Source organism: Apium graveolens, chromosome 9, assembly GCF_009905375.1.
Source record: "Apium graveolens cultivar Ventura chromosome 9, ASM990537v1, whole genome shotgun sequence".
Taxonomy (NCBI): domain Eukaryota; kingdom Viridiplantae; phylum Streptophyta; class Magnoliopsida; order Apiales; family Apiaceae; genus Apium; species Apium graveolens.
In genome coordinates this window covers 109,155,786-109,227,874 of record NC_133655.1, presented here as the reverse complement: position 1 = coordinate 109,227,874, position 72,089 = coordinate 109,155,786, and the positions used below count along the sequence as shown (strand labels likewise).

At 36.1% G+C, this 72,089-nt stretch overlaps 6 protein-coding genes across 7 annotated transcripts; 5 read left to right on the top strand and 1 right to left on the bottom strand.

The window, feature by feature from the left end:
- Positions 1-12,608: 12,608 nt before the first annotated feature.
- Positions 12,609-24,859, top strand: LOC141685476 (uncharacterized). The gene is made up of 6 exons (XM_074490572.1): positions 12,609-12,876; positions 22,524-23,039; positions 23,092-23,231; positions 23,306-23,907; positions 24,079-24,563; positions 24,666-24,859. Exons 1-6 carry the CDS (start codon positions 12,609-12,611, stop codon positions 24,857-24,859), a joined length of 2,205 nt encoding a protein of 734 aa, XP_074346673.1.
- Positions 24,860-33,747: 8,888 nt separating this feature from the next.
- On the top strand, positions 33,748-34,218 carry LOC141685475 (secreted RxLR effector protein 161-like). Its single transcript, XM_074490569.1, has one exon. The coding sequence runs from the start codon at positions 33,748-33,750 to the stop codon at positions 34,216-34,218; it is 471 nt and encodes a 156-aa protein (XP_074346670.1).
- Positions 34,219-35,008: 790 nt separating this feature from the next.
- LOC141684646 (phosphatidate cytidylyltransferase 1-like) lies at positions 35,009-40,085 on the top strand. The gene is made up of 10 exons (XM_074489717.1): positions 35,009-35,208; positions 35,359-35,510; positions 35,660-35,801; positions 36,236-36,392; positions 37,762-37,809; positions 37,893-37,967; positions 38,772-38,900; positions 38,984-39,040; positions 39,379-39,462; positions 39,557-40,085. The coding sequence occupies exons 1-10, from the start codon at positions 35,024-35,026 to the stop codon at positions 39,644-39,646; spliced, it is 1,119 nt and encodes a 372-aa protein (XP_074345818.1). The 5' UTR covers positions 35,009-35,023; the 3' UTR covers positions 39,647-40,085.
- A 2,632-nt stretch (positions 40,086-42,717) lies between these two features.
- On the top strand, positions 42,718-44,573 carry LOC141687317 (alpha-1,3-arabinosyltransferase XAT3-like). The gene is made up of 3 exons (XM_074492552.1): positions 42,718-43,030; positions 43,113-43,214; positions 43,305-44,573. The coding sequence occupies exons 1-3, from the start codon at positions 42,916-42,918 to the stop codon at positions 44,480-44,482; spliced, it is 1,395 nt and encodes a 464-aa protein (XP_074348653.1). The 5' UTR covers positions 42,718-42,915; the 3' UTR covers positions 44,483-44,573.
- A 480-nt stretch (positions 44,574-45,053) lies between these two features.
- Positions 45,054-49,797, bottom strand: LOC141684774 (uncharacterized). 2 transcript variants are annotated; one of them, XM_074489894.1, is made up of 9 exons: positions 49,521-49,797; positions 48,076-48,147; positions 47,575-47,664; positions 47,369-47,411; positions 46,568-46,674; positions 46,396-46,491; positions 46,062-46,252; positions 45,896-45,965; positions 45,054-45,441 (listed from the first exon to the last, which is right to left on the bottom strand). In XM_074489894.1, the coding sequence occupies exons 1-9, from the start codon at positions 49,671-49,673 to the stop codon at positions 45,334-45,336; spliced, it is 930 nt and encodes a 309-aa protein (XP_074345995.1). In that variant the 5' UTR covers positions 49,674-49,797; the 3' UTR covers positions 45,054-45,333. The 2 variants fall into 2 exon arrangements, with proteins under 2 accessions (XP_074345995.1, XP_074345994.1); XM_074489893.1 differs by lacking the exon at positions 48,076-48,147 and adding an exon at positions 47,963-48,034 and having other exon boundaries at positions 49,521-49,796.
- A 1,210-nt stretch (positions 49,798-51,007) lies between these two features.
- On the top strand, positions 51,008-51,823 carry LOC141685474 (protein FAR1-RELATED SEQUENCE 5-like). Its single transcript, XM_074490568.1, has one exon. It carries the CDS (start codon positions 51,008-51,010, stop codon positions 51,821-51,823), a length of 816 nt encoding a protein of 271 aa, XP_074346669.1.
- The last annotated feature ends 20,266 nt before the right edge of the window (positions 51,824-72,089 follow it).

The following is a 72,089-nucleotide window of genomic DNA, read 5'->3' as shown; positions in this document are numbered from 1 at the left end:
AAAATTAAAAATCGGGGAGACAAGGAAAGTAAACTCGAGTCTAGTATAACTGTATCTTTAAAGCGTATTAGCCCTCACCGTATGTGTGAGCGAATCGCCACCCAAAATGAAAAAGATTACAGTAAAGCAGTTTCGTCGCTTTTAGTGAACTTGAGATAAGCAGGAACTATCACTGATAATCGATGATAATTTATTAGAGAGAGAGTATGGTTTATGATGTGAGCGGCCTTAGAACTCCTTTAGTTAAACCGTGTCGACACTTTGCGCTTTTCTCCCCTTGAGAACTATTAAATGAGCCTTTTTAGCAAACTAAGTGAACACACACAAGAACACTTAGAGTATTTAAAAGAAAAGAGTGAAACTATATTACTAAGAGCACAAGTGTTTACAAGTGAGAGCTTTATAACTTCATAGATGTCCACCAAATGAGGGGACCTCTTCTATTTATACTACTCTAAGGAGCACAAAGTTCATACTCGTGATTATGGAGAAGATGATGATATTAAAATGGATTTGATTCTAGGTGGATGGCACTAACACTTTTTTCACAAATATTTTCTAAAGATAAACATGTTTTTTAAATGCCAAGTACATAAACTAGGAAGGGTGAATGAATACCTATCTAAGGGCTGCTCGAAAAAGATAGATCCTTCATTTTTCCCTCTCTTTTCTAAGATTTTTCTCTTCCGGACAAACACCCATCCAGGGGATTCCCAAAGAAGATAGGTCCTTCGTCCTCCTAACATTTGTATCTTTACAAGTCTTTAAGAAATGGGAACCTTACTTTGAAATAGGGCGAATGCAGACTTATATCTTTTCTGAAAGTGGCCCTACTCCTTTAATAACTTAGGGGTGAAGATGGTACTAAAAGTTAAAATTGCTTAAAATTGATAAGGCGGAATAACAGCCGAAGACACAATTACATAATTGCTTAAAATTGCTAGGGCAAAATTCAATCTAAAGATGCAATATACTAAAATCTTGCTAAATTTCTAAGGTAAAGTAAAAACCGTAGATGCAATGTAAAAAATATAAAGTGTGAAATTGCTAAGGTAAAACGAAACCATGCAAAAAAATAAAATACTCTAAAGAAATGTAAACTGCCCGAAGGCTTATAAAAACCCGCCCGAAGGCATTAAAAGTACTGGCCCGAAGGCAATAAAAGTTACAGCCCGAAGGCACAAATAACCAGGCCCGAAGGAAAATGTTTACAAGCCCAAAGGTAGAAGATTAAGGCATAAAAAACTAATTATCAGAAAGCTCTTCTTTTTCACCCGAAGAGACCACCAGATGACCATTATCAGCATCTCAGATGATTAGATCTTCCATCCATTCATTTAGAAGGAACTTATGGTCCCAGCCAAGGTCATGGACTTCTCAATAGCGTAGTCAAAGCTGAACTGGAAGCATATGTCTTCAGTCAGCGCCAACTTCTTGTTTATCTTGCATAGCTCCTTTCGGGTCTTCTTCAGCTTAGCGTTCCTCCAGTCAACATAGCTGGAACATCTCCAAATCCTCACCATAGGGCATAGATCTATCTGCAACTACATGCGTCGACATAGATCTGAGGCAACCTTCTTGGTGGCTTCAGACATAGGGTATACAATATGATCGCTCGTCATAACTTTCTAGTTAGGGACGTAAGTCTGAACAATCCCATCGCGGCTCCTAAGACGTTTATTAGAGATAGCCCCTTCAGCCTCAAGATCAAGGCCCCTCTGGCGACCATCTGGGAACTCCTCTGAAGCAGGAGGCTCCTGGTGGGTTCTCTTTGGTCTGTCCGATACCTTTCCAACATCGGCCGAAGAATTAGGTTTATCCTTCTTCCAGGAAGCCTCCTCGATCTTGGCCTCTTCGGCTGCCTTCTTCTGAGATGCCTTGAGCCTTTTTTTCTCAATCAAAGCATCCCAGGAAAATACTGAAACAAAGAAAACCCAAGTCAAAAACACATGTATAACTGAAGAAATTAAAAGCAACGCACAATACAAAATAAGAAGGAAGGATGATATAGGCCATGTTACCACTAATCATAGTCGTAGAGCCAGTCTTATATTCAGACGTCAATTATGGTAATCTTTGCCACCTTGACGTTTACCAAAGCCGCGTAAAGCTCCTTCTCTTTGTCGTTCAGATTTGGCCGAAGAAGCTGGGCTAAATCCACCTCACGCAAACTGAGAACTGGGCTAGTTTCAGACTACTGATGAAGCTTCAGTGGGTATGGATCATCTTATTATCAGAATTGGTGGCAATCCAATCTGCACGACCCGCCCTTCGGGCGATAGTATAGAATCCTGGACTTTTGGCATTCTTCTTGAATTCATAGTGATGCCAGAAGAGGCGCGTTGATGGATGAATTCCCGCCCAAAGGAACCGGTTCTGATAATAGTTAATACATATGAACCTATTTGGATCCATCTAACCCAAATCAATACCTATCTTCTTGAAGAGCTTCTTAAGGATCTTCAACAGGGGCACTCAGAAACCGCACTTAAAAGTAGTCTTCGAAATGTCCACGGCTCTATCTCTATACCTTACCGGGACTCCCATAGTACCAAAAATCCACTCATTACCCACCAAACTCCCAGAGGGATCATGAAGTTGTCGTACAACTCCTTCACCCTCATCTATATCATTTCCAAAGGGTTGTTGGCAGCTGGGTATGAGGCCGAAAAGCTGAAGAGTTCTCGTCCTGTTACTTCGGGCTGAACATTAGAAGGACCGGTCGTTTGATCTGTTCGATCCATGTCCTTGCATTCAGAAATGGAGAGACAATCAGCTATGTACTTGGGCTAAAATATCCGCATATAGAGAAAATAAGAAAGGGTCGAGTACAACTGGTATGGACCGCACAAACAAACCAACAATCCAGGACAATTATGGAAAACTGTCAAAGTTCAGTTCCTGAAGAATGTTCCAAGGCATGAAGAATCCCAAAGGAGGTTCTTGTCATAGAACACCTCACATACCATTTCTAAACCCAAAAGGTACCCAGAAAAAAGGCATTGCCCATAAAATAAAAAGGAAAAACACCAAGACCTGGGAACTCAACAAAGACACAAAAACGTGAAAGATTTCCAAAAAAGCAACTAAGAAAAAGCAAAAGCATGCAAATGACAAATATATATCTCAAAAGGATAGAGACTTACTGATTTGTAAATGATGTGTAACTGAGATAGGGTAATCTGGGAATGAGGAACTGATTACCCGTTGTGTGATTACCATTGCTTCTCTGGGGGGTTTTGTTTACAAAAACAAGAAGTGCTCGTTGCTAGTAAAAATAATATGAAAACCACTAGGGGCACTTATATAGGCACCTAGGAGTGATGGTTGAGTACCAAAATTGAACCACCAAGCCTTTTAAAATATAAGGCTAGGATGAGAGTCTATTGGGATTTGACGGTTATGATGGAGACGTGGATCTCGAGACAGGGACAACTATCATTAATGATGACTCTCGTGACCCATAGATGAAAGTTGCGTGTTTATACACGTCAATATCAGTCGACCAAATAAAGCGACAAATGCCCTAGGGATTCGACCAAAAAATGGGACACACTTTTTTTCATCACCTAGACCTTTGTCTGGCCAAGGGATAGGGTGATGGACAGGGACATGTTAGTAATAGTAGCCCAAATCGATTAGGTTGACGCAAGTCCATCGGACATCCAAGTTCATAAAACCGAAGGCTATAAAGGTGATGTGGGACGACCATTGGACCATATCAAATCTCCAGGGAAATGTAACTCTTACGCCTCCAACATACGTATGTGATTCTCACATATGTAATTCTCACATAACGGAAGAAGAGTTAATGCTGAGGATTGAGTATAAGTATATTCACCTAAACTTAGTACACATACGAAATTTTATACATTCTTATTATATGCTTTAAACTTTTTTATTTTGATATCCACCATACCCAGACTAACTGATTCTCACACCAGAGGTGAATCGGGGGAACAATCTCTCACATTCTCTTCTTTGCAGAACAATCGAAGGACGTTTGATATTGTCGAAGGACGTTCCACGCCATGAGAAATCTGGTCGTAACACATAGTTTTGCAACTTACGCTTACATATATATTTGGATTGTAAAATTTATAAAAATTTGCATGGGGCGAGGATAAAAATTAAAACTGAATGGAAAAATAAAAAATAATTGAAATCATAAATAAAATTAAAAATCTTAACTAAGCAATAACATGATGATGGTGGAGCTAACATTTTGGACCAAATAAGAGTCGATCAACTCGAATCCAAAAAATAAAGAAACGAACATTTTAATTGTTGAAACAGTTTGCAAAAGTGAGAAAGTTGAATTCGAAAAAAAGAAAGATGAACATGGGATGATAAAAGAAAGTTGACAAGAAAATGAAGCCGATGCAAAAATATTGGAAGTGGATACAAATTCTATGGGGAAATAGAAACAGAGTATTTCAACTCAAGGAAGGAAACAATTGAAAGAAGTCGTAGTTGTTTTACAACTTGATGCGTTTTATTATTATTATTATTATTATTATTATTATTATTATTATTAGGCACTATTTTTGGATTTCTTATTATGTTAACATGATCACAATTAATGTTGTTCGTTTTTATTAATATTTGGCATTGCATCAATATGTTGATGGTTTTGTTAAATATATTTGACTAAGAAATCAATTAACCTAATATGCGTATCAAGAGAGTGCCATTAACTTACCAAAGAAAAAAAATATTGCTATTACACTTTTTTAATTTTTGTTGTCTTGATGTGAGTGATCAGATTTAAGTTTAAGCTTTACTTTTCAATACAACGTTAGTTATTTCAAATTTAAGTTAAAGGATATAGAAGTGTCAAAAGAAGATACATATTCCCTCAGTCCCACTAGATTATTAATATTTAAAATGAATTGATGGACACACATTAAGGTTCTTATCTAGTATAGTTCCATAACTCATTTTTAAATAATTTTTTCTAAATAAAAGTTTAATGTTTGAATTTTTATTCAGAAAAAGAAAATTTTAGATATATGTTACGAAACTATACTATATAAGAGTCTTAAAATGTGTGTCGGACTTTATATTTCAAATATTAAGAACCCAGTGGGACAAAATGAGTAATACTTTCTCATCTGTCAAGGGTCCGGGCACATAATTGTATAAACAGTTGATACTTAAGACCGTGCTTATAATGTAATTTTTTTATCCATCTGTTGCTTCAGTATCAACTGTAGAAGTTACCAGAATGTTCATGAACTCTGAAAATGCAAGACCCCATAACTAGTTTTTATGACTTTTCACCCGTTTATATGTTACAAATAGTGGTGAGGTTCAAATGAATGATACAAGTTGAAGGAAAATATGTAGTAACTGAAATTTAAGGAAATGCAGTTGTAATATTATAACACCTACATATAAACCAAGTAAGACCTTGTAATATTATAACACCTACACTATGAACCAAGTAAGATTGTGGGTAAAAAGTGTTAATTTAAATACTTTCTTTCAACTGACGTTGAACTCCATTCTACTATAAAAGATCGCTAAAGCAATGCAAAATCCACATTTTCTCGTATTTCATTTAGGTTCTTGGCAAACCATGTTTAAAATAAAACATTCGATTATTTGTTTGTCCACAGACCATAATCGGTGATTAGTTTCATAATATTCCAACAAAAATATAAATTATTCTGGTCCTATAAAATATAATAACACCTACACTATGAACCAAGTAAGACCTTGTAATATTATAATACCTACACTATGAACTAAGTAAGATCGAAGTAAAAAGTGTTAATTTAAATACTTTCGTTCAATTGATGTTGAACTCCATTCTACTATAAAAGATCACTAAAACAACGCATAATCTATATTTTTTCATATTTCATTTAGGTTATTGGCAAACCATATTTAAAATAAAACATCTGACTATTTGCCTATCCACAGACCATACTTGGTGACTAGTTTCATAATCTTTCAACAAATTAATTATTCTGATCCTATAAACATTAAAAGTGAAAATTAATTTCTATTATAAACTGAAAAATAAGGAGAATGATTTTTTCTACGGAGAAAAGATTATATATTATAGAAGCATCATGTTACTAATCATATATATTGTTACAAATAATTTGAACCCTTGCATTTATCAATTCAAAGTAGAAATCCAAAATTAGGACCAAAGAACCAGGTATTGCGTGGTAGTAACTAAAGTAAGTAAGAAGTCATGCCAGACATAAGACAACAACAATTGTAGTAACAACATCTATAATTGAGAAAGATATATGTCCACCATATTTATCCCACAAATACTTTAAAAGGTCATTCTGTAGTTGAACATGAGCACTTTTATTCTCCAATTCGATGATGAAATTACATAAATTTTGTGAATACACTCGTATGTTCACGAGAAATAGTGATTGTTGATATTTTTATCACATATATCATAGTTATGATCAATATTCTGAAGTTCTCTTTGGTTTATAATAATACATGGTTATACATGCAACATAATACACTTCAGTATTTTGATAGATTGAAATTGAGTTGATCCATACATCATAGGCAATCCAGCTTGAGTACACCAAGTGCTCTTTCAACGTTCTTTCAAACAAATTCTTGAATCCTAGCAAAATAATTTCTTTTATTTTCTTGAGGAGTTATTAAGGTCTTGACAGAAGTCGTGTAAAGATGATATATGTCATTTCCAAGGTAGTATCCCTTACCGTAATCGTGAGCATTTTGAACATAATTAACTGGAGGGGCTCAACTTTCTGCAAATTCAAAAAATAGAGTTGACATATCCAATATATTTATATCATTGAGTGAGTCTTTCAGTCCAAAAAATAGCATGTCATATTCATAAATCTTGTGAAGTTATGACTTCAATTTCATGCAGACTCTAGTTAGCCGAGTACAGTAAGAAGATAATAAAACCTAAAAATTTCGTACCTAATCAATTGAAGAACATTTGAACTCTTTGTTTCTGTATGTTCTTCTGAATATAATCATTTCATATGTATCATTGTATTTTATTTTTTGATATACGGATGAGTTATTGAACCCATTTTTTTAAATTTGCATGTATTTAATTTTAAAATTTGTAAAAATGTTAAAATAATTTATTATTTTGGGCACACTGATCTGCTTTTCCGTTACACGAAAATTGAAATATTGGATTTAGACCAACCCGTTTGTACTGAGATTTTTTTTAAAGAAGCCAAAAAAAGATAATTGGTTAGGCAGACTAAGTTCGGTTAAGAAGCCAAAAAAAATAATTTGTCCATATTTTTTAACTATTGTGGAACACGAGTTCGGGTAAAGAAAAATGTCTGATAACGTTAGTGAACATTGTGATAATTTTTTGCTCGTGTTCGTTAAAAAAATTCCCAATTATGTCGTCTACGAGCATACTTTCGATTTTAGCCAATGAAAAATAATATAGATGCATGGTGTTATTTCCCTATCAACAAATGTTGCAATTTTGGATTTGTTTAGATTTTTGGTTTTAATTTTTCATTTATAAAATTTTCATTTTTCGTTGTAAATTTGAAGGGAGATGTTAATGCATATATTATCATTATTATAAGTTATTATTATGAAATTTCATTATTAAAATAATTTTATAGTTAGTATGATTTTTTAGGGTGAGTAACAAAAATAACCGATTTTAGTAATAAAATGACAAAAATAGCTGGTTTTCAAAAAGTGGCCAATTTTAACTGATAGAATACGCATATCACGATGGAGTAACCCATAATACTCATTTTGTAAGTACCCTGATTTTTGTAATATTTTAAAACTTCTGTGAATAGTAACTTGAGCTAATTAAGTAATACGTATGGGGATCATCATAAAATGAATAGTGAAATTTTGAGAATCCGAGATCATATTCTTGTTTATCGAGGAAAATAAGTGAATGTAAAAGCCGACGGAATTCGAAGATTCACAATTATACTACGTGTTTTCGTATCCGTAAAGAATGGCGTAGAACCGGGAATACTACGTGAAATAAATAATATATCAAGGTATTTCTATGATCAAGAGAAGGAATGGAATTGGTTATAGGATTATAAGCGATAAAAGAAATCGCTACGAAACAAGTCGTTATACGTGGAAACTATCGGAATGGAACGACGATTGCGTTTACGATAAATAAACGAATGAGAAATTAAATCCGATGCAAGTTGATCATGCATAACCAAGTCCTAACTAATAGCTAGGAGTGTAACTAGATGATTAGAAGCTAACTAGAATAGTTAGTGGAATAGTATTGAATAGTGATGGGAGACAAACAAGTACACAAGCCATACTTCTCCCTTTTCTCACTTCACCACACAATCAAACCAACCTATAACTTTGCCAAATTATTGTCAAATCTGCTGTATACATCCCATATATTCAATATACACTCCCACACTTTAGCCACAAAAGAAACCAACCCATTTTCCCTCACTTAAAGCTCTCCCATTTTTCATTCCAGCAGTTCAGATTTTCTGAGCAAGGGAGAAAGAAAAATTCATAACTCAAAATATACTCATTCAAATATCATGAACTTTTTACCATAGCTTCTCTATATCATGGGTAAGCTTCGTACCAAATTTCAGCCTCAAATTAATTTTTTCTGATTTTATAAAAATGTTTGAATGAGGTGCTGAAATGTAACTCCGAAATTTTAACTTATTTCTTGGTTTTGTTTCTTAAGGATCTAGCCCTTCTAAGTGTTTTCTAAGCAAACCAAGCCTCAATCATCCTAGAACTAACCTTCTTAGTGTCCAAGAAGGTATAAATTTCAACCCTTTAAGGTTTTATGGTTGGATTTAAGAGTTATGTTTGTTGTAGTATTAAGATCCAAAGGATTGTGTTTTTTTGAGTTTGTATTGATTATGTTCTTGCTAAAGGCTTGAGATGTTGAGTTGTAATCCATGTATGTGGACCTAGATAGAGCATATAAGGTCCATGTGGGTGGATCTTGAGAAGTACTTGTGTTTATGATGGTTATAGGTAGTGATTGTGTTAAGATCAAGTAGTAGAAATTGAGTTTGGGCATTCTTGCACTTGATCTGTTTTCTGCAGGACATTCGGCCATGAAAATGGTTAAAATTTGAAAACCACTGGCCATGAATAGAGAGAGATTGTTTTATAGTTTCTATACATATGTAGATCATCATGAGGAGATTTACGTTTTAGGAGTGATGGTCGTTTTAGTGTAAAATATTTCTGCGATTAGCCAACTGCACTTAAGTCCACTTGCATGGTGATTTTGAAGGACTTAAAATAATTTCGAGATTCTGAAAAACTTATGAAAAATGGATATGACAGTAGAGAAGACTTTCCAAAAAGAATTTTGAGAAAATATTAATTTTACGATTTTATAAAAATGTTTTGGTAAAGTGAGCGCAAGCGAGAAACACATAAAAACCTAGTTTTGACGCGCATTTTCTCACGTTCGAGCTTAAAACTCGAAATGGACTTTCTAAAGCGAACGATCGATTTCCAAACTCGACCATGTTATAAAGTGAGAATATAAGTGTTGAGAATGTGACGATCGGAGATTCGTTATACTTGAGTAGTTGTAAAAGTTGCTTAATAAGAGCGAGACGTTAATCGCGTACTAACTTAGACCGTTGGTTCTTGTTTATAGATCGCCAACCAAACACCGGAGACCATACCACTTCGATTACTCGAGGCAAGTTTTCAAAACCCTATCTCATACTATCCATGCTATATATATATACTGTTGTGATATTGATGCCATGATTTACAGTTCAAATATATATGTTTGTCTATGATATCAATGCATACGAATTATGCGATTGTTTACGAAAACAAATTTCGTTTTACACAAGTATGAGAAATTGAAACGTATTTCAAATATAATATATGATAATGGGAGTCGGAGATATTTTAATAACGATTTAATTCCGGAGAGAACCGGACTCGAAAGATTTCTATTTCGATAAACAAAGTACGTTCGCGTAATATATATATCAAGCGAACGATTGAGATTTTGACTTAAACTTCGAGAAATATTGGTTTATTCATTTAAGGGACACCCTTACTTGATTGATTATTTTATAAAGCGATACTTAAGGGATTATTAAATATCCATAAAGTATTTAAAAATATACTGAATAGTTTATAAATCATTTCACGTTATTTAATAAAGATTTAACTATTCAAAGAGCAATTATAGGATACCAAATCATGTTTTGATTATTTGATTAAGGTGTATCCATTCGTTGGACCTTATTCACAAAATATTTTGTATTTAAGGTTTTTATTAATTCATTGAACCTTAATTAGAAATACTTTATACTTAAGATTTTATCAATTCATTAAATCCCTCTTATATAATTATGAGACCTTAGATATTTAATATCTTCGGACTTCTAAAAACATATTTAAAAATAGACATAATTCCCAAAGGTACTTTCTAAATTATTCAAAACTCTTGAAAGAGATTAATCATTTGAAACGTATCAAAATCTTAGGGAACTTAGTCTAGAAGCATAAGAGTTTTGCTTCCTCGTTCAATAAAGAACAAGTGAGTAATATATGTGTCACCCTACTACAGACAGGGATTTGAAAATGATTTTAAATTCAAAACTCCTACAACTCCCAAAGATCAATTGAGTTAAAAGTGATGAATAAATCATCTTATTTAAAGGTCAACTTTTAACGACCTATTCCTTCGAAAAAGGATTTTGAGCAAAAGATATAATTGTTTTGGGACTGGAATGTGGCCTGCCCGGCACAGAGTGGTATCGGGCAGTGACCAGGCGCGGAGTGGCGCATTATGCAAGCGCAGAGTGGCGCATTATACGGTTATATGGTCTATATGACCATTGACTTTCGGACTTGCACGACAATGGGCAACCACCGTGTAGTGTCTTGATGAGCCCAAAGGCGGCTAGGTTTGTATTCCTTCTACTAGTAGAGAAAATTTCGTATTCGGCTGATCACCGATACGTGGTTTATTCCAGTATAGTCCCTTTCTTCCATTTTGGAAAAACTGTTGTGAAATATACAACAGAGAGCCGATAAGGCTAAGTTTTAAACAAGGATATTGATGAATATATATCAAATCCATTTAAGAAATCTGCCGATAAGGCTGAGTTTAAATAAGGATGTTGATGATTATATATCAAATCCATTTGAGAAATCTGCCGATAAGGCTGAGTTTAAATAAGGATGTTGATGATTATATATCAAATCCATTTGAGAAATCTGCCGATAAGGCTGAGTTTAAATAAGGATGTTGATGATTATATATCAAATCCATTTGAGAAATCTGCCAATAAGGCTGAGTTTTAAATTGGGATGTTAATGAATATATATCACACCCATTTGAGAATCTTGGTTCGAGTAACATCTTGAGATTTTGATATAAAATGAGTACGAGTATAAAATGATTTTGAGAAAGAGATGAATACAAGTATCCAGTGGATATACTATTGTAGTTGATTTTGAGAATATTATAAATTTGACAAGCATATAAACTTTCAGAACACTTTGGAGATACAAAGTATAATTATTGGTTTTATTTATCCTTACATACTTAATTATGGGGATATATACCTTGCTGAGCTATAATGCTCACCCTTGCTTTTATATATCATATCACAACAGACTACCAGCATGGATCAGACCAGGACTGTTGTCCGTAGGCGGGTAAGGAACGCTCGTGAGTTCTGTAGGCTTTTTGTGCGCCAGCCCCGTCAGGTAGATAAGTGGAGATGATTTATTTGATACTGTTTCCAAGCATATAACCTGTGTGTGTGTGAGCCTGAATAAAAGGTCGAGTAATATTGTGAAAAGAGAATTATTTAATTAATAAGTGATCGTAACAACCCGAATTCACGACCTTGGATTTGGGGGTGTTACAGAAATGGTATCAGAGCCAAAGGTTATAAGTCTTGGAAACAGTAAGAGTAAAATAGGTAGACTGAGGATCTAAAAGTTAACAAGAACTCTCATCGAGTTCGTAGTCGGATTACTATGGAGTAGTCACGACAATAGTACCCAAGGGGACCTTAGCCTTTAGAGTTGAGGCATTGGTTGAGTTATTAACAGTTGATTGAAAAGCCAACATTAAGGGAAGAGAATGAGTTGTAGCTCTCAGAGAAAAGATTGCTAAGAGTTATATGCGAAAGAGAGTCCATTGGTTGAGCCGATAGAGTTTGTTGATGGACTACCAGGAGTTATGTTGAAGTGTTTATGTGAAGTGTTATACGGAAATTGATGGAATCGTTTAAGATCGACAGAATGAGGAAAGGAGAAAATTGTATATGATTTTTTTTATAATGTTGATATAGAAGTAGAGCTAAGTCTCCGAAGAAAGCGGGATGAAGACGATACCCCAATACCATGGGTTGATTGGAAAACCCGAGTCTTGCCACTCATAGCTCTTTATAGAGTGTCCTTGAGGAGACATATATATTAGGCAAGAATCAAGATGCTTAATTCTTTTACTATTAAGGTTATTACGTTACCTGAATTGGTTGAAAGTATTGTTCCGATAATAAGGGTTCAATACATGACGAACATCGATTCTACCAAGAAGGGTATTCGCTATACCATTGAGGAATCTATGTCCTATAAGGAAGATTTTAGCGTGTCCCAAGATGAGAATGCTATGCAATAATACAAAATCATTTCGTCCGTTAAGCCATTATGGTTCGGCACGGAAAGCGAGAATCAACAGAATAATTTTTGAAAAGTTTCATGCTCCTGCAATCAACGCTGCAAGCTCCGAACTACTGGAGGAGAAGACCAATAAGTCTGACGCAGAATTCCAAGAGTGGGATGTCACTAGGAGCTACGTGTATATTCTCGACATGATGTCGTCTTTTGTTAACGCATCAAATCAGGTGCGTGGGCACAACGTTGCGAGTAACTAAAGAGGAATGAAGAATGTATTTGTGACAAAGCGAGTTATTAAGCGCGACTTTAACATAATGAGTAGAGACGTGAATAATGTTATATTGGTGATCTTTTATATTAGCATCAAGATGCCACCCCGACATATTTGGAAACTAGAGCAAACCTTGTTGAATTGGTAAACCAAAATAACCAAGAACACGAGGAAGTCGAATATAATGAATTCGGCTTAGAGGATTACAATGAAGAAGAAACTATGGATATTAACGAGGGGGAAGGCCAGAGCGGAAACCCCATGGACCAAATTATGAATCTTCTTCGAGAGAATTTAAATTGTCACCCTCAACCCAGGTGGATCATGTTCCAGTTACTAATGTCTTTAAGGTCTTTAAGTGGTTAAAACCCCCAGAAATTTCAAGGGACTGCTAACCTATTAAGGCCAGAGCTTGGCTAAAAGAAATGGAAAAGAGCTTTGAGATAGTGCCCATAGAATAGACGCAAAAGACTGTGTTCACCAGTTATATGTTAAAAGGAGATGCAAATTATTAGTGGGAACCTAAAGGAACCCTGGAGACTGATGTGATTATCACATGGGGAAAAGTATTTCCCAGGTTTATGAAGGCTCAGATGGAGTTGAAGTTTCTAGAGATTAAGTAAGATAAGATGTCAGTGGCTGTGTACAAAACCAAATTTATTGAACTGTCGAGATTCGTGCCGGAGTTTGTGAACACGAAAGAGAAAAAGGCGAGGAAATTTCAGCAAGGGCTGAAACAATGGATTCAGGACCGAGTGTCATTACTTGAGATAACAGACTATGTGCAAAAAGACCTCGATTGTAGAGGCAGAGAGTGAGCAAAGTCAAAAAGAGGAAGAGAGGATGAAGAGGAGTTCAGAAGCCAAGGCGGCAGAGCGATAAACAGAAGTTTTCGATTAGGACTGAGAGGGGAGTGGTGTCCCAACCCGCAGTGGGTACCAGGTTCGCCACTACCGTAGCTGGTGGAAATAGCTTTAGCGAACCGGTAAGCAAGAGTATCTCCCAGGGAGGTGGTCAATATAAGACTACATTTCATAACAAGTTTCGGTCACCCCTACCGGATCATAAGTCATGTGGGGAGAAACATCCCGGGGTATGTAATTGGGAAAAGAGCTACTGAGGTGCTTTAATTGCAACCAACTAGGACATTATTCTAGCAACTGCCCCAACCCAGCTAGGGCGTGATAGCAGGTAACCTTTTACTCAATTTGGTTACTGCAAATATTCGGTTTAATTCTGAAGCAACTAAGTATTTTATATCGCGAGATTTTTGGCCAAGTTAAAACTTAATGTGATTCCAACGCGAGAATTATTGCGAATAGAAATAGTGAATCGAGAGGTTATTCCAATTAATGAGATTCATCTAATCTGCAAGTGGGAACTATGAGGGAAGGACTTTAAGTTGGACTTAATTCCTTTCAGGCTGAGAGAATTTGGTGTGGTCTTAAAAATGGATTGGTTGTCGAGCAATGGTGCTCAGATTGATTATAAAGGAAAGAAAGTTAAAATCTGAATGCCTAACGGCAAGAAAATTGTGATTAAGGGTCAGCGTCAGACCCACAAATTTTTTAATATTGCTCAAGCAAAGCAATTATTAAGGAAAGATAGAAAAGCGTATTTAGCATACGTGGCGGGTACCAAGAGAGAAGCCCCGATGTACGTGACATACCAGTTGTTAACGAGTTTGAGGATGTGTTTTCCAAAGACCTTTCAGGATTATCACCTGACCGAGAGATAGAGTTCGCTATCAAATTAGCATCAGGAACGTCATCAGTTTCAAAAAGCCCCATATAGGCTAGCCCCGGTTGAAATGAAAGAATTGACTTCACAGTTGCAAGAACTGTTGAATAAAGGAATGATGAGACCTAATGTGTCACCATGAGGCACACCAATATTGTTTGTCAAAAAGAAGGATGGTAGTATGCGATTGTGCACAGAGTATAGGGAACTGAATAAGCTGACTATTAAGAACAGATACCATCTCTCTAGAATTGACGATTCATTTGACCAACTTGAAGGAGTGGTACACTTTTTGAAAATCGATCTAAGAATGGGATATCACCAACTGAAGATTAAAACAGGGGACAAATACCGTATTTCGCACGAGGTATGGACATTATGAGTTCTTGGTGACGTCGTTTGGGCTAAAGAATGCCCCAGTAGCTTTCATGGACTTTGTGAATCGAGTGTTTAAAAAGTATTTGGACGTGTGCGTCATTATTTTTTTATTGATAATATTTTAGTCTATTCTAAAACGGAAGAAGAACATGCGGAATATCTGAGGATAGTGGTAGAAGCATTGAGAAGAGAAAAGTTGTTTGCCAAATTCTCAAGGTGCGAATTCTGGCAAAATGAAGTTCAGATCTTAGGAAAATTGATGAGCAGTAAAGGTGTGTTAGTTGACCCTACCAATGTTGAGGCAGTATTCCAATGAAAAAGAATAACCACACCTACGGAAGTAGGAACTTTTTGGGAATTAACCGGTTTTATGAGAGGTTCGTACCGGATTTCTCTAAGATATCAGGACCTTTGATTAGGCCTACTTGCAAAACGGAAAAGGTTGCGTGGAATGAAAAATGTGAGAAAATTTTTCAGGAATTGAAAAGAAGTTTGGTAATAGCCCTCGTGCTGGCATTGCCCGATGGAAAGGGTGATTTGTGATCTATAGTGATGCGTCACATAAAGGATTAGGATGCATGCTCATGCAGCATGGGAAAGTGGTTGCTTATGCCTCATGGCAGCTGAAGGAATATGAAGTAAGATACCCTACTCATGAATTAGAATTAGCAGCAATAGTTTTGCTTTGAAAAATTGGAGACAATATCCGTACAGAGAAAATTGTGAGATCTACACTGACCATAAGAGCCTTAAGTATATATTTACTCAGAAAGAACTCAACAGGAGACAAAGGAGATGGTTAGAGTTAATGAAAGACTATGTCGGTGAGATTTTATATCATCCAGGGAAGGCCAATGTGGTTGCAGATGCCCTTAGTAGTAAAGAGAGACTCAAGATGTTGACAACGCCGGAGGAACTAGTGAGAGAACTCGAGGAGATGGAGATAGAGGTGAAGTCACTGGTAATGGGACTGATGGACTAATTGAGATCAAATTAGAACTGGAATTGTTAGAAAAGATGGGACATTATCAGGAAGAGAAGACGAATGAAGAGCGAGAATCTTTGACTGAGAAGAAGTCAAATGTGAGAAAGATGAGAAGGGAATTATGAGGTATGCGAACCGGATTTGGATTCCAAATGTTTGAGAATTAAAAGATGAAATTTTACGCGAAGGACATAATTCTAGATATTCAATTCATCCTGGAGGTACCAAGATGTACCGAGATCCAAAGGAATATTATTGATGACCCAACATGAAAAGAAACGTGGCCAATTGGGTCAGTAAGTGTTTGACCTGTTAAAGAGTGAAGGTGGAACATCAGCGACCGAGGGGACTCCTACAACCTTTAGGAATTTTGATGTGAAAGTGGGAACAAATAGCCATGGATTCTGTGGTAGGATTTCCCGAGCTAAGGCTAACCGTGATGCAATATGAGTAATTATATATCGACTGACCAAGTCAGCATACTTTCTTCTAATCAAGAAAACCTACATGGTGGATAGATTAGCAGAGCTATACATCAAGGAAATTGTGATAAGACATGGAGTCTCTGTAGCTATCGTATCTGACAGAGATCCCCGATTCAACTCCAGATTTTTTTGAGGAGCTTTCAGGAATGCTTATGAAACAAACTGAATGTGAGTACTGCATACCATCCCCAAACTGATGGATAAAGTGAGTGAATCATTCAGACATTGAAGTACATGTTGAGAAATTTTGTAATTGATTTTTAAGGTTATTGAGATGAACACATATCTTTGATAGAGTTTGCCTATAATCATAGTTATCACGCGAGTATAGAAATGCCCCCACATGAGGCGCTGTATGGTCGGAGGTGTCATTCACCCTTGTACTGGGATGAAGTTGGTGAAAGAAAGTTACTAGGTCCCGACTTGGTGTAAAGAACAAGGGACATAGTTGAGTTGATCAGAGGATGCTTAGCGGCAGCCCAAGACCGATAGCGTAAATATGCCGACTTAGCATGAAAAGACAGAGAGTATGAAGTGGGTGACCAGGTATTTTTGAAAGTGTCACCATGGGAAGGACTGATGAGATTTAGAAAGAAATGGAAGTTGAGTTCCCGATATATGGGTCCTTTGAGATTTTGTGATAAATAGAATCGTGGCATACGAATTGGCTTTACCTCCAAACCTTCAACAGGTTCATAGAGTTTTTCATGTGCCAATGTTGAGAAAGTATAATGCGGATACCAAGAATATAGTGAAACATGAGTAAGTACTAGATCTGTCCTACATTGAGCAACCAGTTGAAATCATTGGTTGAAAAGAGCAAGTACTCAGGGACAAGAGTGTCAAGCTATTCAGAGTCTTATTGAGACATCCCAAGGTCGAGGAGTCGACTTGGGAATTAGAGAGCCACCTGCGAGAAAGGTACCCCCATCTATTTGTGAGTTGATTCCGGGACGGAATCCTTTTAATGGGGGGAGACTGTAAGAACCCTGATTTTTGTAATATTTTAAAACTTCTGTGAATAGTAACTTGAGCTAATTAAGTAATACGTATGGGGATCATCATAAAATGAATAGTGGAATTTTGAGAATCCGAGATCATATTCTTGTTTATCGAGGAAAATAAGTGAATGTAAAAGCCGACGGAATTCGAAGATTCACAATTATACTACGTGTTTTCGTATCCGTAAAGAATGGCGTAGAACCGGGAATACTACGTGAAATAAATAATATATCAAGGTGTTTCTATGATCAAGAGAAGGAATGGAATTGGTTATAGGATTATAAGGGATAAAAAAAATCGCTACGAAACAAGTCGTTATACGTGGAAACTATCGGAATGGAACGACGATTGCGTTTACGATAAATAAACGAATGAGAAATTAAATCCCATGCAAGTTGGCCATGCATAACCAAGTCCTAACTAATAGTTAGGAGTGTAACTAGATGATTAGAAGCTAACTAGAATAGTTAGTGGAATAGTGTTGAATAGTGATGGGAGACAAACAAGTACACAAACCATAGTTCTCCCTTTTCTCACTTCACCACACAATCAAACCAACCTATAACTTTGCCAAATTATTATCAAATCTGCTGCATACATCCCATATATTTAATATACACTCCCACACTTTAGCCACAAAAGAAAACAACCCCTTTTCCCTCACTTAAAGCTCTCCCATTTTTCATTCCAGCAGTTCGAATTTTCTGAGCAAGGGAGAAAGAAAAATTCATAACTCAAAATATACTCATTCAAATATCATGAAATTTTTACCATAGCTTCTCTATATCATGGTTAAGCTTCATACCAAATTTCAACCTCAAATTAATATTTTCTAATTTTATAAAAATGTTTGAATGAGGTGCTGAAAGGTAACTCCGAAATTTTAACTTATTTCTTGGTTTTGTTTCTTAAGGATCTAGCCCTTCTAATTGTTTTCTAAGCAAACCAAGCCTCAATCATCCTAGCACTAACCTTCCTAGTGTCTAAGAAGGTATAACTTTCAACCCTTTAAGGTTTTATGGTTGGATTTAAGAGTTATGTTTGTTGTAGTATTAAGATCCAAAGGATTGTGTTTTTTTGTGTTTGTATTGATTATGTTCTTGCTAAAGGCTTGAGATGTTGAGTTGTAATCCATGTATGTGGACCTATATAGAGCATATAAGGTCCATGTGGGTGGATCTTGAGAAGTACTTGTGTTTATGATGGTTATAGGTAGTGATTGTGTTAAGATCAAGTAGTAGAAATTGAGTTTGGGCATTCTTGCACTTGATCTGTTTTCTGCAGGACATTCGGCCATGCAAATGGTTAAAATTTGAAAACCACTGGCCATGAATAGAGAGAGATTGTTTTATAGTTTCTATACATATGTAGATCATCATGAGGAGATTTACCTTTTAGGAGTTATGGTCATTTTAGTGTAAAATCTTTATGCGATTAGCCAACTGCACTTAAGTCCACTTGCATGGTGATTTTGAAGGACTTAAAATAATTTCGAGATTCTGGAAAACTTATGAAAAATGGATATGACAGTAGAGAAGACTTTCCAAAAAGAATTTTGAGAAAATATTTATTTTACGATTTTATAAAAATGTTTTGGTAAAGTGAGCGCAAGCGAGAAACGCATAAAAACCTAGTTTTGACGCGCATTTTCTCACGTTCAAGCTTAAAACTCGAAATGGACTTTCTAAAGCGAACGATCGATTTCCAAACTCGACCATGTTATAAAGTGAGAATATAAGTGTTGAGAATGTGACGATCGGAGATTCGTTATACTTGAGTAGTTGTAAAAGTTGCTTAATAAGAGCGAGACGTTAATCGCGTACTAACTTAGACCGTTGGTTCTTGTTTATAGATCGCCAACCAAACACCGGAGACCATACCACTTCGATTACTCGAGGCAAGTTTTCGAAACCCTATCTCATACTATCCATGCTATATATATATATTGTTGTGATATTGATGCCATGATTTACAGTTCAAATATATATGTTTGTCTATGATATCAATGCATACGAATTATGCGATTGTTTACGAAAACAAATTTCGTTTTACACAAGTATGAGAAATTGAAACGTATTTCAAATATAATATATGATAATGGGAGTCGGAGATATTTTAATAACGATTTAATTCCGGAGAGAGCCTGACGTGAAAGATTTATATTTCGATAAACAAAGTACGTTCGCGTAATATATATATCAAGCGAACGATTGAGATTTTGACTTAAACTTCGAGAAATATTGGTTTATTCATTTAAGGGACACCCTTACTTGATTGATTATTTTATAAAGCGATACTTAAGGGATTATTAAATATCCATAAAGTATTTAAAAATATACTGAATAGTTTATAAATCATTTCACGTTATTTAATAAAGATTTAACTATTTAAAGAGCAATTATAGGATACCAAATCATGTTTTGATTATTTGATTAAGGTGTCTCCATTCGTTGGACCTTATTCACAAAATATTTTATATTTAAGGTTTTTATTAATTCATTGAACCTTAATTAGAAATACTTTGCACTTAAGATTTTATCAATTCATTAAATCCCTCTTATATAATTATGAGACCTTAGATATTTAATATCTTCGGACTTCTAAAAACTTATTTAAAAATAAACATAATTCCCAAAGGTACTTTCTAAATTATTCAAAACTCTTGAAAGAGATTAACCATTTGAAACGTATCAAAACCTTAGGGAACTTAGTCTAGAAGCATAAGAGTTTTGCTTCCTCGATCAATAAAGAACAAGTGAGTAATATATGTGTCACCCTACTACAGACAGGGATTTGAAAATGATTTTAAATTCAAAACTCCGACAACTCCCAAAGATCAATTGAGTTAAAAGTGATGAATAAATCATCTTATTTAAAGGTCAACTTTTAACGACCTATTCCTTCGAAAAAGGATTTTGAGCAAAAGATATAATTATTTTGGGACTGGAATGTGGCCTGCCCGGCACAGAGTGGTATCGGGCAGTGACCAGGCGCGGAGTGGCGCATTATGCAAGCGCAGAGTGGCTGATCACCGATACGTGGTTTATTCCAGTATAGTCCCTTTCTTCCATTTTGGAAAAACTGTTGTGAAATATACAACAGAGAGCCGATAAGGCTAAGTTTTAAACAAGGATATTGATGAATATATATCAAATCCATTTAAGAAATCTGCCGATAAGGCTGAGTTTAAATAAGGATGTTGATGATTATATATCAAATCCATTTGAGAAATCTGCCGATAAGGCTGAGTTTAAATAAGGATGTTGATGATTATATATCAAATCCATTTGAGAAATCTGCCGATAAGGCTGAGTTTAAATAAGGATGTTGATGATTATATATCAAATCCATTTGAGAAATCTGCCAATAAGGCTGAGTTTTAAATTGGGATGTTAATGAATATATATCACACCCATTTGAGAATCTTGGTTCGAGTAACATCTTGAGATTTTGATATAAAATGAGTACGAGTATAAAATGATTTTGAGAAAGAGATGAATACAAGTATCCAGTGGATATACTATTGTAGTTGATTTTGAGAATATTATAAATTTGACAAGCATATAAACTTTCAGAACACTTTGGAGATACAAAGTATAATTATTGGTTTTATTTATCCTTACATACTTAATTATGGGGATATATACCTTGCTGAGCTATAATGCTCACCCTTGCTTTTATATATCATATCACAACAGACTACCAGCATGGATCAGACCAGGACTGTTGTCCGTAGGCGGGTAAGGAACGCTCGTGAGTTCTGTAGGCTTTTTGTGCGCCAGCCCCGTCAGGTAGATAAGTGGAGATGATTTATTTGATACTGTTTCCAAGCATATAACCTGTGTGTGTGTGAGTCTGAATAAAAGGTCGAGTAATATTGTGAAAAGAGAATTATTTAATTAATAAGTGATCGTAACAACCCGAATTCACGACCTTGGATTTGGGGGTGTTACACATTTTAAGATGGAGTAACCTACAATACGCATTTCAGATTAGGGTATTTTTTTATCGTAGGAAACCCACAACCGCTATCCTTCGTGTGCGCACTGAGTAAACCCCACGGGCTCACGCAATAGCCTGCAAACCACGTGAATCAAGGTAAACCGCATTTAAGCGACATGTTCCGGCTCAGGAGACATAATCATATGGGTATATGAACTAATAAGCGTAAGTAGAATGCGTATTTTTATTATAGTTGGAGTCCACTAGTTGGACTGGACTGTGCACCACCTAAACCTCATGTTACCATATCCCTAGAGAACTTTGTCATTTGATCATTGTGTTTCTTCCACGCGGCAAGAGGGATAGGCATGAGGGATAAGCGCTGGGAAGTAAGTATGAAATACGCATTCTGCAATTTTGTATTGTATCTGTTAGAATTCAAACTCTCCAGTCAACAAATACTGCAAGCATGAATATCTAGAAGGTTGTAAATAGATTACGGCTCAGCATAGGCAACTTCCAGAAACTTTTAATGCATGTATGTGAAATGAAGAAGTCAGCAATAGCTATTAGGTTATAAAATCAAGTTTGAATCCTGGAAATAAGGTAGGCTGCATGTTTCAGAGGATAAATACGTAAGAGATGAGATAAGCAATTCTTATAGTATAAATAGACATAACCCAGGATCATATATGAAATACACAGGAGTAAGGAAAAAAGTAGAGAGAAGGAAAAAGGAGTTATAGCTCAGTTAAAAAAATAAAAGGTCGTAGCCTTAGCCTGTGACAAAGAAAAGATGTATGTAATTTCTTTGTTTGTAATATTATAAATAAAACACCTGGTTGCTATTACGTATTAATATATTTATATATTATATTTTGAGTTGAAATCGAAAATAATTATATAAAGCCCATTACGTTTCCAACAAGTGGTATCCGAGACAGGTTACGTTTCTGAAAAATGGCGAGCATGATACAACCGCAAATTCCGAAGTTGACGGCAACAAATTATGGAAACTGGAGCATACAAATGAAGGTGTTACTCGGGTCTCAAGATATTTGAGATCTGGTTGAAAGCGGGTATATTGAACCAGATGCAGCTGCTGAAGCAGGCTTATCAAATGACCAGAAATCAATTTTAAAGGAGACACGGAAAAGAGACAAGAAGGCTTTATTTTTAATTATTCAAGGTGTTGACGAATCAACCTTTGAAAAAATCTCGGAGGCAAAAACATCCAAGAAGGCGTGGGAGATTCTACAGAAATCATTCCAGGGTGTCGAGAAAGTCAAAAAGGTGCGGCTCCAGGTGTTGCGTGGTGAGTTTGAAAATTTAAAAATGAAATCCTCAAAAAATATTGGTGAATTTGTTACGCGTTTCAAAACGGTGACAAATGAGATGAAAAGAAATGGTGAAAGTCTTGATGATGTCCGGGTCATGGAAAAGTTGCTCCGTTCGTTGACAAGAAAATTTGATTATGTTGTTACTTCTATCGAGGAGTCAAAAGATTTGTCAAAAATTTCGATTGACGACCTGGTTGGTTCGCTTCAAGCTCACGAGCAGCGGATGAATCAGTATGATGATGCAATCCATCTAGAGAAGGCGTTGCAAAGTAAAGTATCCATTGGCGACAGTTCTGGCAGTAGCGGTTCTGTACGTGGCAGATGCGGCTTTAGAGGTGGCTACTGAGGTGGACGAGGACGTGGAAGGCAGTCTTTCAACAGAGGCCAGAATTCTGAAGGTTTTCAATCATCTGGTCGTGGTCAAAATTTTAGAGGCCGAGGACGAGGTGGATTTCAACGAGGTGACAAGTCTCAATTTCAATGTTATAATTGTAATAAATTTGGTCAATTCAGTTATGAGTGTAGAGCCCCAAAGGTGGAAGAAAGAAGTCATTTTGTTGCAGCAAGAGAAGATAAAGACGTTGGCACTGCTATGTTCCTCACTTATAAAGGAGATGAGGAAAACAAGAAGAATGTTTGGTATCTTGACTCGGGAGCCAGCAATCATATGACTGGCCATAAAGATTTATTTACGAAGATAGACGAGACCATCATTGGAGAAGTTACTTTTGGTGACTCGTCAAAGATTCCGGTCAAAGGGAAAGGTATAATTACGATTGTGTCAAAGAATAGTGAGAAAAAATATATAAATAATGTTTATTATTTACCTGCTTTGAAAAATAATATCATCAGTCTTGGCCAACTTGTGGAGAAAGGGTATAATATTCAGATGCAAGATAATTTTCTCATCATCAAAAATCAGGTTCGAGAATTAATTGCAGATGTGGAGATGTCAAAGAATCGCTTGTTCACCCTTGATATGCAGACGAAGATGCAGAAGTGCTTAAAGTCGGTCATTAAAAATGACTCGTGGTTGTGGCACTTGCGATATGGTCATTTGGGATTTTCTGGCTTGAAATTATTGTCAAAGACAAAGATGGTGGACGGCTTGCCAGAAATCAATGAACCAGAAAATTTGTGTGAAGCATGTGTCAAGGGGAAACAACACAGACAAAGTTTTCCTGTTGGAAAATCATGGAGAGCCAGGAGGCCATTGGAGATAATTCACACAGATATAGCTGGTCCATTTGATATCCCATCACTTGGAGGTAATAGGTATTACCTAACATTTATTGATGATTTTAGCAGGAAAAGTTGGGTGTATATCATCAAAGAAAAATCAGAGACTCTTGATAAATTCAAGGAGTTCAAAGCACTGGCGGAAAAACAAAGTGGACATTATTTGAAGACACTCAGATCAGATAGAGGAGGCGAGTATACTTCAAACTTGTTTATAAGCTTCTGCCGAGCACATAGAATAAATCATCAATTGACAACGGCCTACACTCCTCAACAAAATGGCGTTGCAGAAAGGAAGAATCGCACTATTCTTGATATGGCAAGGAGTATGGTGAAAGCAAAACACTTGCCAAGAATTTTCTGGGCGGAAGCCGTTCAATGTGTAGTTTATTTATTGAATCGTTATCCAACAAAAAGTGTCAGAAACAAAACTCCGAATGAAGCATGTAGTGGTAGCAAACCATCAGTTGGACATCTCAGAATTTTAGGGTGTATTGCTTATGCCCATATTCCCGATCAGAAAAGAAAGAAGCTGGATGACAAAGGCGAAAAGTGTATTTTTACCGGATATGACAAAAGAAGCAAGGCGTACAGACTCTACAATCCCCTGACGAAGAAATTAATCATTTCTCGAGATGTTGAGTTCGATGAATCAGATTACTGGAAATGGAGCGAGGATGAAAGAAAAGTTGCTGGTTTATTTTTCAATGGTGATGACGATGACGGTGATAACCAGAACATTGAAGATGACAGAGACGATGATCAAACTCCTCCACCAAGTCCAAATCAACAAACTCTTGTATCGACACCATCCACGGGAGGAAGCAGCAGTTCAGGGGGAGCACCATGAAAGATGCGGAGTTTGGATAATATCTACGAAGCTACAAGTCCGGTACAAACATCCTTTGATTATTCCTTATTTTATTTAATGGCTGAATGTGATCCAGTTACATTTGAGGAAGCTTATGAAGAAAGCAAATAGAGCAAATCCATGGATGAGGAAATTGGCGCAATCAAGAAAAATGATACATGGGAGCTCACAGATCTTCCAGAAGGACATAAAGCAATTGATGTCAAGTGGGTCTACAAGACAAAGACAAATCAGGATGGTGAAGTGGAAAAGCACAAGGCGAGGCTAGTGGCTAAAGGCTACAAGCAGCGATATAGCATTGACTATGATGAGGTGTTTGCTCCAGTTGCACGAGTTGACACAATTAGACTTCTTACAGCAATTGTCGCTCAAAATCAATGGAAGATTTTTCAGATGGACGTGAAGTCGACATTTCTAAATGGTTATCTCGAAGAAGAAGTCTACATCGAACAACCTCCAGGATATGTTCAGAAAGGCCGGGAAAACAAAGTCTACAGACTGAAGAAAGCCTTATATGGTTTGAAGCAAGCTCCGCGAGCATGGAATACAAGGGTTGATGAATATTTTCAGAAAAATGGTTTCGTGAAGAGTCCTTACGAGCATGCCCTCTATACAAAGACAAATTCATGGGGAGATATTATGATCGTGTGCTTGTACGTGGATGACATGATCTTTACAGGAAACAACCCTGGTATGTTTGATGATTTTAAGAAAGTTATGACTAACGAATTTGAGATGACAGATATTGGTCAAATGTCATACTTTCTTGGAGTCGAGCTGAAGCAAAACAAAGACGAAATTTTTCTCAGAAAAAATATGCGGAGCAAATTTTACAGAAGTTCAGAATGGAAGAATGCAAGTCAGTGAGCACACCAGCAGAACCAAACATAAAGCTCAGAGTTGATTCAACAAGGGAGTCGGTAAATCCGACGTTGTTCAAAAGTTTGGTTGGAAGTCTGAGGTACCTAACTTTTACTCGTCCAGATATTATGTATGCAGTTGGATTGGTTAGTAGGTACATGGAGAAACCGAAGCAAGATCACTTCATGGCAGCTAAAAGAATCTTAAGGTACATAAACGGTACACTTGATCATGGTCTGTTTTACACGCATTCTCAAGATTCGAAATTAGTTGGTTATTCAGACAGTGATTACGGTGGAGACTTGGATGACGGGAAAAGCACTTCGGGATATGTTTTTCATATCGGCTCGGCGATATTCTCATGGTCATCAAAGAAGCAACAGACAGTCGCTCTCTCAACATGTGAGGCGGAATATATTGCAGCAGCAGGAGCAACATGTCAAGCTATGTGGTTAAGTTATATTTTGGGAGAGTTAAATCTTGCAAAGGAAGGTTCGGTTAAACTTTACGTGGATAATAAATCCGCTATTTCTCTAGCGAAAAATTCGGTGTCACACAGTCGCAACAAACACATCAACATAAAATATCATTTTCTTCGCGAAAAAGTAAATGATAAAATTGTGGAACTGGTGCACTGCAAGACTGAAGAAAATTTAGCGGATATATTTACAAAGGCGTTAAAGCCGGATACGTTTAAGAAAATAAAAGAGAAGCTCGGAATGCAGAGTCAAGTTTGAGGGGGAGTGTTAGAATTCAAACTCTCCAGTCAACAAATACTGCAAGCATGAATATCTAGAAGGTTGCAAATAGATTACGGCTCAACATAGGCAACTTCCAGAAACTTTTAATGCATGTATGTGAAATGAAGAAGTTAGCAACAGCTATTAGGTTGTAAAATCAAGTTTGAATCCTGGAAATAAGGTAGGCTGCATGTTTCAGAGGATAAATACGTAAGAGATGAGATAAGCAATTCTTATAGTATAAATAAACATAACCCAGGATCATATATGAAATACACAGGAGTAAGGAAAAAAGCAGAGAGAAGAAAAAAGGAGTTGTAGCTCAATTAAAAAAAATAAAAGGCCGTAGCCTTAGCCTTAGCGTGTGACAAAGAAAAGATGTATGTAATTTCTTTGTTTGGAATATTATAAATAAAACACTTGGTTGCTATTATGTATTAATATATTTATATACTGTATTTTGAGTTGAAATCGAAAATAATTATATAAAGCCTATTACGTTTCCAACAGTATCGGCTATAATTTGCCACTTTCTTGAGAGATGTCATATATGTTAAAAAAAAACTATAAAAAGGGGTCAAAGATGTCATTTTTTCGATTTTTTAGTGGTTGACAATATAAACCTGTCAATTATTTTAATCCAGACAAGTTTAGGTAAAATAAAAGCCTACCGGTCTCTTTGCAAATTATGGGATTTTCATATGAAAGCGTAGTAAAGTACGTTAAATCAAATGCGAGGGTATACGTGTCACAGCTAAAACAACCGTAGTATGTGTGTTATGTTCTGGCCAAAGTTATTTGATTCGAAATTAACAGGCACTCAATTTACCTTCATCTGGTCATCAGATTCATCAGTGGGATGTACAAGTATAAATTTACCACAGTAATTCTATACGCCCGAATGTACATATGCTCCGGATCGCCGCTACAAGCCTTCCTCAAATTTAACTAGGGATTCAAATCGTGTAAGATACATTTTCATCTCCTTTATTTATTTCAACATTCACTCTCACATTTCATTCTTTTTCTTTATGTCGTTCAGATGTTTTATTTTTAATAAATTTGGATTCCATTCATGTACTGTCACTAGTATAAATGTATGTGATTATAGACGTTAAAATCGGATGAACTGTGTGATCATACGATCACATTTTCGAAAGTGATAGTATATATGCTGCTGCATGTTCCACGAGAATAAAAAGGATCATGAACAAGTAATGGCCTGTGTATAGCTTTTTCGTATATTACGAAATCTCTTAATTTACACAGTCCTTGCCCTTGCATCATATTTTTGCATATATGCTTTAACATTTGATTAGTGTGGATCGTGTACTAGGCTATTGTTATACATTTAGAACACCTCGTTTCTTAGTTAAGATGTTCACAATGCATTGTGGACACACTATAAGAAAAACGGCTAAATTTGACCGAAATTTTTCGGTCATATTTAACTAAAATTGACTGCTGGCGGTCATATTTAGTTAAATATGACCGAAATGTGTCGGTCTTTTTTAGGCTGGTCAAATTTAGCGAAATCGGTCAAATTTAATTAAATTTGACCGACTAAATATGACCGCTCAAATTTGACTAACTAAATTTGACCGCCTAAAATTGACCGACGGTAGTCATTTATATTTTTTCACTCCTGACTTCAAAATTTTAAAAAAATTGAATTTCCCGCTCTTTATACATAAACATGACCAACTACGGTCAAATATGTCAAAATTATACATTTGACCGAGTGGCTCGCAGTCAATTTTATAAATTTGACCAATTCATTTTTGAATCACATTTATAAATATGGCCGCCGTCAGTCAAATTTATTTATGATAATTTCGTTTAACTTTGGCGGGAAATTTAGCGCCAAAAAGTTAAATAAGACTGCACCTAAATATGACCGAATGCGGTCAAATTTGCACCAATCAAATTTTGTTATCTTAGCGGGATTTTTCCCTCTCTTTTTTTTGGGATCTAAAAAATAAATATGACCGAGTAAATTTGACCGAATTAATTTTGACCGCTGTTAGTCAAAATTAAATCTTGACCAGTTACAAATAAATGACTGACCTTAAATTTGACCGTCTGCGGTCAAAATTAAATCTGACCAACTATAAACTAAAGTTGACCTTAAATATGACCGTTTACGGTCAAATTTAGCCGCAGTCATATTTGGCCGGTCAAATTTACCCTTGTTTTTTTGTAGTGACATCGGCGGAACCGGCCAAGGGGAGGGGACTGAATTTTGAGACAAGCAATTTGTATGAAATGAATTTACATAGAATTTTGGTGATGCGGGGATAGAGTTCAGGAAGGGTAAAAGATCACAGGAATGGGAACTATTTTGCAAAGAATTGATAGATTGACAAGACAAATCCTATTACTCAGAACCAAGTAGATTTTTAATCAAAAAAATCTAAATAAAATCCTAGAAAAGAAATCATCTGAGTGATAAACAATGGTTAGAGTGTGCTTTGGCCCATGCTCAAATTCTTCATCTGCTTAATTTGTTTTCTTAAAATACCAAACTCAAGGGCCAATTTCAAGTTAATAAAATCACAGCCAGCCAGCCCATTTGCTAATAACTTGAACTACTGCTCATTACATTATAGTCTATAAAGTAAATAACACATAACATGATAGTACAGATGTGTCAAAAATATGCACGAAAACAAATTAGTGACTCGGAGTCTCCGGGTGCAGCGTGCATGTTTGAGCAGTGAAGTTTAGTATGGAGAAATTTTGTGCAAATTATTCTACAAATCTTTAGCAAAATTGGGAAAAAAATGTAAGATTTGAAATAGTTTAAATGTGTGAAATAGAATACTTTTTAATTGGTATCCTTTACTATGTGTGTTTGTTAAAGAAATTCTCTGTCACCGTTACCAGCAATCATAAAACCTCAAGGTTTCATAATCTACTCATACTTAATTAAATTCACGCCCATTTCCTCTATGTTGTTACAATTTATATCTTCTAGTTCTTACAAGTGATGAATATGTACGGCATGGTAATATTAAATGCAACGTACAACTAATGGACAAACTAACAGATGTTAGAGTTGATTATATTTTGTGGTATATATTAAAGAAATTACTTAGAATAAGTAATTGCTACATTCAGAATTATCTTTTTTAGGTATATATTACCGATGGAAGACAGTGAACATCTATGTACCAAAGGAGGTGGTTTCGCTTATAGGATAAATTATCACACAGTGCACACAACTAATTATCTTCGTGATCTGTTCTAACAATCTTGCCAACTTGTCGTCCAGATTGGTTTTCAGATGCATGTGCTTTTCGAAGCTGTTAAGACTGAGAGATATATACTACAATAATGCACAAAAATAATAATCCGACTTCTCCCACTACACCTACTGGTAGAGCTCGGCATCGTAGACGGTCAAGTGAGGTTAGTAGCTCTGAGATACCGATTACTTGCAATGTAATCATCTCACCCAGACAATAAATTTTAATATTGCAATATAAAGTTGTTTAGCTAGCTGACCTATCTTCACTAGTTTACACTAATATACAACAAAACACATCGTTAAATATATTCAATTAAAGCTCAAAGACTTTCGCCAATAATATGACCTGGTACTAGATAATTTATCATGTACCTGTATGCCATGCTAAGCATGAAGATGCCACATTTAATTAGCAAAGCCTAGTCAGTTTCATTACAGGGATACAGATTACTCAGTGTCATATACTTTTACTTGTCTGTTCTGAGTCACAAAATGTTAAAATATGCCTTAGCTGCTGCCTTAGTTGTTTTTATTAAGTGTGTTTATTAGGCTGGTTCAGTTTAGTGTTTTTAAAATAAAGATAAGGTCTGCAACAATTAACTTGTAACTGCAGATCTGTTATGCAAGGTTAGTTTATATTTTTTGAATTAGCAGTTATTAGAGTAGTTATAACTTTTAGGATGTCTTTATGTAAAAATATAGTGATGTGTGTATTGTGGTGTGTTAGTAGTCTGATTAATGAAAAAAGCAATTTATGCTAGTTTTATGTTTTAAACTAACATATGGTATCAGAGCTTATTTCTTAAGGGATCTGTGTGAAGTTGGTATCGAGTGAAGTGCATTCAATTAACATTTTCACTCAATGAGTTCAAATTCTTATTCTCCCATTCCACCCCCTGTTTTCACTGGCGAAAACTACCAGTTATGGGCTGTCAAAATGACAGCATATTTACAGGCATAGGATCTTTGGGAAGCTGTGAAAGAAGAATTAGTTGTTCCACCAATAACAGAGAATTCTACAATTCAACAAATCAAGATTCATAATGAGAAGCAATCGAAGGTTTATAAAGCCAAAACTTGTCTATTTTCTGCTGTATCTGAATCTTTGTTCACCAGAATTATGAATCTGGAAACAGCCTACAAAATTTGGGAGTATCTCAGACAAGAGTTTCAAGGAAATGCACGAACAAGAAGCATGAGAATCCTGAATCTTAAAAGGGAATTTGAGTTGCAGAAAATGAAGGAATCTGATACGGTCAAAGAGTATGCTGATAAATTGTTTGAACTTGTTAACAAACTCAGGCTCATTGGTGAAGAAATGCCCGATAGTAGGCTGGTTGAAAAATTGCTTGTAACGTTGCCAGAAAGATTTGAGGCCAAAATCTCAGCATTGGAGGAAAGTAAAGATCTTGCAACAATACCGTTGCCAGAACTTCTTAGTGCATTAGAAGCTCATGAACAGAGAAAATTGATGAGAGAGGAAGCCATTCTTGAAGGAGCAATGCAAGCAAAATTGCAGATTCAACCAAGTCAAATTTTTGGTAGAGAAAAGAAAGATTGGCACAAAAATAAGGGAAACTTTAGAAACAATGTGGCCAATAAAAGAAATACATATTCTCCATGTCAACATTGTGGTAGAACAAATCATCCTTCATTTAAATGTTGGAGCAGGCCTGACGTAAGATGTAATAAATGCAATGAAATGGGTCATGTTGAAAGAATTTGCAGATATAAAGAAAAGAAATCAGATGATGCTCATGTTGTTACTCAAGAAGAGGTTGCGTATCAAGAAGATGAAGTACAGTTATTTGTTGCATCGTGTTATGCAAATATCAACCAAAATGAAACATGGTTAGTGGATAGTGGTTGTACGAACCACATGACAAATAATGTTGAACTCTTCAAAGAACTTGATCGGAAATCAACTTCAATGGTACGAGTTGGAAATGGACAATATATCTCCGTGAAAGGTAAAGGGTTTGTTGCAATTGAAACTCTCTCAGGTACTAAAATTATAACTGATGTAATGTTTGTGCCTGAAATTGATCAAAATCTGTCGAGCGTTGGTCAATTACTTGAGAAAGGTTTTAAAGTCTATTTTGAGGATAAGATGTGTGTCATTAAAGATTCATAGGGGTTTAAAATATTTTGTGTTAAAATGAAGGGAAAAAGTTTTCAACTTGATCTTATGGATAAAGAGCAGGTTGCGTATCAAGCCTCTTTAAAGACGACCGATCTTTGGCATAAGAGGTTGGGACATTGTCATCATTCGGCAATACTTAAAATGAAAAAATTGATGATGGTTAAAGACTTAGATCCACTAAATGCAAGCATCTCAAACTGTAAAACTTGTCAATTTGGCAAGCAAACAAGGTTACCTTTTCCAAAAAAGTCTTGGAGGGCCACAAAGAAGCTCTAGCTTGTGCATACTGATCTTGGAGAGCCATTCAATACACCATCTGTTAGAGGCAGTAGGTACTATATTGCATTTATTGATGATAAAAGTAGAATGACCTGGATATATTTTCTCAGATTCAAATCTGAAGTGGCTAGTGTGTTTTGGAGATTTAAAACATGGGTTGAAAATCAAAGTCGTTGCACTATGATGATGTTAAGGTTTGATAATGGCACAGAGTACACATCAAACTGGTTCAACACATTTTGTGAGGAGGCAGGAATCGAACATCAACTTACTGCACCTTATACTCCACAACAAAATGGAGTTAGTGAGAGAAAAAATCGAACTATTGGTGAAATGGCTCGTTGTTTGCTACATGAGAAAAATCTGCCTAAAAAGTTCTGGGCAGAAGCTGCAAATACTGCTGTTTACTTGTTAAATATACTTGCAACTAAAGCACTTGAAAATCAAACTCCATATGAGGTATGGTATGGTAAGAAACCTTCATTTTGTGATTTAAAGATATTTGGTTGTCTATGTTTTTCTCACATTCCTTCTGCTCGAAGAGATAAATTGGATAAAAAACCTGAGATTGGAATATTCATAGGCTATTGTGGTCCTGACTATAGAATATATCAGCCTCACACTGATAAAATTATCATTAGTAGAGATGTTGTTTTCATGAAGGAGGAACAATGGGACTGGAATGCTAGTGAAAATGATCAACTTTCTCTAGATTTTAAATTGAATGAAAATGATGTTGATAATTTCCCAGTTAGAGGTACGAGACCGCTTGCTGACATCTATGAAACGTGCAATGTTGCACTTCTTGAACCATCAAATGTTAATGAAGCAATGCATGATGAAAGGTGGATATCTGCTATGAAAGAAGAGTTGAGAATGATCGAGAAAAATAACACGTGGCAGCTCGTTGAAAGACCTCAAAACAGGAAGATTATTGGAGTAAAATGGGTGTTCAAGACTAAGCTTAATGCTGACGGATCAATAAACAAGCATAAAGCAAGGCTTGTGGTGAAAGGCTATGCACAAATTTATGGTGTGGACTTCTATGAAACGTTTTCTCCCGTGGCTAGGCTTGATATGATTCGTTTGTTGCTTGCTGTTGCATCTCAAAAGGGTTGGAAAGTTTTCCATCTAGATGTGAAGTCTGCATTTTTAAATGGTTACTTATAGATGAAGAAATCTATGTTAAACAGACGGAAGGATTTTTTGTGCAAGGTCAAAAGAAAATGGTGTACAGATTAATAAAGGCTTTTTATGGTCTTAAACAGGCACCAAGGGCCTGGTACAGTCGCATAAATAATTATCTCCTGAAACTAGGCTTTGTAAAAAGCCTAAGTGAATCAACCTTATATGTGAAAACATCAGGTGATATTATGATGGTGGTTTCCCATTATGTTGATGATTTGCTAGTCACAGGGAACAATCAAGACTTTATAAACGAATTCAAAGCTGAAATGCAGAAATGCAGAAAGAGTTTGAAATGACAGACTTGGGGATGATGTCTTTTTTTCTTGGATTAAAAGTGTTGTAAAGGAAAAATGAGATTTGCATCAGTCAAGGCAAGTATGCTAAGGAGATTTAAAAAAAGTTTTGTATGGAAGGTTGCAAATCTACTGATACACCTATGCAAGCAAGAGCAAATCTTAGTGAAGAAAATGATGGTTATCCAAAGGTTGATGCACACTACTATAGAAGTATGATCGGATGTCTCATGTACCTCACGGCGTCTAGACCTGACATCGTGCAAGCTATGAATTTTTTATCCAGATTTTTGCACTGCGCAAATGAAGAACATCTGCAAGCTGCCAAACGTGTTCTAAGATATATCAAAGGAACTGTTAATTATGGCGTCAAGTACATAGGTGGTCAGAGACTACATTTTTCTGGTTTCGCTGATAGTGATTGGGCAGGTGTGGTTGATGATATGAAGAGTACCAGTGGATTCTGTTTTAGTTTTGGTTCAGGTGTGTTTAATTGGTGTTCTAAGAAACAAGACATTGTTGCTCAAAGTACTGCAGAGGCTGAGTTAGTTGCTGCAACGGAAGCAGCGAACCATGCTATATGACTTAGAAAAATCCTAAAAGATTTGAAGCTTGAGCAGCATGAAGCAACACATATATTTGTTGATAACGAAGCAGCTATATCAATCTCCACAAAGCCAGTATTTCATGGCAAGACTAAGCATTTCAAGATAAAATACTATGTACTCAGAGAATTTCAGAATGAAAGAGAGATAGTATTAGTTCATTGCAAGACTGAGAATCAGCTATCTGACATTTTTACCAAAGCCCTGCCAAAGGAGAAATTTGAATACATGAGGCATAAGTTGGGAGTTTGCAGCATCAACGGCAAGGAGGAGTGTTAAAATATGCCTTAGTTGCTGCCTTAGTTGTTTTTATTAAGTGTGTTTATTAGGCTGGTTCAGTTTAGTGTTTCTAAAATAAAGATAAGGTCTGCAGCAGTTAACTTGTAACTGCAGATCTGTTATGCAAGGTTAGTTTATGTTTTTTGAATTAGCAGTTATTAGAGTAGTTATAACTTCTAGGATATCTTTATGTAAAAATATAGTGCTGTGTGTATTGTGGTGTGTTAGTAGTCTGATTAATGAAAAAAGCAATTTATGCTAGTTCTATGTTTTAAACTAACACAAAATGTTGTCAAGTAACCTTGTTTCCTGTTATGATGGCTTGCATTAGATCGATACTTAAATTTTTTATTAACACGTAATACCGACCTGATTGAATAAATTATTAGATTCAATTTCTAGTTCTAAATCAAATACTTTTGTTATTTGCTTTCAGGCTATACCTGATATCAGTAAATTAAATGGAACTCCTTTGCTTGTCAATGATACTGAGAAATACAAATCAATGCGGATTCGTGTATATTCTGCTTTGTGGATGCTTGTGGGATTCATATTGATGGTTTATCTAGGCCATCTTTATATTTGCGTGATGGTCATTGTTATACAGATACTAATGGTGGCAGAACTGTTCAATTTACTTAGAAGAGCTCATGAAAATAGGCGTCTTCCTGGTTTTAGGCTCCTAAATTGGTGAGAACTCACCTAATTTTAAGTTATTGTCTAGCAAAAGTTATGATCATGATTGGAAGTATCCAGATCATAATTGAGACAACTTCTAAAAACGAGTTTATGATAAATACATAGCTGATGTGTTCATGCCCAATATTATACTTGTTACAGGCATTTTTTCTTCACAGCTATGCTATATGTTTATGGGCGCATCTTAAGTCAACAACTCGTCAATACTGTAACTTCCGATAAGTTCTTTTACAAACTTGTAAGCGGTCTTATCAAGTATCAGATGGTTATCTGCTATTTTTTATATATCGCAGGTTGGTTAATATACCTGATAATATTTGCGTATCGTTTTTAAATTTTAGACTGTTTATTTTATGTATTGTGTTTCATCCTGTTTCTTAATATAAGTATGAAACTTATCGTCAAATTATTGACACTACATTACTTTTTGTTTTTGCTACAGGATTCGTGTGGTTCATTCTAACTTTGAAAAAGAAAATGTACAAGTATCAATTTAGTCAATACGCTTGGACACACATGATTCTCATTGTTGTATTCAGTCAGTCCTCCTTCACGGTGGCCAATATTTTTGAAGGAATATTCTGGTAAAATGGTCGCTAATTCTCGTAGTCTAAGCATGTTTAATGATGAATGATGCTTGAACTTACCTGTCAAATTGCCTTTAGAGTCTTGTGTTGACTTTTTCCAATTCTAATTAGCGTCGTGGAATGTGTAATTTTTTATGGAACATGAACATAAAAATAGTGTATCATTCAAAAAATGCAGCTTTCCATTTGTTGAATGTCACATGTTTGCCTTTTAACTGATTTGAGGAATAAAATGTGATATGATCATACTAAATAATGATGTCCTTTCTGACTCACTGCTATTGTTTTAACTTCAGGAAAGTGAAATGTGTAATAAATTATTTGTAGTTATTTTAGATATTCAAATAGAATAACCAATTCAAGAGTAATTTGTATCACTGTATGCAATGGATTGTTAATGTTATTAGTCTGTAATTCGAATTCTCGTGCAGGTTTGTTCTCCCAGCTCTACTTATTGCTATCAATGATGTAGCTGCTTACTTTTTTGGGTTTTTCTTTGGAAAGACACCTTTGATAAAGCTTTCACCGAAGAAGACATGGGAAGGTTTTATTGGAGCATCTGTTGCAACTATGATATCGGCTTTTGTGGTGAGTATAATCATATGTAGTTAAAATCATCACATCTTTACATTTCCTTTCCTCTCCTCAGTTTTCTATTTATTCAGTAGAAATTACACATTTCATGCTACTGAATCCGCCCTCAACTTCATGGTTTCGCGATGGAAAATATATGCCATTCTGAAGTATCTAAAAATACATCATTTGTTAATTTTATTGTATTCTGCAGGTGTTTACTTCTAGGCTTAATTATACATTAAACCCTGAAGTATGATGTTTTGTACACATAAATCCTCGAAAAATTAAGTCATACACATTAAACCCTTATGTATCGAAACTGTATATTTTGACCTTTATTCCAACAAACACTTCTAAATCGTTAAATGTTAGGTATCGGGTAAGGGAAATCTTGGAAAATAAATTAGACGGATACATATTATGTAATTTAGTAGAGGGGTTCATATGTTGGCGGAAAATGGACTTACAACTTTGGAAGAAAAAAATAATTTTTTGTCCACATTATCGTGCCTAAAATTGTGACATTTTATAATTCAGAATTTTTTGGCGGAGCAAGGGTCATAATGGATACATTTGACACATTAGGGGTTGATGTGTATGACTTTTTTCTTTAAGGGTTTATGTGTATATAGTATTATAATTCAAGGTTTAAATTATAATTAAGCCTTACTTCTATTATAATAATAACTACTGATTTATAGTTTAATACATCTGATTATTTCGTTATGAAATTTGTAACCTCATAAGCTATCGCAAAAGGATCCCATTTGTAGTAGAAATTAAGGACTTCATCTATCTTTTCTGATTTTAATCATTTCTATTGAAAATATTAAGATGAGCTGTAACATTGGTTTCACCTCTTGTAATTAATTTTATTTTAATGAAGAATGTCCTACATAAAACATGGAGATCTCTGTATGGAATACTGATTAAGATTTTTAAGGAATTTTTATTCTTATAATTCTTATAGTGTTGGTTATGTGACCTATGAGTGGAGTCCAACGTAGATCTTGCAGAAAAGTGTCCTGCATAGGTGATGGACAATATTACGAGTGTTGTCTATATATAATATTAGCCTACTGGGAAAGAGGCGATTTTCTGCATTTGTATTATTACTAAGAGAAAGGAGTTATCGATCTTTGAACTGAGGAAGTAGGCTTTTATTGTGTACAATATATTACCATGTCTAATAAAAATCGTGTATGTAGTTCAGGTCCTCATAATGAGCTCGATTACTGTACTCTCATTCATTCATACAAATTGTATATCCAAATGAAATAGTCTGTTCAGCATCTTTCTTGTCCTTGAAGCTTCTGAACAGAGCGTGATGTTACATTTCTTGAGATAATATATGTTGATTTACCACTTATACAATACGCAGTTTGCAAATATCCTTGGTGGCTTCCAGTGGCTGACATGTCGTAGGAAGGTATACTTTCAGATACTATTGTGCTCTAAAAATATTCAGTTCTAAAACTTCTCATGATGACTCATCTGGTTAAATCTTTGCAGGATTTATCAACCGGGTGGCTTCAATGTGATCCTGGCCCGCTGTTCAAGCCAGAATATTATCCTTTACCTAGATGGGTAAGTTGTACATTTGACTAATTTTCACATAAGGAGAGCAGGGAAAAACAGATGACACAAGATACAATGCTCTGTAACTAAACCTGAGATTAAAGTTTCTTCTTGCTAATTACCAATTTGATTACTATTCCCACATACTAAATATAAATGTCTTTTTAATTGCAGTGTGCATGTCACGAACAATATGCATTCATTGTGAGAGACCGGCTTAGTTCTAGAATTCGATAAAGTTCTTGCCAATTTTCTCCGATGGCTGTTTGGTTTATAGAGTTTTGTTATTTTCTAATCATCAGAATTGTTTATATATTAGTGCAAGAATGACTAGATAAAGTCATTACGGCATTTATGAGCATAGCCACTGTAACTTGAGGAAAAATTTCCGATAAAGATAATTTACTGCAGTAGAACTCCTGTATGGAGTACTCGATTTGCTCTTATCGTCCAATTTTGTCAAAGTCTGACTTATAAGGAACTCTTACCCTTCCTGTCCCTCTCCAAAGAAAAAAGTTGGGATTCCTACGAGATGCACCAACTACCTCCAACATATATGTTCTGAAATATAAATTGAAACCTCCAACATATATGTTCTGAAATATAAATTGAAACTCTCAAATTGTAGGTGTAAGCAAACAAGAGTAACAGTATATTGTTGATCAAATTTACAGTAATGAAATCCCATTTTGATTTTTGTGACACACATTGTGAGTGTAACATGTTTATGTTATTTATAACCCTGTTCTATTTTGGGATTATGTTTCTTATCTATTTAAACAAATGCTAACATGATTTACTACGGTCTTGCAGTTTCTATGGAAGGAGATGTCAGTCTTGCCGGTGCAGTGGCATGCTTTGTGCTTTGGTCTATTTGCATCCATTATAGCACCTTTTGGGGGTTTCTTTGCCAGCGGTTTCAAGAGAGCTTTTAATATTAAGGTTACTAATCATTTTCAGTACCTGGTTAAACATTATTCTCCTATGAAATTGCAGTAGTAAATATACTCATCCTTGTTTTTCAGGATTTTGGATATAGTATTCCAGGACATGGCGGTTTTACTGATAGAATGGACTGCCAGGTAATGTGCTTTTACAGTAATACACGATGTTATATTTTCTTTAAAATATTCCTCACATTTAATAGTCCTTCCAACTCAATTCACTTGTCATATAATTTGGTTTGTCACAAGGATACCAGCATGCACAAGAGTTCAAGAAGTTTTGTATTGTTTTTTGCATATATAGTGCTCAAGTCTTATGACAGAGTTGGGGGGTTTAGCTTCTGATCTCTTCCAAAGAATATATCTTTTGGATTGCAAATGATATAGAGCTCAAGTCATTTGTTTATAGATGCTGTACAGCTTCTGGTTGATCTACAATTAACAATAGTAAGATTGGTTTTTGCTTATATCTGCAGATGGTGATGGCTATTTTTGCATACATATATATCCAATCATTCATAATCCCTCAAACTTATCCTGTGGAGATTATTCTGGACCAGGTGAGTCTGTTAGGATCCCAAAATGTGGATCAGGGGCCAAAATTCCTTAAAATTTCCGCATTTCAACTTCTGAATAAGTTGCTTTTTGGTACAGATATTAAGGAGCCTTACTTTTGAGGAACAGAAAGACTTGCTAAAGAAACTGGAGCTGGCTTTGGCTGAGAGGCAATTTGGGACAATTTGAAGCAGCATTTTGTTTTAATGTTATTTTTTCCTCTCACGTCGAAATAGGTAATTACAGGAGACACAGAATGAGTGTAGGTATATCTACTTTTCACAAATGAATCAGAGTAGCATACTTTGAAATTAAACACTGGTTTGATAAATGAAAATATCCACCTTGGTCCATTATCTTTAGCTAAATATTTGTTCATCGTACTTGACAGTAAGAAAGTAACCGCTGTAATAACACCTGAATGATGCTTGTATTCCTGAGAGCCAACATATAAGTTGTGAATTCTAAACACATAAATATTGAGGTAGCTAATTCATACATATACAGCAGAAAATAATTGTGTAGTACCACTACTTTCACCACCATATAACCACTTGGAGAAGCAGAGTTGTCAGAGTGAGTAACAATCCTCACCGGGTCACCTCACTAGTAGTCTGCATGTCCTCAGAAACAATAATAGAAGTAGTTGAAGCCCAGAAAAAGAATATTTCTCAAACTAATTTACCACCCTAGGCGCCTCTCTGGTAACATTCACTTCAACAGGAACATACAGCCTCCTCGCAGCATTTACATTAAGTTTCTTAGGTTTGTCGTTTCTTTTCTTTCTCTCCCCGTCACTTCTCTTTTTTATATCCAAGTTGGAGGGGGCTGATCTCTCACCATCACAAGCCGGGGTTACTATTAAGAAATGACCAGCTAGGCTAACTCCCTCTGCATCTAAGGTATATATACAAACTTCAACACAATTTAGATGTTGACAAGTTGTCGTGAAAGCATCTGGTAGAAGAGGTTTTTCCATGTGAAGCCCTATCAGCAAAAAGACCTCATCAGAAAAGACTCTTTAAACCCACTCAATTGGAACTACATGCTTGATCGCTTAAATAGGTTACATAGGCAACTTGAGGTGGATTCACGGATGCATATCCAGTCACAAAAATCATTAAACCCTTGATTTCAACCCTTAAAATCCATCACCAAACATCGGAAAGAGCCATGAACAATCATTTTTCCTCTTTACACTTAATATCTTTTATACAAACTTTGGAAACAGTTGTTTTCCAAAAATTTTGAAAGTCATTTACATGGAAGAGCCCATTTTTTGTTTAAGCTTCATTTTTACTTATACATAGATGCCAAGGGTCATGGGGACTTGTCCATGAATTTCACCAACCAAACCTTTACATAACTTTACTCCATTGTTCATACCTAACCTCTTCTTTATTCTTTCAGTTCATACGTTCAGTTATATTTAGAGGGTATCCGGCAAATATGAATGAGATTACTTGCTTGGCGTGACATATATTCTTTTTCTATTAAAAACTATGTTTAATCTGGTACCCCTATGTATGATTTAGATAAGTCTTTCTTCTAATAATCATGAGACTTCAAAAGAGTTAGATTACTTTACATAGTAGAGACATCTCAAATTTGATTTTCTCGTATCCTCAAAATGCTAAATATTTATTGGAATAACAATAAGAAATACACGAGTTCTTAGAAAGGAGGAGCAAGTCCCACAATAATGCATTAAAATGTCATACATACGATCAAACCCGTTGATCATATGAATCTCCGACTTGCAAGGTTAAAATATATTCAAACATTCACATCGGACGCTAAACTTCTGATTTACTTTTTTTTTTGCTGATTAATTACACACCAGGAATCGGCCTCTTTACCTCCACTGCACTAACCCTTTGTTGGCTCTTGTGATATACTCTTACATGCAAAAACGAATAAAGGCTAAGTTCTCCCTTCGAGGGAGTAAAAGTTATGATAATGATTTCACATTTTCAGGCAATCAACAGTGTGCACTAACTGATTACATCCGATCAAAAGGCATTGTATCATGTAAAAAGGATTGTATTCTTTTGAGTGTAGTGTGCAACTGTACATGCACTGTCATCGATTCCACTGTAATTTGTTACAGTATATTACCATTACATTATCTCTTCTTCTAGTTCATGGGGATGATGGTTGATAATTTTGAAATACAGTAGTTTTGTCCCATTGGTTATGTTTTATTGTGCTTCAAAGGGCTGTCCGCCTGTCCCGATGTTTGGCCTCTTGTATTCTTGCTCATTTACACAACCGACAACACTAAAGTGACCACATCTCCATACACCAAAGTTTTAAACACTTGCAGCCAAAGTGTACTTTGAATCAAGTCTTTTTTATTTTATCAAACTTCTCTTTCTCTTTCCCCTCATTTTATATATCCCACTAAGTACTGGTGTTATCTTTTGACTTGCAACTTGATTATGATTTATGAATGATGATGATACTAGTTAAGCAATCTTAATACGGTACGTTGTAGATTTGCCGACATCTTAATCTTCAGCTCCAACGAGAGGTGACTGTTTTGAATTTCGGGTTGTATTTGAATATGTAATAGGAGTCAATTCCGGGACGATCCCAGATAAACTAATAACTGAAGGTGATATGAAAAACATCTGAACTAACGTGAAAAACATTTTGAATTGAAGAAAAATAAAATATTGTTGACATGGTACTAGCTTGGCAAAACCAAACTTACTCAGCGGATTTGAAAAATTATTATATGAAAATGACACATTTCTTTAATGTTTAAACACTAATACAAAACTCAAGTGTCAGGTTGGTATCAGTTGGGGCATATAACAATAATAGCATTAAGCTGCCAGACTTTGACTCATGTTATAAACACAGCGTCTTTGTTTCTACTATATATTAAGTCTGTCATTTCTACCGTGATTACAAATGCTAACTTTCATCATTTTGATATTTATTTCAGAGTTAATTATATTTTGCAACCCCACATTTCATTCAAAAATAAAACTACGTATACCGACTTTGCAAAAAACGGTTTAAAATCCTTAAATTTCAATATTAAATACAACATGCAGCTCTTTGACATTTTTTGATAAAAACTGTTTAAAATTTAGCTGGTATTGCATAACCAAACAAGTTGTACCAAGGATACCATGTGGCATATGATGCTTTGTTACCAACAATTGAAGAATTTTATATAATTTTTATAAATTATTGGACACACTACAATGATACAACACATTTACATAGTAACAGAAGAAAAGCATTTGAAATGAGGGAGCTGATGATGACAAGTGGCAAGGAACTTATAATAACTACCAAGACTCTGTATCAAGATTAGACAGCCTAACAGATAAATGATTTACTCTGCAGTTTCTAAATGTTTACTAACATCATGTTAATTATGTTTATGCAAACCCCATAAAAACTACTCCTTTTTATTAGCTTGATAAGATTAAAATTAGCAGATGGAGAAGGAACCTAGAAGGCTTCTTTTTAGTGCAACCCCATTAGTGTTCTTGCTTCTAATCACTCTGCTTTACACACAATTATTTGCTTCTACTTCTCTTCCTTTCAACAAATGTAATCCCTTCATTTTTCTTGCTTTTCTTATCAAATTTGATAACTAATATGATAACTTTACTTGCATTCTTTTAAACTGCAGGGATGCAACAGTTAGCAAACTGGAAGTTCAGTGACAACAAGTTCAATGAGGCAATAAAATATCAGGAATCTTTCAAGCCTAGTTTAAGAAAGCTACTAAAAGGTTTGTTAATACATATAGTTCCTTTATTTGTTATGAATTGTTAATGGATATTATTGTTAAATGAAGAAATCCCGTGCTCGAAATCTACAGGAGAAGATCAGAGAGAGCTTGAAGCTAATGGATTTGCATGTGATTTTGATTTCTACTCCAAGGTTTGCGTTGCAAGTGAACCATTATTAAGGATTGATACTACAAAAATGACAGTTCAGTTGCAACTAAATCAGACCTGTCCACAAGATAAAACAGCGAGGATTAGGCCATATGCAAGGCAAGATTCTAATGAAATTCTGAAAGATACAACCCCAGTTCAGATCATGCAGCAAAACATTTCAAGTTTACCAGCTTGTCAGTACATTCATACTGTCCCTGCTGTTATGTTCTCCTCCAGTGGCTTCCGGGGAAACTTATTCCATGAATTTAACGAGGTTATCATCCCTTTATACATCACATCTCGGCACTTTCAATCCAATGTACAGTTTATACTTTCTGACTACAACCCTTCATTTGTGAGAAGATATGCACAAATTTTCTCACATTTATCGGGCTATCGAGTTATGAATCCGGCCACAAATGGAAGTGTTCATTGCTTCCCTGCCGGAGTTGTGGTTGGACTCAAGTTCCATAATTTCCTGTCCATAAATATTTCCAACGATATAAACCCGGGAGGCTACTCCATGTTAAACTTCAAGCAGTTTCTAAGAGAATCATACAATCTAAAGGAATTTCATGTGGATACAAAAAAGCCCAAGTTACTTCTTATTTCTCGAGTAAAATCAAGAGCATTTTTGAACCAAGAAGAAATGGTACACACAATGGAAGACTTAGGCTTCGACATAGTCATAGCAAGGCCTAATCAGATGTCCAATTTATCCAAATTTTCAGAAATAGTGAGCTCATGTAGTGTCATGGTTGGAGCTCATGGCGCTGGTTTAACGCATGAATTATTTTTGCCTGTTGGCGCAGCAGTGGTGCAGGTGGTGCCGCTTGGACTTGAATGGGCATCAGCTACGTACTTTGGTGAACCAGCACGAGTCATGGGACTTCATTACTTGGAGTACAAAATTCAACCGGAGGAGAGCTCGCTTATTGATATGTACAGTCGTGATGATCCGGTGATTGTAGATCCAGAGTCTATATTCTCTAAAAGTTTTGAAGCTGGAAGGGCTGTATATATAACTGGCCAAAATTTGAAGATCAACATTTCTAGGTTCAGGAATACTCTTGTTAAAGCCCGTGAACTTCTTGGACATGATAGTTTAGCTCCTTGAGATTGAATATGTAAATGATTCTACAATTTTTGTATTACTTCATTAGTTCATTTCAATTAAACACTTGAACAAACAGGTATGTGTTTTTTCCCTTGTGTGTTCATCAGGTTAACGGTTAAGCATGTAAAGTTTATTCATTTGTTCAAGGTTTTTTGTTTCTCCACGCGACTAACATGAAATACACTACATTAGATATTGTAAATTAATAAGCTAATTTTTTGTAGAAGCACAAAATAACATTCATGTGTATTGTAGATCATCAAACAAATTTCTCGGGTAGAACAAAAATTGAACTCATAAACGACATGAGATAAGCCCTTCCCCTTGAGTTATCTCGTCACTCTTTTTCTTTATCAGTGTAAAGGACTTGTTATTCTTCCACTTCCCTTTTAACCTTTTGACTGATCCCATTCCAACTGAAGGGAATAATAATGAAAAGAAAGAGTCGTATAATGCCAACTTAAAAGGAATCTTAGAGGTCCTGTACTATTTTGTCGGCATTTTGCATAACTGATTGGGCTTGTAGATGTCCCACTGCCATGTTCAGATATGAGGTTCACTAGTATTTACCTTTGTTTGACTACCAATATATTTTCACTTTTTATAAATAAAAAACCAATCCACATCCACAAAGCAAGACACTGCAGCCTCGTCTATTTTGTTTCAACAAAAAAATGTTCTAATAAAAAGTTGGAAGGTGATTATATCGATTATAGTAAATCAGACTGACTGCCTCTATGAACTAACAAGAAGTTCCAGCAAAAACAGTTTTTCTCCAGACCAGATATGTAAAAAGCCCAGGTAATGCCAGCTACAATAGGGCAGCTGAAGGCCACAAGAACATTAGAGGCTCAGTTTACCATCATGTGCTCAAATCCTCCACCTCCTTGCAGGGTGACACGAGGCCCTTGAACGTTGATAAGCAGCTGCTGTAACCACCTCCTCGTGGTCGGATCTTCCTGAAAACAAACATCAGGTATAAGTTTTTGGGATGATCAAACTCTTGGACAGTAAAAATAAAATTAAATCAAGCAGCAACCCAAAAATGTCAGGGCATGGTTTTATTGCCCAAGTAGTATCCGTGACTCTCAAAAGACATGATTACAAGCATGCATGGCAAAAAATGACACTAGTCCAAGTTATCAAAACATGCAATTATTTGACTCGTATCACCTCAAACATGACATAGCATCACCAGGTGACAGTCAACATCAACTATATATATAATAAAAATTAAAATAAATAATGGGAAGGGGTATTTTGCAGTACGTTGTCACGTCTTACAAAAATACATTCTAGAAATTCTAGTTCATCACTGTAAAGTTTTCTCTAATATATTTGGACACCAGCACTGATTATGCATGAACCATTACAAGAATTTCTTTGACAGTAACAGCTCTGAAAAGCACTTACCCTCAGGCAGCTGCTAAATGTAGAATCTCTCAGCATATCTGGCAGGCAACTTCTCAAAGCATCACAAGCCCTGCACGACAGATAAGATATGGACATCTGTAAATTGTGAATGTTGCAACACGAGAAGCCCAATGCAGGTAAAGAAAGTGGATAGCATGTAATTTACCTTGGATTATCTGATAAGCGCAAGTAGCAGCGAATAATATGCTTCAACAGCCGTGATGATGGTTGTTCTGCGAGAGCAGCAACCATGTTTGCCAGAACTCGACCTACAGCAAAAAATCGCTCTGCAGTTGTACAGATGTAATCCAAGCCAACATCATCTAATAAGATTTTTTGCACTATGAATGTGGCCACCTGACATTGACATACATCTGTCAGATATCTATACCAACCCAAGCTAAAGTATGGAAATTTATAATTTAAACAAACCAAATTGAGGAATAGAAAGGAAAGAATTATGAATCTGATTTAAAAATAGCATTCAGTCAAGACTCAACTGTTTTAGATAATTCACTCCCCATTTCCATTGTACGTAAGCACAGCGGAATAATTTCAGTGGATAGCAGGAAACTTATAACTTCAGTATCATCCACCTGAATAAGATGTTTATAATTCAAGTTAAACATAGTGTCCGTGTGTGATGTGCAAGTGTAAAGAAAAATATATTACCTTCACCAGGGCACCAATCACCCCCAGACTAGTAAGCCTTAGGTATTCAAATGGCCTTGATTTGCTAGTAGTATTGAGAAAAGGATACAGATATAGAGGAATATGAGCTGCAAGCGAGTAAATGTTTGTTAGTCTTGCACAAAACATGCAGATGTTATTAAGCTAATTATGTCATAATTTGAACATAGCCTGATAGAAACATAAAGACTCTACATATCTTCCGGTTGCTGTGGACCAATTATTCACTTTTGCATAAGAAGCAGCACTCCGCCAAAATTTTGGTTAACCACAAATAGTTTCGCACAAATCAATTTTAGCAGAAGCAGATAAAAAATAAAAGATAAGAAATTATTATAATTATTGCTTTTATCTTTTTCTATTCCACAATTTATATTTTCATTTTCTTTTGTCTCTTGGTTTTCTAAAATGATCTTTTGACTTTGAGCCATGGACAGATTGACACTGATCTAGTCACCATTGTGTGTGTATAAAGCTAATATGAGCACGCAAATAGCTATAGATAGTTTGACCGTTGTTGAAGGAAACATTGAGAGACCATAGCTTATATATAGCAATAACATATACAAGTTGTCTCTCTTATTTTCGAAACATTCTTAAGATGTCGACATCTGTAACAAATTAGAAATGAATTAAAAGAATTTTAGATTATAGAGTATATTCAAATTAGAAAATCGTAAGACACTACGGAGTCTGCAATTACAGGAAGTGACTTATGTCACTGAACAATAGTTTGTAATTGTATCAAAATGGACACAGCTAGAACAAAATAAATATATTTACCATTAAGGAACAGCATTCTCGTATCTGGGTGAGAAGCCACACACTGCAAAAACAATAACAGAACTGTAGATGAATCTATAAATTTTTACAATACAATTGAAGTGCATGTTATCAAGGCATCTCTTAACACTACACTGCAAATTAATGTAACACTTGCTGACTGTTTTGTTATAAATCTGTCATAAAAAAAAGAAAAAGAAAATTACTTGGAGAAGCGCCAGCGCATTGCAGACTCTGTTTGATTGTACTGGCGTCAAATTTGGTGGTGACAAGACAGGGTAAATTGAAACAATTTCCTGCAATTACAAAGACGACATGCATAGCATTCCTAGTTATAAGGGTACATTAAGATATCATACACACAATTCCCAATTATAAATCTTTGTTCATGAAACTAATTTAACTCAGGTGCCCACTAATTTCAATTATTACAGTATGACAAAGAAATGGAAAAAACTAGTGGATATCATGTTTAGTGACTTTCACGTACACAGGTAGACCACCTATATCACAACAAAGAATTTTAATAAATGATTTCTACTGTAGGTATAAAAAAAAAGATAAATAAATTCTAATAACTTACATGAAACATACCTGTAAAAGGGCAGCAATAGTACCAAAAGAATTCCACAATAATGGAGCCAAATCTTGAAATAATTCTCTCTTCTAAAAATGAAACAAAGACAAAACAAGTCTATTAGGCATACCTGAATGAGTGCAGCAATAGTACCAAAAGAATTCCACACGAAAGGAGCCAAATCTTGAAATAATTCCTTGTTCTATAAAATAAGACCAAAGGTAGCACAAGTTTACAATCATACTGCTCAAATTGGGAAATTTACAGGAAGATACAATAAATGGCTTTCTTTTTTAAATGATATCAAACAGTCAAAGGCATGCAACCTTCAAGCTAATTTTTAATATTCATTGGGGGTAAAAACACTAAAAGACACAACTTTTGCATGATATATTGCACTAAATATTATGTTTACCCTCATATGCAAAGTAGTTGTACAAATTTTAAACGTTGTTTAGGTAAGAAGATTTTGTGATCTTACAAGGAAGTTTACCTAAATAGAGCATATTAAATTCATTACAAGATCTTAAGATTCTAAATTCTTTAATAAAACTCTGTGATACACCCTCTGTTATTCTTTCTCATAGACCATCAGAAAAGATACAAGGACCTTAGAAGGCAATAATTCCCTTAATAAATAGTTATACTTCAAAATCGTTTATTAAAGCCGTTTATCAACTCAAGTTATATTTTAGTAACAAAGGGGTTCCTAAGCTTTGGATCTGCATCAATAGTATAATATTGGATCCAGAGGTCCATATATTACACCGACACGTGTCTACCTTTGAGAGAGGTGGAAGCAGAAAGGGGCATCACCAGGTATTGACAATCCAACATAGGCTAAAAACTGTGCCTTCAGCACTAGGGTAAGAAGAGAATGATGGTTTTTACACGAAGCATATCTGGATGAGCCAGCTTGGAAATTGAACATTTTGGAAAACAGTTGGTACTTGGGAAACCATCATAATATTCTTTACTAAAACTCAAGATTGTAGAAAAAATAGTTAAGAATCTTAACATGCTGCGAGGATACCTAGACGCCCAACCAAATTGAGGAGGTATCTGGTTAGATACAGAGTAACACCTAGGCAGGGAATTCCAAAACTCTAAAAAAAGAAAAAATCAAACTTCTTAAAATATATAACATTTGCGAAAAAATTCGGCTTAATGCTATCTCACACAGTTCATCGTAAAGTTTCCACCGCCTCCCGGTATCTAACAGACAGGCTCTAGCTTTAGTAGACCACAAAAAAAAATCAAAATTCAATACTAAGATACTGATTGTCCACATAGCAAGCAGAAACGCTTCCTTAAAAATTAAATCTCGATTAAAAAAACCCGAAAATAATCATAGATTCCTCTGCAAATAAAAGACATTCATAAAGGAAAAATAACAAACAATTCTGACTCATGTATGCATCCTCAGGAGAATAAAATCAAATAATTGAAAAAGTAAGAAAAGAATAAAAGCAGAAATATTAATTCATTCACAACAAATTGATATCGCATGAAACACAAAAGATAGCAATTGAATATAAAAAACAAACAATAAAAACGATGTGTGTGTAAAACAACCTTAGAGAGTTCGAGAAGAGCGTTCTCTCTGACATCGGGATTACTGAGATCAAGCACGAGCTGCTCCGCTGATTGCATTTTCTGATCTTTGTTTACCGGAGCTCCGACTGCCGACGACGAAGAACCTGGCCCACCGAATGCACCTGCGTTCATGACCCAGCCTATCCCCAAATATATACACACTCGACAAAATGGAAGTGATTTCCTGATTTATAAGAACGGTGCCAGGGAGACTAGTTACGAGTTACGACGTCGTTTTCTCCTCTCCCTCTATCTCTGGCTACTCATTCATACTTATCAAAAGGTCAAGTTACATTTGGTTAATTTAATTTACTTTACCTTTCTTTAAAAATTATGATATTTGTTTAATTTTGGATGATCGAATGTTTTTAATTTGGATGCGAGGATTTTGATACGATTCAAATCGCAAAATTACACGTAGACTCAAATATTAAGATCATTTATATGTGATATATGGTAACCAACATATGTGTCAGGGACCCTTAACCAACACATTATTTCCGGGCCGTTGATGGCCAGGATTTAAAATAAAAAATTCGTCCTTCCGCTCTTTTTTTCCGCAGAACATGAGCCCTTCCGCGCTTTTTTTCCGCAGAACCTATTTTCCTTCCGTGGATTATATTAGCGGAACTACTGTACTCAGTTTATAACCCTAAAACAATCACACTTTCCTTTTTGTGCAACATTTGTCAAATTGGATAGCAAATTTGGGGAAATTCTTGGTTTTGTTCATCCTTATTGACTAATTTCATTTGGTAAGATCAATTTTTTGCTTTTTTCTTGTTGTAGTTATGGATAAGATGTTTGCTAGGTTTGAAGGTAGAAAAGCAAAAAAAGTGATAATATTGTAAATAGTGAGGTTGTTGATATTAGTGGTCATTGCTTACGTGATGATAATGTAAATTATGTTAACCTTGTTGATGATTGCGATGACGATGTTTATGTTAGTGAACATAGATTTGAAAATGAAGATTTGCATGAAAATAGTGAGTTTATGCATGAGAGTAGTGAGAGTAGGGATAAGAGTGTTGTTGGGGAAGAAGATATTGTAATTCTTTTCTTGAGTCAAAATTTTCCTAATTTGGTAGCCGCCGAAAATGTAATTAGGGCCTACGCTTTGAAAAACGGGTTTGCAATTAAAATCCAAAATACACAAAGGCGTGTTGACAAAATAATATATGCCCGTACTTATGTTTGTAATTTAGCGGAAGAAAATCGCGATAAAGAACCCGTAGAGGATGAAGAAGTTTTGATAGGAAGTGTCGGTAGTGAGAAGAAGAAAAGGCGATACAAGGCATTGGGAGATAACATCGTTGGAGTTAAATCACAATCACGATGTTGTGTCGCCTTCCAAAATAAATTTGATTAAAAGGGAGCGACATGTAACCGCCACCCAAAAGAATTTAATTAAGAGTTTACATGTTTCGGGTATTGCTCCTAGACAACAAATGAATATATTTGGAAAAATGCACGGAGGAGAGGAGCAAGTAGGGTTTCATGCCCAACACTTGAGAAATATCGTGCGAGATTTTAGAAAAGATAATTTGGGTGTGAATGATACGCAAGCGGGATTAGATTTGTTACATAGGTTAGAAGAGGAAAGTGGAGGAAATTTTTTTATTCGGACTCTAATTGATGAAGAAGGAAGATTGAAGTGTCTTTTAAGGGTTGAAGGAAAAGCACCTTTGATTATTATCACCGATCAAGATCAAGCGATGGCGGGGGCAATTCAATCTCAACTACCGAACACGACATATTTGTTGTGTTCGTGGCACATTAGTAACAATCCGGAGAAGCTCTCAACCTACTATGCAAAGGAGGAATTTAAAGGTGACTTCAATAATTGCATATATCACTCGTTGACCGAAGAAATTTTTGAGGATAGGTGGAAAGCATTGATCTTGAAGTACAAGTTGGAGGATAATACATGGTTGCAAGACTTGTATAATTTGAAGCATAAGTGGATCGATGCTTATACACGTAACATTTTTTCCGCGGGTCAAAAAACAACTTCAAGAAGCGAAGGAATGAATGCCTTTTTTGATGCTTATGTAGGGTCTTGCACGGGGTTGAAAGAATTTGTTGAGGGTGCACAAAAAGCGTTAGAAAGACAATTTATGCGTCAGAAAGAAGAGGATTATAATACACGTCATAAAATTCGTTGCCTGCGAATGAAGACCGCCTTGGAGCAACATGCCGCTTCCATTTATACGAAAGAGATGTTCAAAAAATTTCAAGACCAATTGGTTGAGGCTGCAAAGTACTTTGTGGAGAAGGATTGAGACTGTTCCTTAAAAGATGTGGAGGATACGTACTACAAATGTGGAGAAGGATAGAAACTTTGTGGAGTATGCCGTGAGAGTTATTAATCGAGAGACCGAAATTATTGAGAAAATGCCCGTTCATGGGGTGGAAGGTGTTGGAAGTGAATTTGATACCAAAATTTCTTAAGAAAGTGGAGAGAAGTTACATGAAACTATTCTTGACCCCATTGTTTCGAAAACCAAAGGACGCAAAAAAGAGCACCGAATTAAAAGTCCCGTTGAGGAACTTGCAAAGAAAAAAAGAAAATGCGGACATTGCAACATTGACGGACATGATGCTAGAAAATGTTTAGTGAAATTGGAAGAATTGAGAAAAAGTCAAAGTGGCCAATTGTAATTCAAATTTTATATAACAATCTCTTATATATTGTTTTGTCGTCCTTTACACTTATATTAATTTTAGTAGTTCCACCTCATTTTGGTAACATACATTTGTTCTTATTATATGTAGGTGAAATGACCAATACTTCGGATGACAAGTCGGTGTCTCACGTTAGCAACACATTCTCGGACTCGGACTCCGAATTCGAGGATTGTATGTCACCAACATTTAGCGAGTTGGATGTAATCGCTCGTGAATGGAGCGAGGAACTAGCACGGTTAAACGAAGGACCTCCCCTAGTGGAGGAAGAAGACCCGGAGTTGCACCCTCCAGAAGAAGAGGCATACCGTTCAAGGGTTTGGGTCGAAGCATACCACTGGTTAACCCTTCCTTGCATGTTTGTAAGAGTTTGGAGCAATGGGCCGCCTTACTTTCTCCCATTTTTGAACTTGGGTAAGGACTCCCCTGATGGCCCTTGGAGACTGTCCGAATGGGATGGCGGTAAAATTGTGAAATGTGATAGGATCGCGGACATACGTAAGTTGAAGCCTCGTGAGGGTGCCACCCGGGACCAAGTACGCATTGATCACGTCAAGGGTTGGGTGTCCCACTTACGTTACCTTTGCATGGGCTTGGAGGCGTGCACCATGGTACAAATTCACTCTCTATGATGGGTCAAGCACCATTCCTGTCACAATATGGAATGACCACGAGACCCATAGAGAAGTCACTGAAGGTGTGCTCCGCGAAGGATGTGTTGTTGTGCTCTATTGGGTTACATGCATTGTCAGGGTCGACGCCCCCCCCGGGGTCTCAACGCACCGACTATCGGGCGGCTTCTCTAACTTTTTAGAGATATTTAGTTAGTTAGGGTAGCTCGTACGAGAATTCCCTTTATTTAAGTTTTTTTTGTATTTCGATGTAATTTTGTCAAACTAGACAAGTTAAGCACTTATTTGGATTTGAATTGCGACAATTATGTAATTTCTAATTTGTCATTGATCCATTACTTGAAAACTTATTATGTCGAAACACAACTCTTTTAATATGATATGAAATAGAATGCAACTTTATTTTATAATATTTATGCTTGTCATGCATGGGAATTTACATGCAAAGTTGGCAAAATGACCATATGCTAGTCATTATAGTCAAGTAATTCTACAATTTTGGAAGTCATAATTAACGATATTCTAATCAACATTTTATTGCATAATCCAGTTCATATAGTTGAAATACATCATTATTTTACAGATTTCACATAATATAGGGGCTAAAATTTCCAGAATCTTTCTGTCCTTTCCAGTGGAAGGCATTAACCCTTCCGCGCTTATTTTCCGCGGAAAGAGCAGAAAGTTTTTTTGAAATGTTTCTTCTGGAAAGGCACATCCCACCTGTTTTACAGGATACCATCCAAACAAGTAACAGTCTATGCACAGTCAAACAACAGCAACCTGTAAAATATAAAAAAAAAATCGCCAAATTTAGGCACACCTCCAAATATGGCCCAAATCGCCAAAATTTTTACAACACCTCAAATTTGCACACAAATGTATGGGGGCCATTATATATACAAATTAATAAAAAATAGAAACAAAAAACTAAAAAGGGGACGGGAAAGGGACACGTCGATAAACGACCGATATAAACGAAACAAGTGTCAATTGTCATTAAACCAAATAAAGGGGACACGATGATGTTCAAATATAACGAAACAAGTTCAACTATACCACATAAGTATAAGATTAAGTCACAACTTCTTCTAAACTACACAACTAGATGAATGACCTAACTACTACTCTTTCCAGCTACCCTCTCCATCATTTGCCTCATGCGATATGTTGGTATGGGTTTAGCCATCCCTCTTTGAAGCTCCTTCGCAATACTATAATGAAAGGTCTCCACGTCCGACGCATCCCAACGCACTTTAGCGAGGTCATATTCCTGCAAGGTGTAGTCCATATATTTGCACACGTACACACCGCAATCTGAGTAGTTATCTTGTTTAGGCATTGCATCCCAAACATGAACTAAAGGCTCTTCATCTGGGACATTTCTATTCTTCCCAACATAACCAAGCATACCTGTAACAACTTCAACCTAACACACAACAAAAAATAACATCAGTTCACGAAAGTAATAAGGAAAGATTTAGAAATTACAATATAAGGTGTCGTCGAGGAACTATTATCACACACTCTTCCTCTTCGGGATATTTAGCGTTGTAGTTCATAGGATCAAGTACCATCACGCCCCATTCCTTCACAGAAAATACCATGAGAATCCAATGGTTCTGGTTCATGTTCGCGGGAAGAAATATGTAGTTCACCTGGTTAATTGGTGGACCTACCCCACAACTCGCCCAATTAAGAAAGAAATGCAAGGTCCTCGCAGAATAGGGACGTGAGTAGTCCACTTTCTTCGCCAACTCCATAAAAAGTGGGTCCATGAAGTACTATGAAGGTATCCTCGGATACACCCCCGCGGCAGCTATGGCCTCCTCACGATCACGCAACAATCACTGCAAGAAACAGGTTATACCATAAATGAAATAAAAAGAACAACATAAATGAAAGAAGGTCAAAGATTATACCATGTAGGCATATATGATCCTATCATCTAGCCATGCTTTGGGTTCCAAACTCTACATAACACTTGTGTCCAAGGTCCACTTAAGATCGTGTTTAATAGGACCACTCCTGGGAAAACCACCCCATCCCCAATCCCTCCTAATAGCGTCCATCCTCTCCCACTTTAGTCTCTTATTTATCTCCCATTTCTCTTCCACAGGGCGGCGGATATCCATCTTCTCAGCCCTCGAAGATGACCCTGCTGTAAATACAGATGTCTGTGTCGGGCCCTGTAACACCTGCTGAGACGGCTGTGTCATGTCAATTACATTGGCCTCTCGAGTCTCTCCAACTGTAGGCCTCATCGCCTCGGGAGAAAGATGAACATACTGGAACACTGGAGCCATATATGCTGGACCTCTAACATCCTGCATGAATCGACAATACGACTCGAAAAACATAGGGGCAATCCTCCCAAACTCCTGCTCATACTCAGGGGGAATGCTACTATCTATAGCTTACAGACATGTCAACCCCTTCTGTATCTGCAAAATACATTTATGGCATATAATCATATATTACTATAATGTAAAGGAGGAAACAATTCTAAAAAATATCAGGGAAACAATTATTAACAAACTTATATGGTCAAATGCCTGAGAGTTGTTAAACAACTCCCGGGTGCTGTACTGTGGCTCTGGAAATGGTTGTGGCTTCCCAACACGCATCTGTGCAATGCTTGAGTACCACTGTATGTAGCCTGTGTCATCCACTGCGTCTGGCTGATGAGCAACTCCAACCTCGGGGTGCTGACTAAAACGGGTCCACTCACTAATCTCAGCAAACCATATACCCCGCCAGTCATAGGGATTAAATGGAATCATAGGCTTCCTATACTCTGTTATGTTAACAGGTGACCGTGGAATACCCTGTCTAAACCTGAACTGCCTCATCACCCTATCAGAATGCTGATACTCAACAACATCATAGCATAGCACTGGAATCTTGGAAAGACCAAAGAACTGAGCCTCCCAATCCTCAGCCGATATGTCATGATCCCCATCTGAATCCTCCTCCACCTCGTGAAAGTGGGCATATGGCGTCCACGCCACAATATCAGCTGCAACTCCATCAAACTCGCCTCTATAATGTGGCAAACTGTGATAAGGCGCCAATCTACTATTACGCCTACCTATAACCCGTTTCCTCTTAACAACAATCCCAGTCCCAGGAACATCCTCATCCATAGGATCATCAGGAACAACGTCAGCCTGCACCTTACCCTTTCCTCCCTTTCCCCTACCCTTACCCCTAACCTCCTTCACCTCTGACACCTTCTTCCCCCTAACCTCCTTCCCCTGCTTCCCTTTCACCTCCTTCCCCTTTACCTCATTTCCCTTCTTCCCCTTAGGCTCCTCCTCCGCCTCCTCCTCGGCCTCCTCCTTCTCATCATCAACAACCTCCTCAACCGGCCTAGCCCAGAACTCAGCAACTGGATATGAATCCCTGATAGGATCAGGAAGAGGTCTCCCAATCAAGAACCGCTCATATGCCCATAACTACAATAATCACGTACAGCATACAATCCTCTTGGCCCCTTTCTGTGCTGCATGCTCGAGCCCCCTATACAGATATGAAAGAACCGCAGAACCCCAAGACCATCTCTGCACACCCGTAAGATAGCGGAGGTGTCCAATGTACTTCGGGTGCACCACATTCCTACTACTGGTAGGAAATAGAACATAACCAACGACCAAGAGCAAGTATGCCTGTGTGTGCATAGCAATCCTCCTCGAATCAGGACCCGGATCAGCCTTCCCATATCTCTGATACAACCATGTGTACTTTATGCCGGCTCTGGCCCATGCCTCCTTCACCTCTTCTTCATCCAACGGCTCAAACCAGTGTCTCAAAAAATACGCCAAACCACTATCCAGACCGTCGCCAACTAACGCATGTCCATCAATCGGTAAACCCAAGATATAACCAACATCCTCCAAAGTCACTGTCATTTCCCCCTGTCTTATGAAGAAGGTGTTGGTCTCGGGATGCCACCTCTCCACAAGTGCCGTGACAAGCCTAACATCATTCTGCAAACCACACCCGGATTTGCAAACACACCAAAACCAATGCTATGCAACAAGTCCTTCTGTGCATCAGACAAAACCCACCTACGCATTTTCTTGTTCCCACAATAACACTCCAAAGGACCCCACTCATGTCCCTCCCAAACATCCGAACTCACATGATAGGAGTTATCAAAGATAATGTCATGACTAACTGGACCCGGCAATATGTTATACATCCTGAAACAATAAACATAAAAACAATTCAATAATCTAGACGTAAACCATATGTTATCCCAACTACAATCATACACATCAATTCTCAATCATATAAGCAAACATATGTCCAACCAAATAATACATCACAAAAGGGTCATACAAAAGCATCACTATTAGGACAGCATTGTGACGTAATGGTTTTATCTCAACCATCATAAATTCCATTCACCTACACGACCTCCTACATTACCAATTACCAAATAGTCCATAAAAAATCAAGAAATCACACAATTTCATCCCAACATTACAAAACAAAAAACTCATTCCTTTAAATTAAACAAAAAACTCAATAATCACAAAATAATCCAATACAAAGTTACCCGATACAAAATTATATGCGATTCCAAATTACCCGATACAAAATTACCCAATACAAAATCACAGTCCACAATTATAGTCTAGACGTAAACCATATGCAAAATCACAGTTCAAATGAAATCGCATTCCAACCCAAATTTAACAAGAACAATCAACATCAATATTCAACCCGAATTTAACATCAACATCAATCACGAATTTACAATTACAAGTATCATCAAATACCCGAATATAACAAGAACAATCATAATCAACATTCAACCCGAATTTAAACAAGTCGGGTCATTTTGGAACCCTAAATACCCGATTATATACAAGATAATTAGTATGAACCAAGAACAATACCTTATGTAGCAGAAACGTGATGAATCAACTTGAATCGCCCTGAAATCGTCCTCAAATCGCCCATAAATCGTCCCTCAGATCGCCCTTAATCGATTTTGTGTGTTTATATGTATAACTGCCACAACAAACATGATAAACTGGGGTTTATCTGTTCTCTCGGCATTCTGCGCAAAATAACCGCGGAGTCTTTTTAAGGGCATTCTGGTCATTTCCTGTTCCGCGGAAAAAAAACGCGGAAGGGCTTAGGTTCCGCGGAGTATTAAAATGACTGTAATACTCAGATTAATATCATTTATATGTGATATTTATAGTAAGTGATTGTGATTTTGTTTGTTATGTGTGAGCGTTGAATTCAAAACATATTAAATTATTAGTGAATTTAATTGTTTAACTCAAATGCAAGCGTTTAAATATGGTTTATGTTTAATTTGGATTCGAGCGTTTAAATCGTGAAATTACATATATATTATAATACTAAATATTATGGATGATATTAGATGACGATTTTGTTTGTTATGTGTGAGTGTTGAATTTAAAAAGAATTAGATTATTGATAAATTTGATTGTATATGATTTTTACTTTTATTCAGTTTCTATTTATTTTTATGTGAACGTTGATAAAATTCAAATTGTGGTAAAACAATTGGCGCATTTTTGTTCCATTATATATATGCACTATTGAATTAAATCGTGAAAAATTATCCTTAAATTTTTATACAATATAATTTTATCAAAACTAAATTAAAACTCATGCGATGCACGAATTTTTTTAAATTTTTATTTTATTTTTTATTTTAATTTGAATTGAAAATTTTAAAATCATATCATTGATTTGAATTGAAGTTGACACTACATTTCAACTGAAAAGAGCAACTGATTAGTTATTAATAGATATAAATTTATTATTTTAATAAATAGCTTTTTCGATGTTATTTTTGGAAAGGATCGATGACTTAGTAAGAAAAATAAAAAAAATAATGTGTTTTAGTTAAAAAGGTAATCAGTTAGTTATTAAAAATTATATTATTATTATTATTATTTATTTTATTTTGGTAAATAGACATACTCATGATATTTTAGAAAATGAGGTCTTTTAGTGTGATAAATAAAAAATGTAACATATTCAAGTTGGAAAAGGTAATTGGTACGGGAAAGGTAATAGGTTAGTTAAAAATAATAATTAATTTTATAAAAAAATTTATAGGGCAATTAGGTAAATTCAGCGTGAACCAAAAAATAAGTACCTTAACAAAATATTCAATATTTCGTCTTTAATATAGTAGTAGAGTATAACCAAAATACAGGTGACCAGACTGGACTACCAACAAAACTTTATGTTCAGAATCATGTTCACATCTTGATGATAAGTAAAACACATATCATAATTTGTGTAAGTTATATTGTAGCTGTCAATGACTAAACATCCCAAGGGATAACTGTTGATAGAGTATCCTATCAACTGATAAAGTTTTATAAAATTTTCTATGAGATTTCTGTACAAGTTAAGGATGTTTTTGTTCATTTAGAGATCGTGTTGACTCAATAGATAATTTAGAATAGGATTGCTGATTATAAATATGTTAAGATAAGTGAGTCTGCAATTGCTAAGTGAAGAACATCATCAACGGCTAATACAATCAACTCATTTATGGCTAAAGAAATCACTATCAACGGCTAGAGCAATCTGAACAACAATTGATAGTGACTTAACAGTGATCAAATATGACACAATACATGGGTTGATTGGAATCTCAGTAAATAAAATGAAATTTCCATGTTATCTTGGAATTCGAAAAAGAAGAAACATTCTATATGCATGCATGAAAATTGGAGTGATATTCAAAGCAATATATCAAGGTCGAATCAAGCCTCATTTGTCAATAGTTAGGAGAAAGAATGAATAAGCAATCTTACTAAGCCTGGAACACTATGTTATTTATTATTTCATAAAATTGGATCTTGGTGATATATAAATTGGTATCAGAGTAAGTCTTCAACTTATAGAAGGTTTGAGGATCTTGAAGATAATCAATCAACAATGAGAAAGAAGGATGTTGGTGTGAAGATTCCAGTACTGGACAAAGAGTACTATTCTCACTGGAAAGTGAAGATGAGATTACACTTAATGTCACAAGATGTTCCGACAAAAAAAAAAGTCACAAGATGAAGGCTTTGTGACTTATATTGATCATGGTCCTCATGTTCCTGTCGAGACAATCACAAGTGTTGCAGTAGCTAATGGAACCATTAGTGTTGCTAAAATAGTTGTAAAAGATCTAAAAAACTATTCACCAGAGGATTTGAAAGAAATAAACAAGTGTAAAAGGACCATGAAAATTATATACAATAGTATAGACTCTGACATGATTGAAAATGTTATGAATTGTACAACAACAAAAGAAGTCCGTGAGGTGTCATTTTGTAACTATTTTGAAAACTAATTTTGTACCCTTAGTTTTTCCCTCTTTAAAATACCTACCTCGGGTAGCTCAACAACTGGTTAATTTCGGAACTTTAAAGGATTATAAAAAATAGTGCTTTATAAAAAAAATTATAGGTAGTTCTTATACCCTAAATGTTCTTATTTTTTAGATCTTGTTGCCCAGTAAAGATACAATTGTTTAAGGGGGATTGGATACAATTGTATAAATATTTCGAACAAGTATAGAAATATAACAGTTCTTTATATTTCTGATAAAAATGGTAACAAAATCTCTCAAGAAATACTGATGTTCTTGAAAGCTGCTAGGGCGTACAATGCTCGAGTTAATCACTATGTGATGACCTAAACTGTGCTTATATAATACACAGAGTCTACAAATCAGTCTAGGATATGCATTATCAATTACTAACAGAAAATGATACATATCTCTAACTGAATATACAAAGTCCTATCACTCAGAACGAACAGATATCCATCCCTCAAAATAAAGAACAAACCTAATCTTCAAAATAGACTGTCTTTAAATACTGACATTTTTGCAGATACTGATGAGCATAAAATCCTGATGGCTCATCAAATCCTGATGACATCCAAGACAGCCAGATCCTGAACTTCTCCTGATCATTGAGGATCAGCACGTAACAATCTCCCCCAATTTATGCTTAATATAATGAAGCACAAATTCCATTCTCAATGATGCCAAAACTAATTCACAAAATGTACAAGGAATAAGGTTTACTTCAGTATCCTAAGATAATTGATAGTTGTTTCCAGAAATTTGTTTAACCTTTCTTCCACCTTGTCTTGAAGGACTTTGACAAGCTTTTTCTTCAACTCTTTCTTTTCTTCAGTATCTTTCCCAAGATGATAAATGGCTTATCTTAATTTAGAAATCGAACTCTTAGTTATTTCAAGATCACCAATTAACATAAATCTTAACTGACATCTTCATGATCAGGACTGAAAGATAACTGAGGATTGTTGAGAAAAACTTTCAGAACTGCAGCTCCCTTTTTTCATCTTCATTTCTTGACCAGTGTAAGTTCTGTACATAGGAACATACTCACCATCATATTTGTCTTCTTTGCTCATGACTCTCCTTCTGATACTCTCAAGTATCATAGAAGATCAGTTTCTGGTGATATTATCCTCAACTCAAAGAAGATAGTGAATATATTTCAACTTGTTGTGCATATGTTGTGTACTTGATGATTCCATAAACAAAACATCTAAGTAGATTTTACTTAGTGAAATAATGTAGCACTCGACGGATAAGAATTATAGTCCCGATGGATAACTCATTATAGTCCCGACGGATGATTAACTTATTATCCATCGAGTGAGTAGCTTATATAATAATAAGTTTGTAGCACAGTTATTTATGCACCTTTGTATAGAATCTGTAGTAGCATATAAGTCATGTTGACTTTAACTAGATATGCAGAATAGGTTGATTAATTGTACATAAATGATGTCTTGTAATTCTGCATAAGTGAAATAGAGTCAAGTGCTAAAATAGCTACCGACGGATGATTAACAAAGCCATCGACGGATGATCAAATGACTATCAACGGATGTTTAATATAGCAGTCGACAAATGATCAATTAAACCATCAACGGATGTTCTGAAAGTCGACGGATGATCATATGAAGAATTCAAACAGCAGTTGAACAGTGAAAGCTGACACACAGCCGTCGAGATGTATACAAACACACTGTGGAAGCCTATTAACTAGGTAATAGAGGACGAAAAGCAGCAAAGCTTAAGACTGATAGTTTTTATATTTGTTCAGTCTTTTTGACTTTGTAATCTTAGTATTATATAAACCAAGAGAGTAGCAAATAGAAAAAAAACTGAGATAGCAGAGAAACACAAAAACAGAGAAATCTTTGTAAGCAGAATCATTAGCATTTCCTGTATTCTCAGTAGTTCAATTTGTAAGCAGCTGTGAGCATTCCTGCACACAGAGTCCTCTCGATATATTATATATATCTCTGGTGGAATTGTTTAAATCCACCAGAAAGTTTTTAAAGACTCTTGTTTTTAATTACTTATATTTTGATTCAATTAAGTTTCTATTCCGCATTGTGCTAATCAAAACATTATATCTATATTCGAGTTGAACATTTTTATTTCGAGAAAAAGGTTCAAGAATTCCATTCAACCCCCCTTCTGTAATCCTTGCTATATTGTTAAGGGACTAACAATTGGTATCAGAGCGAGCTCTTAATCTACAAAGAGTTTAAAGATCAAAATAATTTAGCAAGATGAACAAGAAAGATGTTGGAGTCAAGATTCCTTTTCTTGATAAAGATAATTACCATCATTGGAAGGTAAAGATGCATCTTCATATGCTTTCTCAAGATGAGGCCTATGTGGACTGCATAGAAAGAGGCCCTCATGTTCCAATGAGAGCTACAACAGGAAACGAGCCATCTGTTCCAAAGCCAAGGCATGAATGGTCTGATCCTGACATTGAACAAGTCAGGAAAGATAAAAAGGCCATGAACATTCTGTTCAATGGTGTTGATGCAGACATGTTTGATAACATCATCAACTGCAAAACTGCCAAGGAAGTTTGGGACACAATACAGATAATTTGTGATGGCACTGAACAAGTAAGAGAAAATAAAATGCAGCTCCTGATTCAGCAATATGAGCATTTTCACAATGAAGAAAGTGAGTCACTCACTGATATTTTTAGTAGATTCCAAAAACTACTAAATGCTCTTAAGTTGCATGGAAGAGTCTATCAGACTAAAGACTCCAATCTGAAATTTCTCAGATCTCTTCCAAAGGAATGGAAACCAATGACAGTCTCATTGAGAAACTCACAAGATTATAAGGAGTTTACTTTGGAGAGACTGTATGGCATTCTGAAGACCTATGAGCTTGAGATAGAGCAGGATGAAAGAATGGAGAGAGGAAAGAAGAAAGGAGGATCCATTGCACTAGTTGCAGATCTGGAAAAGGAGAAGGAGGTGAAGATGGAAGCTGTAGAATCAACTTCAAAGGTCTGTGAGAATAAGGGTAAGGGGCTAGCTGTAGAAAGTGAAGAATCATTGAGCCAAGATGACATGGAGGACATTAATGAGCACCTAGCATTTCTTTCAAGGAGATTTGCCAAGCTTAAATTCAAAAAGAACTTTGGAGCAGCCAAGCCAAATAGAAACATGGTGGATAAGTCAAACTTCAAATGTTTCAAATGTGGCTTGGCAGGGCATTTTGCAAATGAGTGTAGAAAGTCAGATTCCAGTAAGAAAAGGTTTGAGTCTGTGGATTATAAGCAAAAATACTTTGATCTACTCAAACAAAAGGAAAGGGCTTTTATTACACAAGAGAATGACTGGGCAGCAGATGGTTTGGATGAAGATGTCAGCTATGTTAATCTAGCCCTAATGGCCAAGTCTGATGAAACAGAGACAAGTTCCTCAAGCAATCAGGTAATCACTACAAACCTTGCACATTTATCTAAAGCTGAGTGTAATGATGCCATAAATGACATGTCTACATAATTGTATAATTTGCGTGTTACACTTAAGTCCCTCACTAAAGAAAATGCTAAAATCAAAGAAAACAACTTGTTTTTAAGTGAGAGGAATAATGTGCTTGAGTCTCAGTTTGTTGAGTTTGAGAAACTAAAAATTGAGTGTAAGATTGCCAAGGAGGAATTAACTGAGTCCTTGAAAAAGGAAGAAATTTTGAAGAAGCAGCTCGAGCGTGAACAAGAGGTGATTAAAGCATGGAAAATATCCAGGGATGTTCATGCTTAAATCACCAAAGTTCAAGGAATTGAGTCTTTTTGTGATGAAGCCTGGAAAAAGAATAAAGAGAAACTAGAACCTATTTTGGTAGATGGGTTGTTGACAGATTTAGACTCGACGGATGATGAGGACTATCCGTCGGATAATAAAAAGTGTTATTCGTCGAATGATGAAAATCCTCATCCGTCGGCTGTAAGCAAACCCATTAGCAAAGCCAAATTAATCAAGCTAAATGAAAAGTATGGGTATGTTTCCAAGAACTTTGTTTCAGGAGAGTCAAGTCAAGCTAAGAAAGGGAAAAAGGCTAATGTTGGTCACATGACTGTCAAACAGTTAAGTGACAGACTTGAGAAAATTGAGGTAAAAACAGAGACTAAAAGGAAAAACAATAGGAATGGTAAAGTAGGGATTAACAAACACAATAACTACACACCTGATAAATATGCTCCTAGAAAAATCTGTGTCAAGTGTGGTAGTGTAAATCATTTGTCCGTTAATTACAAATCTGCCATGCTTACTCCCATGTCTGTTCAGTCTCAATTTCCCAACATAAATGCCATGTCTCCCATGCCTGTTAATGCTATGCCTACACAGAATATGAATACACAGTTTGCTAATATGCCATTTGCACCTAATCCATATTATGCTGCATACAATATGCCTCAAATGCCATTTAGCATGCCTTACTGGAATAACATGTTTGCACCAAGCATGTCATTTCCTGTTAGCCATAATATGCATGATAATTCTGCTGCATTAAATGGTTTCAAAGGTCCAACCCAAATGACTAAGGAAGAATCTGAAATTCCTAAGTCAAATGAGTTAAGACCTAAGAAACAGAAGAAGAAAGCTAACAAGGCTGGACCCAAGGAAACTTGGGTACCAAAATCAACTTGATTTGATTTTGATGTGTGCAGGGAAATAGAAGGAATCTTTGGTACTTGGATAGTGGTTGTTCAAGACACATGACTGGTGATTATACCCTGCTCACAGAGTTTAAGGAGAGAGCTGGCCCAAGTATTACTTTTGGAGATGACAGCAAGGATTATACTGTGGGATATGGCTTGATTTCAAAGGATAATGTCATCATTGAAGAGGTTGCCTTAGTGGATGGTCTCAAACACAATCTGTTGAGTATCATCCAGCTTTGTGATAAAGGCAACTGAGTAACCTTCAACAAAGAAGCCTGTGTTGTGACTAATAATCAAAACAATAAAGTGGTTCTCACTGGTGTGAGAAGAGGAAATGTGTACCTAGCTGACTTCAACTCAACTAAAGCAGAATCTGTAACTTGTCTTCTCAGTAAAGCAAGTCAAGATGAAAGTTGGCTATGGCACAAGAAGCTATCCCATTTAAACTTCAAGACCATGAATGAGCTGATAAAGAAAGAACTAGTAAGAGACATTCCTCTAGTGGAGTTTACAAAGGATGGATTGTGTGATGCCTACCAAAAAGGGAAGCAAATCAAAGCATCATTCAGGAAGAAACTTGATTCAGCAATTGAAGAGCCTCTGCAATTGCTTCACATGGATCTGTTTGGACCAGTCAATGTATTGTCAATTTCAAAGAAAAGATTTTGCCTAGTAATTGTAGATGATTTTTCAAAGTTCTCTTGGACATATTTCCTAAAGTCTAAAGATGAGGCTAGTGAAATCATCATCAATCACATAAGGCAAGTTAACAATCATCCTGATTTCAAAGTTAGAAGAATCAGGAGTGACAGTGAAACTGAGTTCAAGAACTATGTCATGAGAGCATTTTGTGAGGAAAATGGAATCTTACATGAGTTCTCAGCAGCAAGGACTCCACAACAGAATGGAGTAGTGGAAAGAAAGAACAGATCACTTATTGAAGCTGCAAGGACAATGCTTGAAGAATCAAAATTACCAACATATTTCTGGGCTGAAGCTGTAAACACTGCATGCTACACTCAGAACATCTCTCTGATTAATCAAGCAAGATGCATGACTCCTTATCAATTGTTCAAGAACAAGAAGCCAACTCTAAACTTTCTTCATGTCTTTGGCTGCAAATGCTATATTCTGAGAAATCAAACAAATCAAAATGGGAAGTTTGATGCTAAGGCAGATGAAGGAATTTTTGTTGGATATGCTGTTGGTAAAGCATATAGAGTCTACAATCTAAGAACCAACATTGTTGTGGAATCTATACATGTTGTGTTTGATGATAAAAAGATTGAAGGACTGAAAGATGGAGATTACCATGAGAGCCTCAAATTCGACAATGTTGAGATGGTCAGTGATGAAAGTGATGATGAGAGTGATCAAGAAACAGTGTCTAAGGATAATGCAGACAAATCTACCACCAATGAAGCACAAAACTCAACATCCATCGAGTTGCATAATGCTTCATCCGTCGGAAGGCAATCTGTGTTATCCGTCGGAAGACAACCTGCCTCATCCGTCGGTACTCAAAATTCACCATCCGTCGGGTTATTAAAAGGAGCAGGAAGTCAAGGTAGATCACCCATAGAAAGTACCCGTTTCTCAAATCAAAGATCCACAAACTCAGGGGGAGTTTCTAGCAATCAAAACTCAATCACACATCAAGACAACAATGAGGTCTCTTCATCTAGAGCTAATCTACCTCAACCAAGGAAATGGACAAAAGATTACCCCTTTGAACTGATTATTGGTGATGTTTCTTCTAGAGTTCAAACCAGGAGAGCAACTCAAGAAGAATGTCTATACAACAGCTTTCTGTCAAAGGAAGAACCAAAGAAGGTAGAAGAAGCCTTGTTGGATCCTGATTGGATTTTAGCTATGCAGGAGGAGCTAAACCAATTTGAAAGGAATAAAGTATGGAAGCCGGTACCCAAGCCTAAAGGAAAGAATCCAATAGACACCAAATGGGTATTCAGAAACAAGATGGATGAAAATGGCATAGTAGTAAGGAACAAAGCCAGATTGGTTGCTAAAGGCTATTGCCAGCAAGAAGGAATAGATTTTGATGAAACATTTGCTCCTGTTGCAAGACTTGAAGCCATCAGAATCTTCTTAGCCTATGCAGCCCATGCAAATTTCAAGGTCTATCAAATGGATGTCAAAAGTGCCTTTCTGAATGGAGATTTGGAGGAAGAAGTGTATGTTAGTCAACCTCCTGGCTTTGAAGATCCAAATTTTCCAGAGTATGTCTATTATCTACTGAAAGCACTTTATGGACTGAAGCAAGCACCTAGAGCCTGGTATGACACTTTATCAAAGTTCCTTTTGGAAAATCACTGCACAAGAGGTATTGTAGATAAAACTTTATTTTTCAGAAATGTTAATGGCTCTAGCATACTTGTTCAAATTTATGTAGATGATATTATTTTTGGCTCTACAGATGAGAAATTTGTAAAAAGTTTGCCAAACTGATGCAAAGTAAGTATGAAATGAGTATGATGGGAGAACTAACTTACTTTCTTGGTTTACAAGTTAAGCAAGTTAGTGATGGAATATTCATTAGTTAAACCAAATATATTTTTGATCTTTTAAAGAAGTTTGATCTAATGGATTGCACATCTGCAAAAACTCCCATGGCCACTGCAACTAAGCTTGAATTGAACACTACTAAAAAGTCTGTGGATATTTCAAGCTATAGAGGCATGGTTGGCTCACTTCTGTACTTAATAGCTAGTAGGCCAGATATAATGTTTGCTACATGTTTATGTGCTAGATTACAGGCTGATCCTAGAGAATCTCACTTAATAGCTATTAAGAGAATTTTCAGATATCTCAAGGGAACACCAAAACTTGGCATTTGGTATCCTAGAGATTCTGGTTTTGATCTAACTGGTTATTTAGATGCAGACTATGCAGGTTGCAGAATTGACAGAAAGAGCACAACATGAACCTTTCAATTTCTAGGAAACAAGCTTGTGTCCTGGTTCAGTAAAAAGCAAAATTCAGTTTCTACTTCTACAGCTGAAGCTGAATATATTGCTGCTGGTAGTTGCTGTGCACAGATTTTATGGATGAAAAATCAATTGCTAGACTATGGTTTGCAAGTTGAGAGGATTCCTATTTTCTGTGATAACACAAGTGCAATTGCCATCACTGAAAATCCAGTGCAACATTCAAGGACAAAGCACATAGACATCAAGTACCATTTCATAAGGGGACATGTAATGAATGGTACTGTAGAGTTACATTTTGTTCCAAGTGAGAAGCAACTTGCAGATATCTTTACCAAGCCACTGGATGAATCCACCTTTTCAAGGTTGGTAAGTGAGTTAGGTATGCTTAATTACTCTTGAATTTATCTGAGTTATTTTGCAAGTTGAAATGTAGCCAATTTTTAGCTGATTTTTAGTCATGGATGAAATTTTGGCTAAGTCAAAATTTGCATCTCGACGGATGACCATTATCCATCGAGTTGAGTCATCCGTCGATATACTATTTGCAAATAAAAATCAATTACTTTTCTGGAATCTTTTAAAACTCGACGGATAACAGTTTATCCTCATCCGTCGAATTGTCTAAATCGTAACCGTTAATTTCCTGACCATTATCCATCGAGTATACTTACAGTTTGTAAGCATTACACGACGGATAATGGGTGGAATTTTTACAGTTTATTTTTAAAACGACTATTTTAGGCAATTTCTATTGGGTAATTTACTTTTCTTTATTATTTTCATCCGTTGTTTTTGAGATAGTATAAAAGCTTATTTCATTCCAATTATTTTCTTTTATCATTCTCAAATTTAACTGCTTTTATTTCATTCTCTCTCAAGCAAATATTCTCTTTCTCTTCAAGCTTTCATTCTCTAACAATGGCACCTGTAGTAAAGATTATGTCTCAGACTGGGTTCATTTATGAGAAGAACAACTTCACTGCTTTGGTCAATAAGGGTATTCAACAATCAGAAGACTATCACAAGATGATGGACTTCGTGAAGAACTGCAAGTTAAGTTATGCCATGCTTGAATCACCCACAATTTTCTGTGAAGTTGTTGAAGAGATGTGGACCACTGTAATCTACAACTCTACTGACAAAACCATCACTCTAACTATCAAAGGTAATGAGTTCTGTATCAATAGTGATGTGATAAAAGCATGTTTCAAAATTCTTGATGATAATGTAACTTCACCACACAATGACACTGATATTATCAATATGCTTAATTCCGTGCATTATGCACTTCCTACTACTAAGCTAAGTGATATTAGAAGATTAGGTCTTAGGAAGGAATGGAGTTTCATGTGTGATGCTGTGACTAAAGTTTTCTCTGGAAAAATCAGTAATTTTGATTCTGTGAACATTTCCATGCTTAACATGCTATACATGCTAGTTACAGATAAATTTTACAATTTCAGTGACCTTGTCTTGTATGAGTTAGGTTTTAAACTAGGTGAGTTAGCCAAAAGGGGAAAGAATGTATATTTTGCTAGATTCTTTATGCTATTGGCTAATCATCTTTTTCAAGAGATTGTACTTGAGAACCCAAACAACAAATTAGCTTGTTGGGTTCAAGAGAGAAGAATCATTGCAGATTTGAACAGAGCCAACCATCATAGGGATGTGCCAATGTTCTACTTTCCTGTAATGCAGACACCTCAGGTAAGTGAGGTAAGTTCATCCATACCCTCAACTATTCCAATCTCCTCAATTTCTTTGAGTTCAGGAGTAGCTATGGCAACTGTGACAATGACCAAACAGTTGCCTACCAAAGCTGCCAAAACAACTGTAATTTCTAAATCCAAGTCAAAGAAAACCCCCTCTGGTATCTCTCAAAAGGTACCAGTTAAAAAATCTACCAAAGCCAAAGAGAGGAGTGTGAAGGAGGGTCAGTTAGGTGAGGGAAGGGGTGAACATCAAAGAAACCCCAAGGATAAGGTTGAAGAGTTGAGTGAATCCCAGCCTAGCCACACTGCAGTTTCCCAACAAACTGCAGTGCTTAAAAAGGACAAAAGGTCACTTCTAGCTACATCCTCCCAAAAGGATGTGGCTATTGAACAAAGCTCTCAGCCAAGAGCACAGGCCAAAAGGGTTAGGGACACAAGCTCACCCCAAACTTACATAAGAAAGAAGAAATCCAAAACCACTGGGGATGCACAGGGCACACACACAGTGCAAACTGGTGCTAAAGACACAGTCCCTGCACTTTCTCAAATTCAGTTTGATGTGGCTCCAATAAATGTGGAGTCACAGCCAAAATCTCCTATAATAGAAACCTCTGAAACACCATACTCACCAACAAACTCTCTGGAAGTGGATATGATAAACACTTCAATTCCTGATTCCCCTTCTTTAACTCTGTTGGGGAAGCCAAAATGTAGTGCAAGTGAGCATTATCTTTTAGATGATTTGTTGGCTCACTTGCCAATTCTTTCAGATACTATTGTGACATCTGTGCCTCAAATAACTTCAATCAACACAGAGTCAACAATAGTTTCTCTTCCCACCTCATTCATTTCTACTCTCTCGATGTATATTGGTCATCCGTCGAGTAGTTATTGTATCGCGATGGATAAGCTTAACAGTAGTTATCCGTCGGATAGCTTTACCACTCACCCGATGGATATCACTTATCCGTCGAGTGTCTCTGCACAATTTCAAACTTCAATTATTTCTAGTACAGAAGATTTAGTGGTGATACAGTCACTCTTAGGACTGAGAGAGGAGAGTGTATTGAGTGAGAGGTTGGGTTGCTCCCAGGCAAAAGGAGAGGAAAAGAGTGAATCTCAGCAATCCATTTATTCAGGATTGGCAAAAGTGAGTGAGAGGAGTCCCATCTTAGTAAGTGAAGGTGAGGGTGTGAGGGTGGGGAGCCAGGGTGAGACCCTGATGCAACAAAAGAGAGATTATGAGAGAAATGCAGGTACATGAGAAATAAGGGTGGATCCAGCCATTGCTAGTGAGTCAATGATTGTGGATGATGCTGAAAAGGAAAGACAATTTCAGCAACATTACAAAGCTGAAATTGATAACATTTCCTTGGATGCTGACACTTTTACTCATCCTGTGTCAGCCTATCAATTGTTGGCTGCTCAGGGCAATGTGGAGGCAGAACAGACTTTGAATTTAGTACACACCTCAGAATCTCTTCAAAGAGATAAAGCTGTTGTCAATAGGATGCCTTCTCAAGTTGGTGAGCCATCTGAAGAATTCGGAGTAAATTCTAATGATGATGACTCTGTGTCTTTGGATGGAAGCATGAACTTAGGGGGAGATGAAGGCCCAAGTTCTATTTCAAATTTACCTGGATGGGCATGGACAAAGGAATCTACACCAGGACAATTTGGTGTATCTTTGGTCAAGCAAGTGATGGCTATTCAAAAAGCCCTTCAGGAAACTTCAGATGCTGGTACCAAGGCCATTCTTCAAGCTCACCTAGACTCTCTACATCTCATGAAGATCCAGCACTTAAGACAGGATCTGAGTGTGGATGAACTAAAAAGAGATATAGCTGACTTGAAGACATACAATTCTGAGAAGTTGGATTCAGTAATGCCATATGGTACCATGCAAGATCTATTACTAAGATTGAGGAAAGAATCAGATTCTGAAAAGAAGCTGGCCAAGCTGGAAGACAGAGTTCAAGTTATTGAGAATTCAGTGGCTATCCTTCTCCAAAATCAACAGACTCAAAAAAATCTTCTCATGCAACTGGCTAAAACACAAGGCCTAACTCCTCTACTTGATGATAACAAAAAGGGGGAGAGAGAATCAAGTAAGGGGGAGAAAGGACCAACTAAGGGGGAGAAACTTCAAGTACAGATCAGCAAAGTAATTGTACCTTCAATTATTGTCTCCAAGCCAACAGTTGCAGATGGTATAGATCTAATTAAAGCAGCAGCAGCAAATTTGAAAGTTGCTGAAAAAGGAAAGTTGAGTTTGATCAACTGAAATAAGATTGATGAGGAGATACAGAAAAAGTTTGAACTAGTCAAGGAGCCAGTTAAGTCAGCCATCCATCACTCTCATGTCAAGCCAATCAGTGTGAATGAGATGAGCATGAACTATCTGGAAAAAGGACAATCTTCCTGCATCAAGTCTCCAAAGGCTGAAACAATTCTTAAACCAAGGGCAAATTATCCAAAATCATCTTGGAAGAACCCTATGGACACTGTGTATGAGACACCCAAGCCTGATGAAAAGAAGCTTCTG

Coding starts and splice junctions, on each gene's coding strand:
- LOC141687317 (XM_074492552.1), top strand. CDS start 42,916: ATGGAGAAGGAACCTAGAAGGCTTCTTTTTAGTGCAACCCCATTAGTG. Junction 43,031..43,112: donor TTCTCTTCCTTTCAACAAAT/GTAATCCCTTCA, acceptor TTTAAACTGCAG/GGATGCAACAGTTAGCAAAC. Junction 43,215..43,304: donor TTTAAGAAAGCTACTAAAAG/GTTTGTTAATAC, acceptor CGAAATCTACAG/GAGAAGATCAGAGAGAGCTT.
- LOC141684774 (XM_074489894.1), bottom strand. CDS start 49,673: ATGAACGCAGGTGCATTCGGTGGGCCAGGTTCTTCGTCGTCGGCAGTC. Junction 46,492..46,567: donor TGATTGGTGCCCTGGTGAAG/GTAATATATTTT, acceptor CATCTTATTCAG/GTGGATGATACTGAAGTTAT. Junction 45,442..45,895: donor CATTTAGCAGCTGCCTGAGG/GTAAGTGCTTTT, acceptor GTTTGTTTTCAG/GAAGATCCGACCACGAGGAG.
- LOC141685474 (XM_074490568.1), top strand. CDS start 51,008: ATGCACGGAGGAGAGGAGCAAGTAGGGTTTCATGCCCAACACTTGAGA.
- LOC141684646 (XM_074489717.1), top strand. CDS start 35,024: ATGCGGATTCGTGTATATTCTGCTTTGTGGATGCTTGTGGGATTCATA. Junction 36,393..37,761: donor CTATGATATCGGCTTTTGTG/GTGAGTATAATC, acceptor TACAATACGCAG/TTTGCAAATATCCTTGGTGG. Junction 39,041..39,378: donor CTGATAGAATGGACTGCCAG/GTAATGTGCTTT, acceptor TTATATCTGCAG/ATGGTGATGGCTATTTTTGC.
- LOC141685475 (XM_074490569.1), top strand. CDS start 33,748: ATGGAAGGTTGCAAATCTACTGATACACCTATGCAAGCAAGAGCAAAT.
- LOC141685476 (XM_074490572.1), top strand. CDS start 12,609: ATGAGAATGCTATGCAATAATACAAAATCATTTCGTCCGTTAAGCCAT. Junction 23,232..23,305: donor ACGAGGTGGATTTCAACGAG/GTGACAAGTCTC, acceptor AGAGCCCCAAAG/GTGGAAGAAAGAAGTCATTT. Junction 23,908..24,078: donor ATCAATGAACCAGAAAATTT/GTGTGAAGCATG, acceptor TGATTTTAGCAG/GAAAAGTTGGGTGTATATCA.